Source organism: Chelonoidis abingdonii, chromosome 10, assembly GCF_003597395.2.
Source record: "Chelonoidis abingdonii isolate Lonesome George chromosome 10, CheloAbing_2.0, whole genome shotgun sequence".
Taxonomy (NCBI): Eukaryota; Metazoa; Chordata; order Testudines; family Testudinidae; genus Chelonoidis; species Chelonoidis abingdonii.
The window spans coordinates 75,786,520-75,858,608 of record NC_133778.1 but is presented as its reverse complement, the minus strand read 5'-3'; the positions used below and the strand labels follow the sequence as shown (position 1 = coordinate 75,858,608).

At 43.0% G+C, this 72,089-nt stretch overlaps 1 protein-coding gene and 1 long non-coding RNA gene across 2 annotated transcripts; both read right to left on the bottom strand.

Annotated features, from left to right (window-relative positions):
- Positions 1 to 24,729: 24,729 nt before the first annotated feature.
- On the bottom strand, positions 24,730 to 65,994 carry GYPC (glycophorin C (Gerbich blood group)). The gene is made up of 3 exons (XM_032805127.2): positions 65,428 to 65,994; positions 34,128 to 34,178; positions 24,730 to 29,206 (listed from the first exon to the last, which is right to left on the bottom strand). The coding sequence occupies exons 1-3, from the start codon at positions 65,462 to 65,464 to the stop codon at positions 29,010 to 29,012; spliced, it is 285 nt and encodes a 94-aa protein (XP_032661018.1). The 5' UTR covers positions 65,465 to 65,994; the 3' UTR covers positions 24,730 to 29,009.
- Positions 47,512 to 53,010, bottom strand: LOC142047408 (uncharacterized). Its single transcript, XR_012656674.1, has 2 exons — positions 49,916 to 53,010; positions 47,512 to 48,314 (listed from the first exon to the last, which is right to left on the bottom strand). It is a non-coding gene; the product is annotated as an uncharacterized LOC142047408 (long non-coding RNA).
- Positions 65,995 to 72,089: the final 6,095 nt, after the last annotated feature.

Here is a 72,089-nt window from a genome sequence, read left to right as displayed (position 1 = left end):
GAACTTTATTCCTCTTGAATTAATTTTATGCAAATAAACATTATCAGACTGATTGAAGTCCTCTATCTCCATGCCTATGTATTTGAAGGACAGGTATTGCACACGCAACATCAGCAAAAGCTCGCCTTATACTACTCCATCTGTCATGGAATCACAGTGCTAAACAGGAGGCATTTATGAAGCAAAGCTGTCAACACTAGCAAAGAGGCTTCTACACAGCTTGAGTTCCAGCTTCATCTGCCTTCGTTTACCAGGAAATATACTCCACCTGGAAGTCTACACAGCACACAGAGACATCTAGTGGATGAATAATATAACTGCAAGTACTTATCATTACACCATCAATGTGCCTCAGTCCTAGCGTGATATAGCTATTAGAACTTCTCTGAATATTTATATTTGCTACACATTCACCCATGTCCTCTGTCCGCTATTTCAATGTTTTTGTTATTTGTAATTATTCACTGAATAATTCAGAAGGTGAATTTTTAGTCTGTGGACTGTTTGTAAAATGAGAGGGGTTCTGTAGAACAAATCAGTGTTAATGCTGAATCTTGAACAGCCGATGACATAGCTTCTTTGGCTCAGTTTGGTGAATTGCTGCAGCTGATGGCCAAACTGAGAAGGCAAGAAGCAGTTCACATTGGTCTGGTTACTAAGTCAGGTTAAACTAAGTTCCCAGGCATTACCTTCAAACAGACTCTAGATCCAGATTACATCCAACTCAGTATTAACCTGTCTGGACAGGACACTGAGCAGGTAGCCGCTGCCTAATATTTGGGCAGAATATATCTCTCTGCTGAGCAGAAGAAGATTGTTAGGGCCTCGCAGGTGGCTTTCCATTGCAGAAGAAATCTACAACACAGTAACTGGGTATTTTGTTGGTGTCACTTGCTTTATTTCCACTATAAACACCAGTCCAAATAGCAGGCAGGAAACACTTCTTTCCAAAATCCCAGCTCAAACAGCCCCAACAGGAAGGAACTTTGCCCCAACAACTGACTCTAGTTAGTGAGATTAATACCAAGAACCAGCTCAAGCTGTGTGCAAAAGCTCCCCACCAAGTAACCCACATCACAAAGATAACAATGATACAGAGTTTCTTCCAAGGCTATACGCAGCTTGCATGCCAAGAAAAAAAAGTGCAAAACTATGAGCAACAGCGCATAGTGACTCTAGCTATAACAAGCACTCACTGTTGGCATTTCCTAACATCCGAGAACTTGACTTTGTAACCTTAATAACATTTTTTTAACATAAGGTTGTTTGTATGTAATATGAGTAATGTTGCTGAATGACACCGTGATTTGTTGCCCGTGTTGTCTCCTATCAGAATGCAATATGACCATTCTCAAGATGCATCAGGTCATGAGACCTCTGAGGCAGCGGGGTCAGGGAAGGGGCATACAGTTCCATATGATGCCAATTCTGGCACAAAGTCAGGGATTTCCCAGATTTAGCTGCATCAGTAGTAATGGGTTCAGTGAATGTGCTGCTTACAAATGTGCAGGGCATCTCTTGCTCAATGGAGCACAAGCCTCTTTAAGAGCTTTTATAAACTGCAGTCCTGAAGTAAAACGCATTCGTTCAGCCCTACTTCAGGTTCATTGCATTCTACTTCAGTCACTGAGATACAGTGGGAAAGTAGCCAAGCAAGTGTCACCTCTTCTAAAAGGTTGGGCACCGTTTAAAAAGGGACACTCTGGAATCACTCCTGCATGCATCTGAGGTTTCACACAGGGTGTGATCCCAGGGAAGCCAGTGGAGTTATCCTAGTGTAACATTGGAGTAACAAAGGGGTTTAATCAGGCCTTCAGGCTTTACTCCTTGTTTGCATCTCCATTTGGCAAGCGCGTGTGTGTGTGCGCACACACATTTGAGTGAGAGAGAGGTATGAGGATATTTTTTGTGATGAAGTTGTATAGTTTATAACTACAGTCAAAAATCACAGGCCATATTGTGGCACCCATTTTTGTGCTGAGCTGACCTTTTATTTGAAGGGAGAGTGGGAATTAAAGAATGGTGATACAGTAAGGTTCTTTCTTCCTTCCCTCTCTGTCTCCCTTACTGTGTTCATCTTCATTAGAGCTGTAGAGAGGACAGAAGCTCTGCTTTGCAAAGGTGGGAGATTTTTAAATGTGGCTTCCTTCCAAATCAGAGCAAAAAATAAACTTTCATAATTTCCTGCAAAGGAAAACTCTGAAAAATAAAATAAAATCAAGATTGGTCTAAATGTTTTGTTTTGATCTTGACTTTTTTGAAATGTTGCATAATGCTGTCATATCAAACTTTAAAAATTGAAATGAAAAGATGTTTTAAAACAAAATATGAAACATTTTGTATCTTTTCTATTTAGTGTTAAGAAAGTTGCTCTACAAGGTCTTGACCCAAACCCCATGGAAGTCAATGAAAAAATTCCCATTGACACCAAGAGGCATTGGATCAGGTCCTAACGTTGCATGCTTTGGGGGTTGGTCCTGCTTTGAGCAGGGGGTTGGACTAGATGACCCCCTGAGGTCCCTTACAACCCTGATATTCTATGATTCATGCTGTGTTATGATTGTGTGCGTATTGTAGACTATTTCAGCCAATTTTATTAAGGGTATTGTCACTTTTTATACTGCCTTGGATGTGCCAGATCATAAAAAAAACAAACAACTTGCTTTGGTTTTGTGACGAAACATGATGCTTGAATAATGTTTCTCAGGTGATGTGTCTTTCCTGTTTAGATTATACAGAGGCGATAGATGGGAGCATTGCCTAGTCATTAAAGCAGGAGATTGGAAGTCAGGATATGTGAGTTCTGTTCCTAGTTCTGCTGCAGACTCATTTCCTGGCCTTGAGAAAAGTCAGTTACACTCTCTGTTCTGTGTACGTGTCAAGTAGGTGGAAAAGTACTTGGAGATCCTCACAAGAAAGATGCTGTTCAGATAAGATGGTAATGGTGCTTGGAAATTCTTAGATGGATTGCAAGGTTTACTATTATTGATATTCACAAACACTGCATGCTGCACTTTTTTTTTTAATTGCTTCACCTTATTCATCATTTGTATTTCCTTTTTCCCAAATGCATATCAGCTGAATTCACACTGTGACTAAAATATTAACCCAGCTGGCTATGAGGGAAGGAAGGAGAAGGCAGAAATGAGAGAGTGCTCCATATCTGTGTATATTGCTGGCCTTTGACTGAGCAGTAGTTCATGCCCAGGGCCTCACAAACTGGCTCCCCTGTGATGTGGAGTCTGGGTATATGAGTGTAACTTGTTTTATTTGCATGTATGCACCAGCCGTGGGACAGAAATGGTCACAAACACCATGCTGGTTTTTTTTTTTTTTTGTTAGGAATTGCAAATGAACACCAATGTTTGGTTTCCACAGTGCAGCTCTGCCTCGGGAATTTACTCCAATCAGAGAAAAAAGGCAGTCAGCAAATTCTCTGCCTGCTCACAGAGCTCCATCTACCTAGAACCTTGCATAAAAAACAGCAACACACAACATGTCTTCCCAAGACTGAACGTTTGCTTGCATGCTACAAAAAAGAAACTGTGTGTAACAGCACCATCTGGTGAAATGTACTATGACAGTATGTACATTCTTATTTAATAGAGAAGTTGTCAAAGATGGTGCTCAAGTCTACGTAGGGCAGCTCCCGGGATTAGTAGGACCAATGCAACCCTCTGTTGCTGTGTACAAGAATTGGTTTCCTCTGTGCAGATCTTTGCATCAGTTCCCAACAAGAGTCTCACTGGGTCCCCACAGCGCAGTACCTGGCTGCATTGCGTCTTGTCTCTGATGGTTTCTGGGCCATCGGCACTGAGCCTTTCATTTAATTCATCATCAGCAATTCATTTCCACTGTGCCATCGCTGGCTGTTTTCTGACCCAGGTATCAGCTTCCCTCAGGGCAGCCTGGGATGCTCACAGATACCCATTAGCAAGTAGCTGGATTTCTGCTTAGCGGAGTTTATCTGAAATAACTGATATTAAAATAATAGATGCAAATATCATAACATGCCACAACTATGTGTTTAACATTCTGTCCCTAGCTACTCATTTGATAAGAGGAAATCTGTTAATACATCCTCCAGTCTCTGCTTTCTGAAACATAGGCAATACCCCAAATCTTTGGGAAGAAGGAGAAATTTAGACTGGAAACTTTTTGAGGTTGTGGCCGTCTTTAATGTATGTTTATACCAGTGTTTCTCAAACTGGGGTTGCCGCTTGTGTAGGGAAAGCCTCTGGTGGGCCAGGCCGGTTTGTTTACCTGCCTCATCCGCAGGTCCGGCTGATCGCGGCTCCCACTGGCCGTGGTTCGCTGCTCCAGGCCAATGGGAGCTGCTGCAAACAGCGGCCAGTAAGTCCCTCAGTCTGCGCTGCTTCCAGCAGCTCCCATTGGCCTGGAGCAGTGAACTGTGGCCAATGAGCGCCGCGATGGGCCGGACCTGTGGCTAGGGCAGGTAAACAAACCGGCCCGCCCAGCAGGGGCTTTCCCTACTCAAGCAGTGACCCCAGTTTGAGAAACCCTGGTTTATACTATGCCAAGCACGGATCCTGACTTGGGCTGCTGGGTATTATTGTAATCCAGTTAATAACAATAATCATCAAGTGGGTTTCTTAGTAGGACTGTGGTCTGGTGGTCAAACTAAGAGGGACTAAGGGAGAACGACCCCTGGGTTCTACCATCAGCTGACTCAGTGTTTGAATTGTGAAGGCCCAGATTCTCAAAAGTATGTGAGTACCTAAGTCTAACTTCTCTATGTTTCTTTTTACCCAACTGTAAAACGGGCATAAGAGCCACACAGAACTACTATAGTGTTGTGGGGCTGCATTGACATTTGGAGCATAGTAGCTGGATCTGAAAGATACAATATAAGTGCAAAGTATTACTACTGTTGTTGCAAGATCACAGTTCAGGTGATAAAATGCTCCAAGGGGTGGCTAAATCTGATGCACGCTACACTGCAAAAGTCATTTTCCTTTTTAAATTTTTCGTTGAAAAACCCATATGAATTTTATTCAGGGTTTCATACACAACAGAATTCTCCACGGAGAAAACCCCAGAGTCCTTGGTACATATTTCTGATACAGATGGCAGCTTTATACCACATATTTTGTGGGGGGGGGGGAACATATTGATGAGACAAGCAGAACATCCTGTGCACTCAAATACACTTAAACAAAACCAGTTGAAAAACAAGGCAACAACTTCCTAGGACCGCACTGGATACTAATGAATATTATAGATCAAAGTGCTAGGGGTAGATGTTCTCTCTGTTTAAAAGAATCTGCACGGTAGACTTCCATCCCTTATTCATGGCAGCTATGGGATTATTGCAAAGAAATAGAAATACAATTTTTAGAGGGACCTGCACTAACATGAGTTGTGCTCATATATTGTAGTTATAGGAGGCTAAATAGTGCTGAACCACTAAAATTTCTGTAGCAGCAGGATTTATCTGGTTTAGGCTGTTGTTATTAGCCTAATACCCACAGATACCCACTGAAGTTATTAAGGACCTCATCTTCCAACAGGGGTGAATGGAGGTAATAGAAAAACTGGTTATAATATAATATATGGAGATATACATATCTCATAAAACTGGAAGGGACCTTGAAAGGTCATCATATCCACTCCCCTGTTTTACTAGCAGGACCACATTCTGACTTCTTCAAGGATTGAACTCACAACCCTGGCTTTAAGCAGGCCAATCCTCAAACCACTGAGCTATCCCTCCCTAAACCGAAGTTTCCTAAACATTTGGGAGAATCAACCTGGTCCCCATGTTCACTGGGCTGAACTGAGGCCCTGACCCTCAAAGGTCCCATTGAACTGAGGATCCGGACCTAGGTGCCTACCATCTAATAAAGGCACTTCAGTGTTTGCCTCCCCCCACTTTGAGGGGCAAGGGTGTGAGGACAAGGTGCAGAAAGCTCTTCCTCTTACTTTGTTCGGGGGCGGGGAGGGAGTCAGGATACCGGTGCTTGGACTCCAATAGTGCTAGACACCCTGAAAAGTGGGTGGTGGGGTGAGATACCGAGAAGAGATAGGAATTACCTGGCCGGCTCATAGCCCAGTCAAGGTTGGGGTTTCTTTGTCTGTAGTTCGTGCAGACCCCAGTGATAGCCTCATTAAAGAAATGGACCGGGATTGTATGCATTAGTCCTTTTTTGCATTAATTAGTTGTTTAATTAGCATTCATCTATGACCTGCATGAGTTATAGATTTTACAATATAAGACGCACTGACAAAAGCTAAGTAACGCAAGGGCCGTTGACATAAAGAGGAGAGTTTAAGAATGTTACTGTAATGGAGAATGTTATGAAGGCTGGAATGCCTAAAGCGGTTACCATGCCAGTTCCATCCCAGCTATTTGTGATAAATCCTTTGTGGTGGTATGTGCGTAGGGTCTGATTCGAGCTTCAGAAACAACAGCAAAATGACTCAATGTACAAGAGCAAGGAGATTCTGAAATCTGCTGCTTCTACCCATTGGGTACAGACTTTGCAGAACATGCACTCTTCTCTGTCAACCCTTCTCAGAATTCTAGCCCATAATCCTCTGCATGGATCTGCATAAAATAAAGTCCTAGAAGGGCAATGTACAAAACATACCTACTTACATACAGCCTGCTCCAGTGCCCCTTCAAGCCAATGAGATCCTTTGCATTGCCTCCAATGGGCTCTGCATCATGCCTATGGAGGAAAGAGACTTACTGATGGTGACAGTGAAAGATTTACAGCCCCAAACCCTCACCAGAAGTCTGGGTGATACCATGACATGAGGAAACCAAGTTATAGTATATGAGTAATAGGAAATTTCTCACTGATTTTCAAAAATTCACATGTGCCATTACATGTGTACATTTATGTGCACAAAAGTCAACCTAGTCCTCATATGCATGTTAAATAGAGTGACCAGACACCCCAGTGTTATTGAGACCATACTGATATTAGGAGATGCTATTGTCTTATATATGCAATGATACCCTGCCCCTCCCTCCCCCCAGAAAAAAAAAAGTGTCTCAATTTTTCACATTTGCTATCTGGTTACCCTAATGTCAAATTAGATTCCATTGTGTGCAAATGGACAGTTAGACACACAACTGCCCTTTTGTGCACACAGATGCCTGATGTGTAACAAATGAAATAAGTACACACCCAAATTACAGGTTTCAGAGTAGCAGCCGTGTTAGTCTGTATCCGCAAAAAGAACAGAAGTACTTGTGGGTACAGCCCACTTCATGGGATGCATAGGGCTGGTCTACACTAGGGCGGGGAAATCGATCTAAGATACACAACTTCAGCTACGTGAATAGCGTAGCTGAAGTCGAAGTATCTTAGATCGAGTTACCTACCGTCCTCACAGTGCGGGATCACGTCCGCGGCTCCCCCTGTCCAATCCACTACCGCCGTTCGCATTGGTGGAGTTCCGGAGTTGACAGGAGCTCGTTCGGGGATCAATATATCGCGTCTCATCTAGATATATCTATCATCTAGATGAGACGTGATATATCGATCCCCGAGAAATCGATTGCTACCCGCCGACATGGCCGGTAGTGAAGACGTTCCCATAGACTGGAACATACAGCAAGAAGATATGTATGCGTTCAGAGAACATGAAAAGGTGGAAGTAGCCATACCAACTGTAAGAGGCCAATCAGTTGAGATGAGCTATCATCAGCAGGGAGGAAAAAAACAACAAAAAAACCTTTTGAAATTAGCCACTCCATTGCACGTGGATTTTTCTTTTTGCAATTGAATATAAGGTTGTTCTTGAAACTCAGACCTTCATTTTGGATGTTTTTGTTCAGACAGGCACCTGAAATTTGGTTTGGAACTTAGAACTTGCTTCTTTCTTTGAAACTTATGGGACCTGAAATTTGTGTGAACTTACCACAAACTATGGAGATACACTCCACTTACATGGCCTGTTATCTTTTTAATGAGTCTATATGAACCTAATACCCCAATATAGAGTTAGGGGCACTCTTCTGCAGTGGGGCCTTCTTTTGTATGAGATGCAAAACAGAGTATTTGTACACAAGGGATCATTTAAGGAGCCACTAGCTCAGTTAGCAAGAGTAAGGATGACAGTCAAAATCCACTGAATATATTCTGACTACTTACTTCTATCATTTAATTCTATTGGTTAGGGGTTCTCAACATTCACTATATTGTGGACCACATCTTAATAGAGAGATTGTCTTATGGAGATTTCTTTTCCCATTCATGATGCAGTGGACCATCTCCCTTCCCATTGTCTATCAAAGAACATCCCTGTGGCAACCAATGCAATTGCACAAACGGAAGAAGGACACTAGGAAAGCACATAATTTATAAAATTGCATTTAATACAATTAACTAGCTGGAAACAAGGAGGAAGGGCCAGTATCATGTGACCAGCCAACTTTCTGCAGATCACCAGCAAGTGCACTGTGTGTCATCAGAAGCCGATGGGCCACAGTTTGACAAATTATCAAGACACAGTTTTTCTCACTGTCTAGCCTAAAATCTTGTGATGTGTTGCTACGCGCTGTTAGAACATCTGTTGTTATCAACCAAGATGTAGCTTCATTTCTTTGTTGGAGCTAAATCCAACATAATAAGAACCCACATCACCCATAACTACAAGCAGCTTGTTAGCGAGAATGAGCTGGTAATGTGCTTTGCAATGAAAGGCAATATAAATAAGTAATAAGGTGTTCATAGAAGTTAGACAGCCTGGTTGATTGAATATGTCTTTTCTATCTCCCTTTCATGGTGTCATCCAGAATTGTCCTCTATAGTCCATTTCGTCCAGTCATCTTTTAAATGTCCCCAGAAATGAGTCAGTTACCGTCTCATTTGGGAGACTCCAGAACTTAACACAGTAGATCTCGCTGTCAGGAAGTTTTTCCTAATATTTGGCCTCAATCTTCCCTTGCTTAATTTCACCTTACTTGCCTATCCTGTCACTTAGCCCCTACACAAAGATACTATGTCCTGCCCTCTTCATGTGGAAAAGCTCCAGCCTTTGTAATCTTTCCTCAAAGGGCCTAGTAATAATAATGATGATAATAATAACAGACTCCACTTTTGTGTTAATTTTTGCCTTTCATGTAATTTTTCTTAATGTTTGTGTTATTAAAAAGAGCGGAACGGCGGGTGGGGGAGCATAATTTCCCTCAGCTTTAATGCTCATGAACATATTTATTTAACAGCGAATTACTTAATAAACCTATTTCACATATCTTCTGCCTGAGATTGTGCTGGAAGTCCTTGCAATTCAGGTTAAGAGCTAGATTTGGAGAAGGAGTGCCCATGGCAAACTGCATTGCTGCAAACTCTAAACTCTTGCTTCTGTTGAACCACACCGATATTTTTAGTTGTTATCTGGTCTATCTCTGCATGAAATTAACAGATTTTTCCTCTTCACTTCACTTTGACCTGATTCAATCAAATAGAACCAGTTCTAGACATAGGAGGAAAAATATGATGCTCTAGTCCAGTGGTTCTCAAACTTTTGTACTGGTGACCCCTTTCACACAGCAAGCCTCTGAGTGTGACCCTCCCTCCTTTATAAATTAAACACACTTTTTAAATATTTAACACTATTATAAATGCTGGATGCAAATTGGGGTTTGGGATGGAGGCTGAGAGCTCATGATCCCCCATGTAGTAGCCTCACGACCCCCTGTGGGGTCCTGATCCCCATTTTGAGAACCCCTGCTCTAACCCTCTTCTCTTTCAAAATAACTTATGTAACATACCTAGTCCATTGATAGCCAATGCAAATAATTGACAGTTCTCTATTGCGTACTGTGAAATTAGGTTGCCAAACATTAACATAACTACTTATATCACTAGTGAGTGAGTCTATTATGCAGCACTCTTTCTGTACTGGAGTGAGTTATGAAGCTGTAAAGTTATTTTGTAAATAGGCCATATGAACACCAATGCCTCAAGGTATCATTTAACCCCAGAAATTGATCACTGAGCCTTTTGTTCTGGCATTGCTCAGGGACATATTCTGTTTGCATTGCTCTTATTAGTGGGGTCATGTGTTTGAAGTTGTGTTGATCTAGAGTCTATTAATGCTTGTAGGGCCTGCTCTCAATAGAGGTAATTCAGATTTATGAGCAAGCTTTGCTTTTGAGGGTGGGGTCCAAAATGTTCACAGATTCATAGAGTTTAAGGCCAGAAGGGACCCTTAGATGAACTCGTCTGACCTGCTATGTATCACGGGTCCCTAAGGTCCACCCAGTTACCCCTGTATTGAGCCCAATAACTGGTGTTTGTCTAAATCATATCTTCCACAAAGGCATCCAGTCTTGATCTGAAGACGTCAAGAAATGGAGAATCCACTATTTCCCTTGTAGTTTGTTACAGTGGTTAAACACTGACTTGCAGCCCACAACTAATCCTCCAGACAGTTGGCTTGTTTAGTTGCAAATACTTTCTTTGCATCACCAGAAAATTGTAATCGGCAGTGATTTTATATTTCTTTCCAGAGCATTAATGGCAACCTATAAAGTCTATGGGAAGATTGACTAACCTCAGTGGGAAAATAGGAACAGGGGACAGACATTGAGAAAAAAGCATAACAAATCCTGTTCCAGCTTTGGCCTACACGTTTAGATTTGCACTTCCCCACTTCTAATGCAGCGCCATCTCACATGGGATGAGCCTCAAAAGCTGGCAGGTTGTTTTAATTTAACAGCAGCTGCTAATCGCCCCCAGGTTCTGAAATGGTCACTGGTGGACAGCGTAGCACCCTGACTATGTTCCCTATGCTGTGGCACCTTAGTGGCTAAAATTTACATTGCATTCCAGGCACTGGCCCTGTATGTTTTCGGCATGGGAGGGAGGATTCTTTGATGTTTCTAGGCTTCATAACGCAATCCCTCCAAGATAAAAAGTTGTAGGGCCCAATCCTGTGAGGTACCAACAGGATTTTGCATTTCTAGTTACTTCTGGATCAATACAATGCGTTGTGATGTAACAGCTTGTTGATATCTAAAGATATTAAAAGGGTAAAAGCCAAACATCTGTTTTTAAAAGTACATTCTCCACATTGGGACGTTTTAGGAATTCCTCTGCAGCATCTCACATTAAACTGTGGAGTGCACACAGTTATTTTGTTGAATCAAATTTCTTATATGTCCATTAATGTCTTGCTGCCTATTTATGCAACTTAGCTGTCAAGCCTGGAAAGCAGTTAATTTATTAGCACACAATTTCTGAATAATAAGTAAAAATATCCAATCAAAAGAATTTTCCTGCTAAATTTCTTCTCTCTTGGTCTGATGTATCTATTGTGGTTTCATAGATAAAGTACCTATTCGTGTTGCACTATTTCATTTGGGACAAATAGATTCTCAGAACTGAATTGGCATTTATGATTACAAGTTTTCATTATGACACTCAGGGCCAAACACTCTTTGCTTCACACCTGCACGTGGCATGGGTTTCATTGGGACAAGGAGGACTGCTTAGCTAGAACCAACTGGTGATTGGATAGGTTGAAAGACAAGCATCATACATAGTATATGGGTCCAGTAATTGAACTTTGTGTTAGTCAGCAAGAGGCAGATATTGTACTAGCATAAATCATGGGACTGGAAGGGACCTCGAGAGGTCATCGAGTTTCGTCCCCTGCACTCATGGCAGGACAAAGTATTATCTAGACCAGACTGACAGCGGCTTGTCTAATCTCACCTTAAAAATATCCAATGACAGAGATTTCACAACATTCCTAAGCAGTTTATTCCAGTGCTTAACCACCCTGACAGTTATTAAGATTTTCCCAATGTCCAAACTAAACCTCCCTTGCTGCAGTTTAAGCCCATTGCTTCTTGTCCTATCCTCAGAGTTTAAGGAGAACACTTCATCCTTCCTCCTTGGAACAACCCTTTATGTACTTGAAAACTGTTGTCATTCCCCCTCTCAGTCTTCTCTTTTCCAGACTAAACAAACCCAGTTTTTTCAATCTTCCCTCATAGGTCATGTTTTCTAGACCTTTCCTCATTTTTGTTGCTCTTCTCTGGACTTTCTCCAATTTGTCCACATCTTTCCTGGAATGTGGTGGCCAGAACTGGACACAACACTCCAGTTGAGGCCTAATCAGCGCAGCATAGAGGAGAAGAATTACTTCTCATGTCTTACTTACAACACTGCCACTAATACATCCCAGAATGATGTTTGCTTTCTTTGCAACAGTGTTACTTTGTTGACTCATATTTAGCTTATGATCCACTATGACCCCCACAACTATTCCACAGTTCTCCTTCCTAGGCAGTCATTTCCCATTTTGTATTATGTGCAACTGATTGTTCCTTCCTAAGTGAAGCACTTTGCATTTGTCCTTATTGAATTTCATCCTATTTACTTAAGACCATTTCTCTGAAATGCTCATACAGATACAAAGTTTTTCCTGTCTCAGGGAACATTTCTCATTAGATTTTTTTTTAGTTACTCTTCCCTAAAGTAACTTAAGGCATTTCCCTCTCTAGTTGTGTGCATGTGTTTGAATAGCATTTTCTTTTTCTCAGTCCCCTTTTACTTTGGATAGCAATGCAGCTACTAAATCTGTTTCCTTCTCTCTTATCAAAGCTAAATAGCTGGGAAGACAAACCCCTTTTTGAAAGCTTCTCCCCAGCTGAGGCTGTTTGCTAAACAGGCAAGTATTTGCAGCTAAACAAGTCAGGGGCTGGAGGATTAGCTGTGTGTGTGCTGGAAGCCTGCACAGGGAGTTAAGTCCAGGTGCTGTGTTAGACTACAAACCACAGGTGAGCTGTAGGATACTTGCTTTTCTGATGATGGCAATATTCTGGAGAATGCAGTTCAGGTGTCCAGAAACTGGCTTGGATTTAAGAAGCAGGACCTGCTGGGTGTTGAGGACCATACATAAGAAGCCTCATCTAAGCTAGGAGCTAGTCACTTAGGCCCAAAATAACTCTGAAGGAATATTGATTGTCTTTAGCCTACTGTGTTTTAGGTATAAATAAATTTGTTCTGTTTGAGGAGGTTGGTGATTGAAAAGTCCCTTTGTCAGTTTCATCTGTAAAACATAAATAAATACCTTGTTATCATTAGCCCTACTTGGTAGTGAATAGAGACTATCTTACCTTTCTCTAGATCTCCCAGCTGTATATGCTTAGCTCCTGAAAGCAATGCTTTATACAATGCTTGCTACATGCACTAGCTGGCTCTGACTCTCATTAATCAGCAGCTACTGCCAGGAGAAGTCCCATGACCTTCAAAGACAGGACCCAGTTCTGCCCTGGGATGTAATGATCAATGCAGGGTTCTTTGGCTTGATTCTGTTCTCAATTATACCAATATAAACTGGGAGTAACTCTGTCAAAGTCAATTGAGCTATCACAACATGAGGCCAGAATCATGTCCTTTGTGCATCAGAAGACGGAATTGGGCTTTTAAGGCATTTTCTTTTCTAAATAGCCTACCCCAAATCAACTTTGTTCTGCAATCTGAAAATCACTTTCACTAAGAAGTGGAAGATAAGCCTATTTTAGGGGAGTTCTGCTGTCTGGTGGCTTATTCATTATCAAATTTAATTTTTTTAAAGGAAAAAAAAACAGTAGAAAATGAATTCAACTATCTATGTAGTGACTGAGCCTGGTACTTCATCAATACACAGATTGCAAAATGCAGGGGGGGAAGATGTTAGTAGAAGACTCTCAAATGTAAAATAAGATTAAAAGTGACATCTCAGCTCTGAGGTATTCAGGTTATGGATGAGAAGTTGGGACAAATTTTATTTTCTAATCTCTCGTGGCTAGCATCACATTTTACTATCTTTTTTTAATCTACCTGACACAATCCCGGTCTATGCCATGCAAACATTGGTAGGGATTTCCAAGCATTATAGACCCATCTAATAATTCATAGATCTCATGACTTCAGAGACAGAGTGAAATTACGTTGGACCCTTTGTACTGGGCAGCAAGTTAAATGACACTGGATTTTTAATACTGTTGTTTTCCAAAATAATGACTGTGGCAGGAGTTTGGATTCAAAATAATTTGATTTATAAAACCTGCATTTTTTTTTCTTTATAATTTATATTTCTGGTTTTCCATTACTGGAAGTAAGTTGTTGCTCTTTGTGCCAAAGATCCACTTCAAATCAAGACTGGATTCCTTTCTAAAGGATGCTCCCATTCAACCCCAATTTGGGCTTAATGCAGCAATGGATGCATGAGATTCTAGGGCCTATGTAAATGTAAGAGGTTAGTCTAGATCACAGTGATTCCCTTCTGGCTTTAACATCTATGATAACAAAGCTCTCAAGGGCTTGATTCAAAGCTCTCCGGATCTGCTCATGCACAACAGACTTCCACTCCCTCAAACAGTAAATAGAATCCTAGAACATCAGGGCTGGAAGGGACCTCAGGAGGTCATATAGTCCAACCCCTTGCTTAAAGAAGGACTAATCTCCAGACAGTTTTTTACCTCAATTTCCTAAACACCCCTCTCAAGGATTGAGCTCACAACCCCAAGTTTAGCAAGCCAGTGCTCAAACCACTGAGTTATCCCTCCTCCCAATAGCACCACAATAAATCAATCATTTCCAATGGGCACAAGAAGCATGCAAAATATTTTCTTTCCAAAGTAGTATTTTCGCCTTCATAAACTTTCACGGGCTGATGGTAACTGCATTGCCAGAGCTGTCTTCAGACAGCAAAAGCCAGCCTGTTATGTATGCAAAACTAAAATTACATATATCAAGGGCTTATGTGAAAATTGCTTTGAGTGTTAATTGCCCAAATAATTCAGCTTTATGAGAACCTTTTTTATGCAGTCAGGTATGTCCCATAGCTCCAAGCCTGACTAGAGAGCAAGCTGTGCTGTCTTCCCAGATGTTTGAAGATGATTTCCCCTCCAAAAACAAGAAACCCTTAAGAAATAGTTTAATGAAGTAATTCATGCACAATAGCTGATTCTTTCATTTATTCCACTAAAAAGAAAAAATTCTCAACAGAATGTATGAAAGTTTGTTTTGACTCTTAATTACCGGAGCAATTTGTCAGATTAACTGTGCCCAAGAAAGATAAAATAAAAGCCAGAGTTTCAGCAGGTTTAAGACACTCTGCCAAATATAATTTAGAAAGGGTCAGATAATCTCTGCATTCAGTGGATGTTGTTTACTTGCTGTGCTTGAGGCCATCTAACCCTCCAGCCGACTCTTTGCAACCCAAATTGTTGGTGGAAACAGTCATAATCACGTTCAGCCTAAACCCCTAGGTTCAAATACCCCCAAGCTTTATTTATGTTCTGATCCAGAGCTGAATTTTGCAGTAGACTTATGGGGCAGATCCTGAGCAGGAGTAAATCAGTGCAGAGCTTTTGAAGTCAGGGGAGCTCTGTTGAAGTGATGGAGTTATGCCAATTTACACCAGCTGAAGATCTGGCTCCAAGTTTCTATAAAGGGCTGAACCAAAGCCATGCATCTGAACAACAAAGCCCTGCATCTGAACATGCAGTGGAAATCCACATTTGCCCTTTAGCTGTAGAAGTGCTAAGTTGGGAAATTTAAAAGGGGAGGTTTTCTAGACTTGTGGGGATCAAATGTTTGAGAGCCACAGTTTTGTCTTCATAGAGTATATGTCTACACTAGAATCTATGCCAGCATACCTAAACCGGTATAGCCCCTTACGGTAGATGAACCTACACTGACAGAAGGCATTTTTCTGTTAGTGTAGGAACTAGTTAAACTCGTACAGAATCTATGTGTAGGCAAAGGCCTTGCTCATAGGACAGAATCCCTAGCCCCTGCATTTGCAATGTCTCAGGGCTGTCTACACTTATTAGCGCTGTAGCGGCATAGGTGTGCCTCAGTAGTGCTTAATGAAGATGCTTCTTATGTTGATGGTAGAGCTTCTCCCATCGGCAGAGGTTCTCCACCTTCCTGTGTAGTGGTAGCTATGTCAGCAGGAGAAGCCCTCCCAAGGACATAGCATTGACTACACTGGAAACTTGGCAGTATAACGGTATTGCTCAGGGGTGGGGATTTGACCCACCCCTGAATGATGTAGTTATGCTGACATACATTTGTAGTGTAGACCAGGAGTCATTAACCCTGTTAGTTGTGGCTTCCTGGCTAGCCTTATGAACCTGAGCCAATTGGCTCACAATCCCTCTTTAAGGACTGTCTGGTTGTATCCAATATTTCTATGGAGGATTCCTCCTACCTCAGCATCTCTTAGTGATTGGCCATTGCATAGCCCCTCTGCTGAGCGATGAACTTGATTTGGTATATGGGAGTCTATCGGGTCTATTCATAAACTTAGGTCGACCTAACGACATTGCTCATGGCTGTGAAAAATCTCACGCCTGAACTGTAAAACATTTTGAGAGTCAACCACCTGGGCGTAGAATTCCTCTGTGATGAGAATTCCCTCTCTGCTTGCCAAGGTGCTGCTTCCATATTTCAAGTATGCTTCACAAATCTTAGGAGGCTTTTATCCTGGGAAATACTGTTTACTATAAATCAGGGATGCTTTGATTTATAGGAAGACATTGGGGAATGGAGCAAATGCTCCAGAGATGGAATGGCAGCTTCTTTCATAATGATTTTGCCCGGAGAGTCACCAAGGCAACCTCTTTGCTGGAAAATGCTCACCTCCAACACACTTTTCTTATACTGCTCCGTGAAGTGCATCTTTTTTTAATCACAAAGGGCTTTGTTGAGCAGACAGGACCTGCATGAAAGGCAGCATGATAATAAAGCACAGGCTAGCTAAGGTCTCGCATCTACAAAGGCAGCCATGATGTTTTCCCTGTCCTCCAAGCTGGGTAAGGGCTGTGTTGGGTTCATGCAATTTCCTGAGCATATTATGCAGCTGGGTGGAGCCTCTCAAAGATGATTTTCTAGCTTCATTGGAATGAATATATTTATTTATTAATTAATTAACCCCCCTGGGTAGGAAGGGAGAGCAGAAGGTTCAAATTCTTATTTTAACACTGCTCATTGGCAGAGGAAATTGCCTTAGTGTTTCTAAGAGAGCAGTGTTCTGATGGGCAAAGATTTGAAAGTACCCCCTTGTATTTGTGTATGAAGTGTCTCTTTGCTCCTGACCAATACAGCCTGTGACTGGCTCCTTGCCAGAGCATTTAGGCCTTTACCTCAGTCTGTAAAAGCTCTTGCTCTGAGCTCATTCATTCTTCATTCAGGCCTCTGGGCCTGGTCATCATCACATGGGGGGAAAAAAAGATTGCTTGAGGCCTGAGTGTCACTCACAGTACAATGTTCTGTGCCCCTTTGCCAGTCAGCAGCGAGATATAATAATCTACTTGACTCTTCCCTTTCTGTGTTTGAAACTAAGTTGTGCTGGTGATGGACTGAATAGATATTAGCTGAGTAGAGTTTCTGAGCCCATCACTGTATTTAAACGTAATATTCAGGGAATATTAGAAAAAGCTATAGAGAGGCCCAGGCATCACGCTTCGGTTTATAAAACAAGAATTTATGAATGGAAAAGAAAGAGAATATAGGCACTATAAAGAATGTTGTTTGCAGTGTTGTCGTAGCCAAGTTGGTTCCAGGATTTTAGAGAGACAAAGCACCAACTTTTTAAAGAAGAGCTCTGTGTGAGCTCAGAAGCGTATCTCTTTCATCAACAGAAGTTGGTCCAATACAAGCCATTACCTCACCCATTTTGTCACTGTAGAAGTGGCAGGAGGTCCAGTTTAATAGAAATACAATATCAAGTGCAATTTAGATTAAACTTAACCATTGTAAAAATGCCATTGATCACTCTGTTCAGTGCTAGAGGGGGAATAGGTAATCTTTCCTGGTAACATAGAGCATAGTATTGGGTTGCATTTTGTCAGCATGTGTTAAATTGGGAAGGATTCCAACTGATCCTGCTAGCAACTCCCTTGGGAGATTAGATTCTTTCTTTCTAAGATACTGGAAAGCTGAAAGATCCATTACACCTTGTTGATCATTATCCAGCCATCAGGAAGTAGTGTACTTCCACTCAGCCAGCTCCGACAAGACCATATGCAGGAGATTTTTTGTTTGTTTCTTTAGCTGAAATAGAAACATTAATCAAAAGCTTTCCTGGAAGCAGGTTGATTGTTATAAGGTCTGGACCATTTTCTTATCCAATGCAGTCAGAACTTTCCACTCTAAGCCCCCTGTCCCAGCCCTGGTGATAGAAGCAGTGCGACGTGCATCACATTCATGTATTAGATGTCCCTTCCAAATTAGCTCCAGGCTGATGGGAAATCCAGAAGTTGCATTTATTCTGGAGAGTAATACATTCTGCAGAGTTGAATTCTGTTTCTACAGGGAGCCACATGTTATTGCAAAGAGTGGTTTTCAGTTCCTTTCCTTATGATATTATTTTTCTTCAGCTTTGTTGTCCAAGCCTGGCGTAAGCTTGTGAAAATCAATGGGGTTAGAAAAGGGATGAATTTGGTCCAATGGACCTTTTATACAGTTCCTGGCATACAAGCCACAAACAAGAGGCCAGAGTCTGTGTTGACTTACTCTCCCTGCAATCAGAGCCAACTCCAGGCACCAGCGCAGTAAGCTGGTGCTTGGGGCAGCCCATGGAAGGGGGCGGCATGTCCGCATCTTTGGCGGCGGGTCTCTCTCGGAGTGAAGGTAGAGCTGGCGACTTTTTTTTTTTTCCTTTCGCTGCTTGGGCAGCAAAAAAGTTGGAGTCAGCCCTGCTTGCAATCTCTCCGACAGAATTTGGCTGCTTGTGCATCTTCTGGTGTAAATTAGGTACCATGAAGATGAGTGATACACTTCAGTCCTATGGGCAGGTACACCCATAGGTAGGCGGGGCCTGATTTGCACACTGGGCTTGCACGTCAACAGAGCATCTAATGGCCACTCTTTGGTAGGAACACTGTTCTTGCACTCTTCCAGTCCTGCACTTAGTGGGCAGTGCCTGGAGGTGAATGTCTGGCTGAAGCTAGCTTCATCACACCTTCCCCACTGACTCAAAGGATGTTGCAACATTTTAACACACAGCTCTTTCAGACACCACAGCACACGCAGTGCGACTTCTCCACCTTACCTTGCACAGCTGTGCCTGTGAAGGGCCATAATTTTGCCCAATTAATGTATCCCATGGAGCGATGTGTTGGAGAGACTCAAAATAAGCAGAGGGCAAACAGAACGTATGGTTATGTAACTTCAATAATGTGAACACTGAAGGAAACTAGATAGGCAGAGAATACCAAAAATGCAATTTCAAGTATCTGGGTTCCAGAATCTGGGAAAATGGAGGATGAAATTAGAGCTAATATTAAAACATACCTGGCTGAAATGGAGAGAGAGAAGTGGTGTAGTATAGGGCAGGAAAATAGCAGTAAGCCTGAAAAGGGAATGTCTATAAAATGGGGGTCTGTCCAGTTTCAGTGTCTGACATTGTGTGTGGGGCAACAAAGAAGAAAGATGAGCAAATGATCTTTTCCACAGAGATGCCAATGTTGAGCTGGATGTAGCTGGGTAAGCAAGAAAGACCACGTAAGGAAAGTGTATGTTAGAGACATGCTTCCAAGAACACCATACATGCAAAAATCAGGGTGTGAAGGCTCTGATAATTTGGTTACGTGAAGGGCAGTCCTGAAAACTATGTGTGAAAGGGAGTCCAGCAGATCAAGGCTGAAGGAAAAAGATAGAAGCTGACCCAAGAAGAAGTTTTGGAAGGTCATAAAAGACGACGTGTTAGCGTGTGATAGAGGATATGGTATTGAACAGTGCACTTTGGAGAGAGAGACTCAAAGAGCAGACCACATTTGATGGGATTAACGTGGGGAAGATGAAGAAAGTACCCATGAAATGCCTGTTAGATTCAGTGGGAGTCTTTCCATTAACCATAACCGTCGTTGCGTTAAGCCACCTATTGAAGACTTGCATAAAGAAGGCTAAAGTATGTAACATTACAGATGCATACTCCTATTAGCCTTTACTTGGGGATATTGCAAATTCACCTTGATATTTTACATAAGGCAGAAAGAGCAAAGCAGAAACCTTCAGACCTGGTATGGTTTGGGTGGACGGCTTGTTGTTAACCACTAATAATCAGTCAGTCACCTTATAAGCCTGTCTCAGTTGGAATCTCTGCACAACCTTTTCCAGAATACCTGAGCTTTAGTAAATATGCCAGCATGAATATCCACAGTGACGACATCAGAAAGGTTGTGTTCTTTCTGATGGCACTGTTGGTTGATTTCTGATTCAAAGATTGAATCCTGCTTTGGTGTAACGACTTCTCTCCAGCATTCTGTCTCTTGAGTTTGCTCATCTTATTAAAGAGGAAGGCTGTCTTAACTAGAGTTCATTTCTTGGACTTATACTCATAAGAAAACCACATAACTGGCAATTCTGTTTTAGCAAGAAACTCATTCTTCCCCAAAGAGTTGCAGATCTATATTAAAAAGAGAACAAAAATGTGGAAACACACTCCTTAGATACAGAAAGTGACAATTTTAATTAAAAAGTATACTCTTCGCTTTAAATTTCTTTTTCCCATTCAAAATATAATACATTAATATCAGCAGCTGATTAATGGCTTTGTTGACTAAAAACATAATAGTCTACTTTAACATAGGTATCAGAGATAGCCATGAGGTAGAGGTATATATCAATGAACTTAGATTTTTCTATGATCTTCTTTGTCTGGTTAAAGTAGGTTTGAATTGCAAACATTTACATAAATACCACTTCAAACCTTGCCATCAGATATATATATTCTTGCAACAAAAAAGAGCAATGAAAGAAAACACAAATGTCCTGAGTGCTGAGTTGTTATAAAGGCTTATCCTTTGATTTAGTGTATTCTTACTGAGATATATAAGGACGATAATTAACTTCCCCAAGAATAATAAACACAATGAGTGAAATTCTGGCCAGGGACAGATCCCTCTGGGATGCCACTAGAAACACCCCCATAGAATGATGATTTCCCATTTACAATTATTTTTTGTAATCTATCAGTTAACCAGTTTTTAATCCATTTAATACGGGCTACAATAATTTTGTATAGTGCTATTTTTTTTTAAACAGAATATCATATGGGACTACGGCAAATGCTTTGCAGAAGTCAAAGTATATTATGTCATCAAAGTTACCTTCATCAATCAAACTTGTAATGTTATCGAAACACAATAGTATTTGCTAGACAAGACTTGTTTTCCATCAAACCATCTTGACTGGCATTAATTATGCTAACACTTTTAATTCTTTACTGATTGCATCCCATATCAGCATTTTGATTGATGTCAGGCTAACCAGCCTATAGTTACCAAGGCATCCTCTTTAGCTTTTCTAAATATTGGCATAACATTTAACTTTTTCCAGTCTTATTGAGTTTCCTGAGTGTTCCCAGAGTTCCTTGGCCAATGCTTTTAATTGTCTTGGATGCAAGTTACTTGGTCCTGCTGATTTAAAAACATTTAATTTGAGTGGTTAACATCCTCTCTAGATATTAATGGAATAGAAAGTATTTCACTATCACTATAAGACATGAATATATCATTCTGTTTCTTTTCAAATATGGAAGAGAAATATTTATTTAATACTTCTTCCTTTTCTCCAGTATTCATCCTACAGCATTGTTTGGATTTCATTTGTTCCTAATATGATTAAAGAATTATTTTTCATTGTCCTTAACCCTACTGAACATAGATTTTTCATTGATACCTTTAGCTTTTCTTATCAATTGTCTGTGCTTCCTGTCAATTCATACTCATTGCTCTCAGCTTCCCAATTTTTTTCATCCATGCAAATTAATATTGAAGTCAATGGGAACCTGAAAGAGTTGAACGACTGGGCCCTTAACTCTTTTTTTAATATGCTAACACTTCCCTCTAAGGATCTGCAACATGCTCCGTTTGAAACACACAGCACTAATGAAACCTTATTGCCATGGGTGAAAGGTGATGGGTTCATGCTAACTGAACACAGAGCTGCTTGTTCCCAAGGGCTAGCTGGGATTCAGATAGCTGTTTGTTTTTTTCTGTGTAAACCTACTTCACTAGATTTTCCTGTGAGTAAAGAAATGAAATGTCTATTTTCAGTGACCTGATCTCTCCTGTAAGGGGATATAGGCTTAGGAGTGCATTTTCGTACATATGGTTCTGCATATATACCCATTTCAGCTCGGAGGGACGAATCAGCTCGTCGTGTTCAAGTTATTCAGCCTATGCTAGACTAGCACAAGGGAGAGTTACCACATTGGGAAACAACACTCAAAATAGGTGGAGGGCTTGGATTAATGGCACAGAGTGATTGGATTGGCAATTTATGAGTAGTTGTAAATCAAGATGCTACATTCCCACCTCATCAGCGGCAGCACTCAAGGGTCAATCCATCCTGCCGGATGGGCCAGCTAGCTCCATCTTAAAGCACCATTGAACTCAAGCTAGAGGTGTATGTATATGGACAGGAGTTGGTTAAGGGGAAGAACTTGAGTTATAGCTTGAGCTAACAATGCAGTGAAGACAAAACCTTAGATATTATGGTGATGGGTGCAAGTACCAGCCCGGAAGAAAGACATAAAGGTGATTTATCATTGTTTGTTTTAAAAGACCTTTACATTATTGAGCAAGATCCTCAGCATGTGTAAATTAACACAAGTCTACAGAAGTCTTTGGAGAGATGCTGATTTATATCCACTGAGGATCTGGAACCTTATTTATTTATTTATTTATTTATTTATTCTTTACAGTTTTTTTGAAGGAGGGGGAGGTGTGCTGGGAAAAAATATAATATTTGTGCCAGCCATTCAAGACTATCTATGCAATGTTTGCCTACATGTTCCATGGCCATGCACTCCAGAAGTCAAGGTTTCTGAATGAGGAAAGCTGCATAAGCTTGGACATTCATCTGCTTCCTCGCTGATCTCATTCAGCAGTCTGGGATATGCACAGGTATCTTGGATGCTTGGTACCAGCAAGAAGACAATAGGCCATATCTCTGGCTTGGTACAGTGAGTATAGAGAGAGCTCCTTCTTCGCTGGTTCCCCCTCCTTTTTAAAATCTATTTTAACCACTGGTAAATTCAGAGGAACTCCATTAAGTCAATGGAGACCCTGAAGTTAATGGAGTGCCAAGCTGTGTAAATCAGGAGTGAGTGAGAGCAAATGTGGCCAGATGTTTCTGTATGTTGCCATAAAAATGTGCAGCCTAACCAAGAGTGACAGGCTGCAGGGTTGGTCCCAGAGACGCTTGCAAATATACCATTAAAACAGAGCTAAATTGCACAGAAATCAAATTCAGGGTCTTTAATGAAAGATGAAAAGATCTAAGCAGCAGCAGGTTTTCTTTTTCTAATGTAAATGGCAGGGTGGTATTTAAGCTATGACTGATCTCTAGCTTTTGGCAAGCCTGCGATTTTCACTCCACTGTGATAAAAAAATATAGCTAATAGGATAAATGTGATTAAGTGACTCTGACAAGCAATTCACAGTTATCTCACTTGGAAAAGCACAAGCAAGATCCAGTGAGCATTGTTTCTGAATCTACATTACAAAGGCTTCCCAGCCTTGCTTATGCCACAGACCAAGTTCTGCTCCAGTTACTCTGTTGTAATCCCAAAGTAACTGTTGAAATTGGTAGAATAATGGTGGATTTAAATTCATAGATTTTGAGGCCAGAAGGGATGGTTGGTATCATCTAGTCTAACCTCCTGTAAAATACAAGCCATAGAACTTCAAGACTATGCAAGAACCCAACAACTTCATCACCGAACCCATAACATTACACACTAAGCCCATCTGGAACATAGGAACTGCCATACTGTCTCTGAGCTGTCTGGTCCAGTGTCCTGTATCCAGCTTGGCCAGCAGCACAGATCAGTCTGGCCCTAAGTATAAATTGCCATGTTTATTTGAAACTAGATAAAGCAACGAGGAAAATGGCTGAAAAGTGGCCCAATAACCCAATGGTGCCCTTCTACACTGGAGGCTGGTGACACTGGAGATTGGGTAGGGATAAATAGACACAACAGTGCCATTCACACTCATTTCACAGCAGTGGATGATACATGAGTCAAAACAGGGTAGAGATGAAGTTCTTCCTTGTCCGTCCTGAGGCAGCTCCGCTGGGCTATTAACACCTGGATTCTGGAACCTTTTGTGAGTCTTCCAGCTCCCAGGTACTGGACAGGAAAATATCACAGGCATTCTCCCTGGCTGGAGACAGTCTGCTTTGCATTCTCCTCCTAATGATTTTGCCTCAGAAGGCATCTGTGGGCTTGTGTGTCTATTCGGCCAGATTGACAAGACTGCACCTGAAGTCAATAGAATTGCATGGGGCGGGAGATGTGGCAGAAATTGACCAACTGCCTAGAAAGAGAATGAGACGCATTCATCTCTGTTGTTACTCTCTCACGTTCACTGGTGAGAGTGGGCCAAGGTGCTGGGAACGTTAACTATGTAATGAAAGGGTAGGGCACAGCTTCAGTGCTGAAATGCTGGCAGATTGTCCCACATTGGCATCGATAGTGCTTAGGTAAGCACTCCTATCAACAGGGGAAGGCTGGGCGACCAGTTGGACTGAATGCTTATGGGCAAAATTCTGTTCTCGGTAGTGCCGGTGTAATGCCACTGCTGGTAATGGGATTACACCACTCTAGCTAAGCACCTGTGATGTTTGCAGAGCCCTAGACTAAACACTGTGACTCGTATAAGATCAGGTGTTGGTGCCATGTAAATCCAGCAGAGCAACAGATGTCCACGTAATTCATTTAATCTAGACTAGAGCATGGATTTTGAAAATAGCTTTATTTTTCTTCACAAACAACAGTGTTTCAATGAGACCTGTTTATATCTCCAGGGCCCAATCTAAAGCCCACTGACATCAACAGGAATCTTTCCAGACAAGCTTTTTCTAATTAAGTTATAAGCCTTATTTCTTAACACTAGCTATTATCTTTTTTTTTCTAAAAAAAAAAAAAGCCTTAATGCGTCCACAGCAGCATCAGTTTGAAAAATAGCAAATATTTGAGGATTCGATACAAAGTTTCAAAGGCATCGAAAATGAATTTTGAAGACCAACTGGTGCTTCGGAACAGAGGCGTTATGTACAAAGTGGTCCCTGCTGGACCAAAGACTGTCAATTATTAAAGAGCGCTACACCAGGAGCATCTGTACCAAACTAGAGCTGGGTGTGAAATGGTTTTCCTATCCTGTGGAAAATTTTGAGATTTCTAAAAATTTCCCATTTTGCACTGGGATGAAACCAAGACTGTTTTGATCTTTTTTGAGGGAGGGACAGGGGGGGAACCCAAAAGAAAGAGAACTAGATTCCCCTGCCCCAGAATAGCCTGGTGGTTTAGTCACTCAGTTCAGCTCAGGTGTGTGAGACTCAGGTTCAGCATTGCTTTCTGAGTGATTTGGAGTAAGGACTTGAACTCAGGTGAATTCAAGCAGCAGAGTACTCTGGAGTGTCTCTGGTTTGGACCAGAAATTCCATCCTAGACCCAAGAAAACTTCCTAATAAAAGTTTTTTGTTAAAACCAACCCTTTCCCACAAAAAGTTTGTTTTGAAAAAGCAGCATTTTATGACAGAAAACCGTTTTGTCAAAAAGTTCCCACCCAGCTCCATACCAGATGTATAGTTGGCATTTGCTCATACAAAATGTGTCCTGTTTCCTGACTTGGGGGCTACAGAATAATGGGAGTAAGTAACTAACAGAAAACTTTTAGTGCTATTTTAAAAAATCTATCAGCTCTTTTTGATCCAAAGTTACAGCCACCCACCGAGGCACCTCTGTATTGCAAACTGTGTTCTGTTTAGCACAGCATGTGGCATACAGAGAGGGAAGTTTTGCAAATTAGCCCTAAAAGTTATGAGAATTTTGTAATGCACTGATTTAAGGCCAAACTGATTGAAGACAATGGGACTATTGTGTGGGTAAAGGATGAGCGATTGGGCCCTTAGAGCTCTGCCAGTCTCATGATACTGTTAAATGTTGCTCTTTCTTTACAAAGCAACCTTTGATTCCTAAAAAGTCAAACAAAAAAACCCCTCACATCCCTGATCTGCTCTCTGTTCTGGGTGCATGAGTCAAAATCGCTGAACTTGAAAGAACACTGAAAAAACAACTGAAAACATGACTAGCGCCAAAGTTACTGTTCTAAAATATTCTAAAAGGCTCATTGGTGATGGGTAGATGATGTAGTTATTGTATACTTGGATTGTTCAGCTGGCTGCGTGAATGTGGGGAAAATTGCATATAGAAATGAAGTAACCTACTAAGGAGGACCATAGCCAAAGATTTGAGGCGAGGCCTAAATAGTCACATACTGGGCCAGAGTCTCAATTGATGTAAATTAGCATAACTCCATTGAAGCCAATTTACACCACTCCTTTATGACTAACAGCTACCTGATGGCCATCAGTCCCACAACTGGAGATGACTCTCAGGCTTGGTTGGCTTGGTCCATCCACCCTATTAATAAATAAAAACGCACTCTGGTGTATCTTGTGCAGCTGTTCAGGTACCCCATGGTTCCTTAGTAGCTTAGTAACAATCCCTAGCCTTGAAAAATGACTTGTTCCTTGCAACCTCAGCGGACCTCCCACCACCACCTCATTTCTGCTGTGTGTCCATCCAGAAGATGACTGCTCAGATGAGAATTTACTACAGTTTCAGTCAGCGAATAGAAAGGCTTCAAACAAACCTTTATTACCTAAGTTCTTCTTAGCAGCCGCAGCTGGCTGGTGTGGGGCTGGATAGATGCAAGGTAGAAATAAGGGGATATAAGGTTGACTCAGGAAGTTTGCTTTAAGGAAAAGGTTTAATAGAGCCTGGCCCATTAGACCTCCTGGAAGGTTTTTTTTTTTTTTGGGGGGGGGGTGTCTCTGGTCTCATGTATGACATAGGGTGTATGTTTCACCCATCCTCACATCCATAGGGAATGTATACATTGTTTCCAGACTGGGTTCCTGGGCCTATCTGGGGCGAAAGCTTATGTATTTTTTTAGGTCGATAAAGAATTTCACTTCATAGTAGATACGTGAATTCTGCACCTTCAGGAAGATGTCCCTTTCCTCCCCCTTCCCCCACTCCCACTGCTAAGGTTAATCAGTTTCTTCCACCCAAAATAATCACACAAGTTTATTCTTATTTCAAAAGCAGCAGTGAAAGGATTAAAGTGGTAACGTGAATAAAAAAATCAAGTACATGACACCATAACATATGAATTGTGTTAGTGGTGGACTATAGGATTTTAGTATCATGTGGGCTGATGTATATGATATCATTGTACAATGGTCTGTGGAATTTGGTCCGAAGCTTTTAGTAAGTTGGCATGGTTTTGATTTTCTTTGGTTAAAAGCATACAGCACAAAGATTCAACATTAGCCAACATTCAATCTTTAGGACTCTCCTACTGCCAAGTCCTGCTCCTGCAGGTACTGAGCAGCCTTGAGGATGTAATTAAAGAGACAAAACTGTCCCCTTCCTTCACCAAATCTACTTGATTCCTCCAGTATTTTCTCCTGGAGATCTGGTCTCCTCTAGTAGTTGTATAGCCAACGCTGGTGAATTAAGCTGGTCTCTAGGAGCCAGTCCGGCTTCAGTGTCATAAAATGAAGATCTTTGGAGAAGATGAAGCCACCAAGCTGTGAAAGCACAATTGTAGATGTTTCTCTGTCATATTTTTTAAACAGGAAAACATAGAAAACTATTGATTTAAAACAGGGTAGTTGATCGAAGGCACATTTGTTACTAATTGTTCCCTCCTCCCCACACTCATTTGGGATAATTAAGGGCATAAACCTAGCTGGTGATAAACAGGTGCAGAGGACAATTAATCCTCTTTCTAGGACTACCTGTTGGTTTCCGTGAGACAGAGAACTTGCTATAGTGAAGAAATTCAGCACAGTGAATTCTTACGTGATGAACAGGATCTTTCATTTTACAGATCACGTTCATTTTTTTTTTAAAGAGCTGATGCTCAATGGAATTTTTTGTATCTGAGGCTACATGAAAAGCAAGATATGTTTAAAAGCTGGAAAGGGAACAAAAGAGAGAAAGATCAATACAACAGAATGGGATTCAAATGGGCAGACTGCTCCAGGGTAGCATTACAGTTACATGGCTAACTGTTATTTATGTCTGTGTTCTGACTCAGTTCCCCCAAATGTCAGCAGGCTTTTGAAAGAATTCTCCAATATGAAATAAATAAATAAACACTAGGGTCAGAGTTCTCATTCCAAATCTAGTGGAGAGCATTTGTTTCAGAAGGCTGGCACTAGCCAATAACTATTGACACACTTACGTATGCATGAAAGGAGCCAAATAGCTATTTGGGATCATTTTCTTAAGTCTAGTGGTCAATACCTACTATATACTGTAAATTCTAACACTTTGCAATCCTCAAGTCACCATGCAGAGCCAGCTAAAAATCCTTCACTTTTAAGTGTTCCATATTTTTCCTATAGGGGTTGTGTGTGTCATGTCCTTGACTTAAAAAACAAAGTGGGGTTGGGGGGAAGGAAGAGGGCTGGGGAGGAAAAAATCACACCTGGCAAAGTGCACATTTAAGGTGGGGCGGATTCTGGACTATAGACCAATTTTTGTTCCACTAACCTCAGCTTTCATCGGGTTTAACACTTGTTTTATTACCACTGAAAATGCATTTTCAGATAGTTCTGCATAATATTGACGTAGGAAGCATCATTAATGCTAAGAGGATGTTTTCCATTGGCATCTGCTATTTTGACCAAATGTCAAGGTTTGACATTTGATATCGTTAGCTGGTATCGGTTTATCGTTCAGATTGAGATTTTATTTCTTCTGATCTGATACTGAATTCAACTGTGACCAGCTGTGTGGCTAATAAAATCAACAGCCAGGTATTTGGCATTCTGTTCTTCATGGGGAGTATGTGAGGGGGGGAATAGCATTTCAGTTAGGATGCTTGCTTCTATCCTTGCCATATCCATATCTTAGTGCTTTTGTTGATGTAACATTTCTGGCCGATTCCCTTGGGGAAAGAACCACTAAGGCAGTCTCAGTGTGGCTTCCCTTTGCTCTCAGATGAAATATTCCTTTTTGCTCTCATCCACAGCCTCCTGGAGAGCAGGGTCATTTTTCAGCGCAGCGTCTGCACTTTCGGCAAATTCAGTTCCCTTTGCTTCATTCGTGCGGTAGGTACCCTTGTGCCTGTACATGTATCGGAGCATCACGATGAACAGGCAGATTAGGACAATAGCCACTGCTGCAATGACACCTAGAAGGGGAGAACCATTTGAATTGCTTAGCGAGCAATCATACACAGCCTACATTTTACACAGGGACATAATGTAACCAGGGGTATTCAGTAGGGGGGGAGGTATATGGATAATACATCAGAACACACTCAGACATGGCAGGGATAGGGGGTCTATATAAATATCTTGATAGGCAGAATTTCAGCAATCCAGGCCTGAGTAAGAGTATTGCAGAAATCCATGCAAAAATTCAGACTGCTTCCAAATGAATTGGCTAATATTCAATACTTGGATACAAATTCATCCCAAATTGAGAAGAAACAAGGCAATCTAAAAGAAAAAATTGTGTGAGCTGGTTAGCACGCTGGTGCTAATTCAACTTACTTGCAGGTGACTCTGATCATGCACCATGCTGAATGCTCTCAATTCCCTGTGACTTCAGAGGAATTGAAGGCATGGAATGTTTCTAAGGTGGCACCCAGCATGGGGTAGGAACAGACTCCTTGATGTCCCTGCACTGTTCTGTATTTACTAGCTTCCACATCCTGTGCTCTAATTAAACAAAGTTTCTAGTGACTGGTGAAGTGACACCAGAGATGAGGAATCCTGTGTAGATGCTTGCTCCCCCAGGACTAGCTAATAGCTTGCAATGCCTCTATCTGAACCAGAAATGCTGCTTCCTAAAGGCAACCTGAACATGCATGTGGAAAAGCCCTACACAGAACCTGTACTGCTGCAGTTCCTGTTGCAGGAGTATGAAGCCAAGCCATAGGGAAATCTGCATGCCTTGGCACTTCACAGCTCTTCCCTATGCTGTCTCTCAGCAGCAGCGTGAAAGCCAGGAAGGAGATGCTGAGGAAGCAGTACTGCCAATCCCAAGCATTCAAAAATCATAAGTCAGACTCCCCCTGCCCCAAATAATGAGACTGGCTTAAAAGTCATGTGTTTTTTAAAATAATATATTTGGGCTTTTTATTTGCCTTTTGGGTTTTGAGCCTTTGGGGTGCACTCAGTTCACAGATTAAGTTTTTCCCTGCACCTGGATGGCTAGAAACTTACTTTGTTCTATAAAAGATGGCCAAGATTCTCCTGTGTTCACATGACTCCAGGGGCTGGGGCTTTAAGGAATATGCTAAATATTACAAAAGTCATAACAAAACCATGAGAGTTGGCAATACTAAGGCAGAAGCACGCTTCACAAGTCTATGAATGACGCAGAGCCATTGGGCAAATCCTAAGCACAGAAGGTGCAGCCAACATGACCCTGTGTCTGTCCCATATTTTTGATCCAAAGTAAGGGGCAGGAATCGGCCTCTCCTGACTTCTGTGCTCACCACCCCATGGAAAGCCCATTTTTAACCATATTTAGACTGTGTACGCAATGTATGAGCAGTATGAAAACTGTACAACAAACATGAGAAAAGCCTGTCCTGTTAGGCAAGCAATCAGGTCATGTCTACACAGAGACTTAATGTGTGGCAAGCCAGGAAATCTGCCACATGCTGTCTTGGCCCTGCTACCATGGAATAAAAGTTTCATAGTGCTCTTTCATGTACTGCTGCAGTATATCAAACAGTAATACGTCAAAGCACACTATGGGACTTTTAGTGTGTGGTAGCTGGGGCCACACGGCCACTTAGTATACAGCAAGCAAGTCTGCTGTAGATTGACACTCTGACTTGCCACTAGGGTGACCAGACAGCAAGTGTGAAAAATTGGGAAGGGGGTGAGGGGTAATAGGAGCCTATATAATAAAAAGCCCCAAATATCGAGTCTGTCCCTATAAAATCGGGACATCTGGTCACCCTACTTGCCACACACGTAGTCTCCAAGTAGTCCTTAGATAAGGATGTGAGCAGCATTTATTGTCTTAACTCGGGGGGGAACCCTGTCATACTTACAAATTTTATTTAAGCTAATGTTAAAATATTTTATAATATATAGGTTGAGAAAAGTGTCTGTACATCTGGGTATAGTGCTTAAATTATCCATACATACAAAGTTTGTTTTAAAAGTGATAGGAGGCATATAGTGCATAATGCCAAAATAGCAAAAGGGAGGATGGGCTTTACAAGGGTATCACATCATCGCAGAGTGAGCCTGAGCTCACTTTTAGGGACATGAGAATGGGAGCGAGTAATACGAGAATATTGGCATGAAAACAATGGTGAGGGGAGAATTTTGGCAACACTTCCAGGACTAAAGCAGGACACCATTTTAATTGTACCTAATTATGTTAACTAGCTCCTCCAGCTTTTATAGTGACTGACGTTACTGCTCTCAGAAAGAGAATTGCTCATATAAAGAAGTTGAGGTTACAATAATAATGCGATTCCACCAGAGGCTCTCTCAATTTTTTTGGAGTACATTGGTATCCCTTGACACAATGGGCTTTAATAGGCTTTAGATATGGCACACTATTCATAAGCACAGGAGACGAAGCACAATTCAATTTACCTTCCACTGGTTCACAGGAAACTGAAATTAAAGTTACAGGAGTTAGAACCTGAGGGAAATACATCAGAACCTCTCTAATTTGCACTAATGATTGGGATACCCCTGGTGAATTACTGAAATGAGAGAGTGAGCAGGGAAGTGAACAAACACAATGAAAATCAAAAGGCTAGGATAATGCATTTCTCCATGTTCAGTGCTTTGCTCATTTAGCGTGACAACTGTAGTTAGTTTAAATGTATGAGAGTGCTTGAATAGAACGCTAGGAAATGTGTTGTCATATATTTTGTAAAAATAATGGGCCACATCACCAGTTGGTATAAATTGGCGTAGTTGTAATCAATGAAGCTACCCTGATTTACACCAGCTGATGAGCTGGCTCAATGAGGTAAGAGTTCACTAGAGTGCCCAACTATTGGTTCTTTGTTGAAATATGGGGCGAGTGTCATAATTTTTGGGACTATAACATGTGTAACTCAGCAAAGAGCCGATTACTGAGGTTCTGACATGATCTGGAATCTAGACACAGATGCATGTGGAAGGTCATAGAGCAGTTCCTTTTGGAGACAAAAGAGGGAAACGGTTGCTTCATGGCCATATATACCCCCTCCAGAATCACAGGGCCAGTGAAAGACATATAGATACTGGTCGGAGGAAGGCTAAACATCACCATTTCCACCTCTTCTCTACTTTCCAGGAATGTATTTGGGGGTACAGGTGAGTTGTGCTGGAGCACAAGCAGGGAATTGCCAGTTCAGTGGCATCTTCCCGCTCCAAGACTACAGTAATTCTGCCGAAGCAAATAAAAGGCCAAGAGGGACCTTTGTGATCATCTAGTCTGATCTGTATAACACAGGCCAGAGAACTGCCCCAACATAATCACTAGAGCCAGGGGTGGCTCCAGGAACCAGCACGCCAAGCACATGCCTGGAGCGGCAAGCCACGGAGGGCGCTCTGCCGGTCGCTGCGAGGGCGGCAGGCAGGTTGCCTTCGGCGGCATGCCTGCAGAGGGTCTGCTGGTCTCACGGCTTTGGCGGATCTCCCACAGGCGTGCTGCTGAATACGCAGGACTGGGGACCTCCTGCAGGCAAGCCGCCGAAGGCAGCCTGCCTACCGTGCTTGGGGCGGCAAAATACCTAGAGCTGCCTCTCTCTAGAGCAGATCTTTTACAAAAACATCTCATCTTGATTTAAAAATGGTCAGCAATGGAGAATCCACCATGACCCTTGATAAATTGTTCCAATGGTTTATTTCCCTCACTGGTAAAAATCTACACTTTATTACCAGTCTGAGTTTGTCTAGCTATACATAATTATCATTAACATATGGACAGCCCCTGTGCATCGAAACCCTAACATCCAGGCAGATCCTGGAATATTTGATTCCCTCCCAGAAAGCATGGCCATCTATTTAAAATTCCCCCTAATTCTGCACCTGAAACGTGACCTCTCTAATAAATTACGCATAGGCAATGGCAGGTGAAGTAATTGCCAGTGCAAATGTTGGATTTAAGTGTCCTGATTCTGTTCTCACTTCAGTCTCACATTGGTGTAACTCCATTCACCTCAATGGGGAGTCACTCCTGCTTCCCCATGGCATAAATGAGATCAGAATCAGGCCCCAGGCCATTAGATTTCTAAATTCTATCGCTTTTCTCCATAGGTGGCCACAGGTAAAAATTAGAGGCTAGGCTGAAGCTTCTTGGAAGATTTAACCCTTCGAGTACTGCTTGGTGGAGAGTGACTCTGTAGAACATAGTAACACCCTGTCTCCTGAGAGAGAGATGGAGAGAGAGAGAGAGAGAGAGAGAGAGAGCACACTCTGGGACCCTAATTCAGCCGTGTATTTAAGTACATGTTTAACTTTACACATGCGAATACTACAGAAAATTTAAAATTAAGCATTAAACATCCAAATTAAGTCTGTGCTTAAGTGTTTCGCTGGTTTGGGACTTTTCTGATTTCATTTTTGAATACCGCATAGTATCTGCACAGCGATGTCTATAACAGGCTGACCAAGCATGGGATTTTATAAGATAAGAGCCCTGTTTTCTTTTCTTCTAATGCAGAGGTTCTCAAACTTCAGCAATCCGAGGACCCCTCATTTTGATTTAAAAATTTTCATGAACCCCCAAGCCCCCTGCTCAGCTCCAGGCTCCACCCCCACTCCACCTCTTCCCCCAAGGCCCCACCCCGTCCCACCTCTTCCCGTCCCTCCTCTTTCCTGCCTCTCTGCCCTCTCCTCTGAGTGCCTCTTTCCCGCTTCTCCCCCTCCCTCCCAGCATCTCCTGCACACTGCTGAAAAGCTATTCCCCAGCATGCAGGAGGCACTGGGAGAGAGGGGGAGGAGTTGAGGGAGGGAAGAGGTGGAGTTGATCAGTGGGGCTGGTGGACCCTCGGAGTACCCTCGTGGCCCCCTAGCGGTCCATGGACCCCAGTTTGAGAAACGCTGGTCTAATCAAACTTTCAGATAGAGTCTAATACTTACCTCCAATAACTGCCACATCTACTGCCACTGAAGAACCCCCGAGATCTCCAGCTACAAATAGAGTAGAATATAGAAAAGTTAAGTAGATTAAATGGCTTGGATGATGTGTGACTACAGCTCCCCTGCTGAAGGGTACAATAGTATTTTAACCTCTGTAACATAAAATTCAGAACTTAAATGAGATCTCCGATTTAGCATCCATAAAATATCTAATTAGAACTGGAGCATGGTAGTGATATTGTATCAATATAATGCTTGGGAAAGAAACAGCCAACACATAGTGCAAATTCTCTTGGCCATGAGGGAAACACACCTACTGTTTCTTATGATCACTTATCTGTAGCATCCTCTGATGAATGATGAAATTAAAGGTATCTGGGCAGTGTGATTAGTCTTGGAAAGTCAGTATGGGGGACAAAAAAGCGGTGCCTATTTTGGACAGGATTCCCATTTGATATAAATTAGTTTAGTTCCATTGACTTTAATTACCATTATGTCTCAGCATCATCATTGTGTTTGATTTTTCAAATGTACATTTGGAGGAAAGCCAGACCTGATGTGAGTACGGTATAACTTCAGTGGAGTAGCACTTTCTTGTACCACATCTGAATGTGGCCCTTCGAAGCCAAATAATAGATAACTTCTAAGCAGATAATCTTAGCATTTAGAAGCATAAGAAGAAGATGACCATGGCCTTTTAGGTATCTGAGATCGGGAATTCGGTTGAAAAAGTCATAAACTGCTGGGAAAAAATAACATTTACTAAAAAATCCAAACCAACAAAAAAACAAAAACCAAACCAAAACACAACATCACAGGGGGAAAAACAACTAATGAAAAGCTGTAGTGTTTGGAGAAAATACAAAATGAAACAATGACGTTTTTTCCTCTTTATCTAATACAGGAGTGGGCAAGCATTTTGGCCTGAAGGCCACGTTGGGGTGGCCCAGGTAGTGAAGACTGTGCCTCCCCAAACAACCTGTCCCCCGATCCCTATCTGATCCCTCCCACTTCCTGCCCCCTGACTGCCCTCCTCAGAACCTCTGACTCATCCAAACCCCCCTTGCTCCTTGTCCTCTGACCACCCCTCCCCCTAACCACCCCCTCCTTGGACCCTCCACCCCTAACCACCCCCTGGCACCCCACTGCCTATCCAACCTCCCTGCTCCCAGTTCCCTGACTGCCCCAATCCCTATCCACACCCCCACCCTCTGACAGATCCCCTGGGACCCTATGCCTATCCAAACCTCTCCATTCCCCGTCCCACATCCCCGCCCCCTGAGATTCCCACACTTATCCAACCCCCTGCCACATTCCCCGTCCCCTGACTGCACCAACCTCCGTCCCATCCATCCTCCCCCTGCTCCCTGTCCCCTGACTGCCCTCTTGGACACCCTGCCCCTTATCCAACCCCCCCAGTCCCCTTACCATGCCACACAGAGCAGCATGTCTGGCAGTCGTGCTGCCTGGCTGGAGCCAGACAAGCTGCTGCACTGCTCGGCAGAAGCGTGCAACCCTGCCGCCCAGAGTGCTGCCTGTGTGATGGCATGGGTTAGGGAGGTGGCAGCAGGGGAGGGCCTGGGAGCTCAAGGGCCAGGCAGGATGGTCCTGCAGGCCAGATGTGGCCCAAGGACAGTAGTTTGCCCACCCCTGATCTAATATGATACTTAATGCAACAGTAAAGTGAGATAAACTGATATTTCCCTATTGGCTTCCTTGACTGGACACAAGCCAACGTTACCAGGTATGATTCCATACTCCTCTCTACTGTTTTTAACTCTGGTGTAACCCCACTGACTTCAACTGAATTATTCCTGATTTTTTACTCTGCTCAACTTGTGTTTATTCTCAGAAGGAAATTATCACCGTGCAGGCCTACTAATTAATTTTGGAGGTAAATTTGTAGCAAGCATTTGACTGGCAGCTTCTCCAGTCAAGAAGGATAAGGCAGATGGTAGTAGGTTTTAAGGGCAGCAGGGAGCACTGTGATCAGTTAGGGCTTGTTTACATTACCTGCTGAATTGACAGGCAGTGATTGATCCAGCGGGGGTCAATTTATCGCGTCTAGTCTAGATGCAATAAATTGACCACCGAGCGCTTTCCCGTCAACTCCACCAGGGTGAGAGGTGCAGGCAGAGTTGACGGGGGGGCATTAGCTGTTGACTTACCGCAGTGAAGACACCGCGGTAAATAGATCTAAGTATGTCGACTTCAGCTACGTTATCCTCCCCTTGCGTAGACCAGGCCTGAGTCTGCCCTCCTGCATAATACAGGCTTTAGAACTTCCCTGAAAGAATTCTTATTTTGAACTATAGCAGATCTTTTAGAGCAACAAACAAGGTGATTGACTTTTGGAGTACTATACGTGCTTTGTATAGCACAGAGGCTCCCTTCACGTGGATTGTTGTTGTATTGTTTAGATAATTACAAATTCTGTTGGTTGACAAATAAGACAAATTGTATAGGATGGGAGATTTCAATCCATTAGGTACAACCCGAGTATCTGGGAAGAGTCTGTTTAGGTGGAGAAGAAAGACACCCAAAGCCCAGGTCCTCCTACAGAAGCACCAAGACTGTGATATTTTCCAGAACATTCCAGACCTGTGAAAGGCAATGGTAACACATTGGCAGGCCCACTGCTTCCAGCCCCTATATCAGAGCACAGTAACCTCACTGGAAATGAGGCACATACCCCCACCACCTCAGATCCTGCCCTCCCATGGAGTTGCACCATTGGGGGGGGCAGTTTCCAAAGTATCTTCAGGAAGGTCTAGGAATAGGATTCTTCTAAGCACACCCTTCCCCGATCCCATTCAAGCTGTGTGCTGATGAAGGGTTTACCCCATTCCATGCAATCTGCACACTTTTATTACAACCAGGTCCACTCCAAATCCTCATGGCTCAGAACAGATCAAGCACTGGGGTTCCTCTACATCTGGGTCTGTGGGAGGCCACACCACCTCACTACACACCAGTCCATTGCCCGCCATGGGGAATTAGCAGGGCAACATGTGAATCCTGAAACGTTTCCCTAGGTTACTGCAATATCAAGCTGCAAAGGGATGCTTCCAAATATTAATTCCAGATCAAATCCTCCTTGCTTTAATTATAAAAGTATATGAGTAGCTCCCCATCATTCTTGGCATTGCCAAGGGCCCTTCTGATTCAGATAACAAGCCGATGCCTTATCTCCAGCCCTTGACACAGAAGTGCTTTTTGATAAGGTATCTCCACGTTAAGATTTAATTTTGACATTGGACTTTTTAAGCTTTTGGAAGAATGTGGCCCAGATCCTCCACTGGTGGAAATCGGTATTGCTCTGCTGAAGTCAGCAGAACTATGCCAGTGAAAACAGTTATATGTCTATAATCACCACAGCTCTCAATGATTGCCCATAGGAGAGTCTCTACTTTTTCATTAACATGTCCTCCTCCCACAGTTATCCTTTCATTGGGTAAACTGGAGCTGCGCCAATTTATACAGCAGGAGAGAATTTGGATCAGAAAATTTGGCCCACTTCCCTCCTCACTCACACTTGTGTAAATTAAAAGTAACTTCATTGTCATAAATAGGCCTCTTCCTTAGCTGAGGATCTCTGCTGGCAGCTCAGTGAAAAAGCGTGTGAGGGAACTACCGGACCTCATAGAATCATAGAATATTAGGGTTGGAAGAGACCTCAGGAGGTCATCTAGTCCCACCCCCTGCTCAAAGCAGGACCAACACCAACTAAATCATCCTAGCCAGGGCTTTGTCAAGCCTGACCTTAAAAACCTCTAAGGAAGGAGATTCCACCACCTCCCTAGGTAACCCATTCCAGTGCTTCACCACCCTCCCAGTGAGTGTTCCCCTCCCCCCAATATCCAACCTAAACCTCCCCCACTGCTACTTGAGACCATTACTCCTTATTCTGTCATCTGGTACCACTGAGAACAGTCTAGATCCATCTTCTTTGGAACCCCCTTTCAGATAGTTGAAAGCAGCTATCAAATCCCCCTGTCATTCTTCTCTTCTGCAGACTAAACAATCCCAGTTCCCTCTGTCTCTCCTCATAAGTCATGTGCTCCAGCACCCTAATCATTTTTGTTGCCCTCTGCTGGACTCTTTCCAATTTTTCCACATCCTTTTTGTAGTGTGGGGCCCAAAATTGGACACAGTACTCCAGATGAGGTCTCACCAATGTTGAATAGAAGGGAATGATCATGTCCCTCGATTTGCTGGCAATGCCCCTACTTATACAGCCCAAAATGCTGTTAGCCTCCTTGGCAACAAGGGCACACTGTCGACTCATATCCAGCTTCTTGTCCACTGTAACCTTTAGGTCCTTTTCTGCAGAACTGCTGCCTAGCCATTCGGTCCCTAGACCTGCTCTATTAATAGGACTGAGGGCATTACGCAAAGTTACCATTACTGGTCAAAGTGTTGGGGCTGATGAGCCCTGTGGGTTTGTACTCATGAAATGAGATGACCTGCTCTGAGTCTGAAAGAGAGGTGACCACCATCAGCTGGAGCAGCTGTAGAACTCTAAACTGCCTCAGCTATGCACAAAAGTATAATCTGTTACTATTGGGCTGAATTCCCTACAGTTGCAAAGACTCCCATGCTCTTCCAGAAGTTTTTGCCTGGGTAAGGACTACAAGGTGTGACACTCTATGAATTCTTTATTCCATTCATCTGCAAGTGCAGAGGACTCAAACGCCTGTGTTTCATGAGTCTTTTTGTCGTGTCCATTTGGTTATTTTCCTGTGTTTCACAGTGGAGACGTTTTCAGGTATTGCCTAGAAAATTGCCCCTGCAAAAATGCCTCCCACAGTTATGCTGGCTTGCATGTCTGTTGGCGCAATCTGTCCCGTTATGTGTTATCTAGCACTGTAATTCAAATACTGCATCTGGGCACCGTACAGCAGCATTGGTTATTAAAACATACCGAAATGAAGAGAGCTGGAAAAGCTCCTGTTCTTCATAAAATTTCCTACCCACCCCAATGAATTAAACAAATCAAGACAACAGTAAACAAACCCAACAGCCAAACTAAATGTTCAGCTAAAGGCCAGTATCTTTTGTTGCATTATATGAAACCCATCACATTCCGGCTCTGAGGGATCAAGTTTCAGAAACAGGGTTTTGCAACAGATAATGGTTTGCTGCCAATCTCATCAAGCCACCTCTCAGAGACAGACAGAGGCTTTGTCCCAGAAGACATCAAATATCATCATGGAACATAGGGGAAGGGAGTGACTTTTTGAAATATCTGGAGTAAGACAGTGGGAAATGGATGCCAGTATATGGAGCAAGGATCACAGTACACGGAGCAAGAGTATATCAGTCCATAAATACAATTCAGTGATTACATTTTAATCCATGCACTGATTAGGGGTCCCAAAAATCTATAGGGAATGTTGCAAGTCCACATAATGCCCCTGAGGATTAGATATTGCAATTGGATCTTTTGTTTAGCAGTGTCAAATTGCTGAATACTTTCTAATCTATCAAAGCTTGCTCTTCCAATAAGGAAACAGAAACAATCCCGTGTGACTGGTGTCCAATCACACAGCTCCCAGAGCAAATTCCAAATATCAAATAAATGATTGCAGCAGAAGGCGTTCAAGGAATCCATAGGTTGAAACATGTCTGCACAAAGCATCGAACAAATGGGATTGATTCATAGATATCGTGCTCTGTTTAGGTGGACGGGAGAGAGGGCCAAACTGAATGGATTAGTGGCTTGAAGTGAATAATTCAACCAGCTCTGAATGTAAATGAAAGCAGGATTTTTCCATTCTTAATACATGGATCCCTATTTCCCATTTAAGACTTTTATAGATTCATAGATTGGAAGGCCAGAGCATTTAATCTGACCTCCAGCATAATACAAAACATTGAATGGAACCTACTAATACCTGCATCAAGCCCAATAACTTAAAAGACTAAATCTTTTGTTGTATCCCATTTTGTTCTAAAGACTTCAGCTGGGATTTTCGAAAAAGCTCAGTATTCGACTAACTTTGCGACCATAGAAGTCAATGGAAAAGTAGCTAATTGGCTTCAGTGAGAACATGTTAGTGTGGCCAACACTGAGTGCTGTAGAAAATTCCTCCATCAAGTGAGGAAGAATCTATCCCTGGTCCAGTGGGTGATGACTCTTGGTTATTATTATAATCTTTCTTCTCTCATGAACTCTTCTTCTCTTGAGTACCTTCCTGCACTCAACAATCGCTTGAGCTCCAAAAGTAAGTCTCTGAGTTAGCAGGACTCTATTATCATCATCAATGCAAAATCCATTCTACCAGGGCTGGTCTACACTAGGGTAGGGGATGGATCTAAGATATGCAACTTCAGCTACATGAATAACGTAGCTGAAGTCAAAGTATCTTAGATCGAATTACCTACTGTCCTCACGGCGCTGGATCGACGTCCGCGGCTCCCCCTGTCAACTCCGCTACCGCCGTTCACGTTGGTGGAGTTCCAGAGTCGACAGGAGTGCGTTCGGGGATTGATATATCGTGTCTAGATGAGACACGATATATTGATCCCCGAGAAATCGATTGCTACTGCCAATACGGCGGGTAGTGAAGACATAGCCCCAGTTAGTTAAGACCCAAGAAGTAACACAGTCTTAACGTATACAACAACCTATTGTTTATACAATTCCTGTACACCGTTCTTGCCCTTCATGTTTGTGTCTTCCCAATACATCACATTCATGATCATTAATCTATTAACCTTAGTTTACTGATGTGATTTGCAAGCTAGTTAAATCTGGTTTACTGAGGTTCTATGTGTAAGAACGAACAGCGCAAACTTCCTTTAAAAATCTCTCCAAGCAGCCTCTGGACTTGTTTTGTGAAATATCTGTTACAATAGATACATGCCTTTCTAGAGTTAAAAATCTTTATCCATCATGTGTTTAAATACTTTCCACTAAGCATGTGCTGCCCCACTGGAGCTGGCATCTCCTTTCATGAAGGGTCATCAGTCTAAACTCATCAATCTGACACTCTCTGTTGAAAAACCCATCACCATCTCCCATTAGATACTGAAACTCATCAGTGCTGCTTTTTGAAAATTAAGGAACAGTATCTCATCTGTCAATCTGGACAGGAGACAGAATAATTTGGCTTCCATTTATATGCTAAATTATTACAAAGATAATAGCGGAGTGGGGGAAAAACAACAAAAACTGCATGATCGTTTAAGTGGCAAAATGGGTTGCATTTAGAATTCTTGATAAAAATGTAGATAAGCATGTGATTTGTTCTAAAATTAAAACACATACAGCCCAATCTTGTTCCCTGCCAACTCAGTGGGTGTTTTGTCATTGACTCTGAAGGGGACAGGATCAGACCTTTAAATGTTTGGAGATGTAAATGCTTAATCGAAACAATATCAAAATGAAACAGGAAGGAGCTGGCTATGTGAGAATGTTTTCTCAGCTAATGTAGTACAATGAAGCGACAGGGTGTTTGCAGAATTAGTATAATTATGTTAATTGAGTCCATACAATCTCAGCAGTTCACCTTTTGAATCTGAATTGCCATGGAAATGTCTGAATTTATTGCCTACCTCTCAAAACAAGGTCTTTTAGACTAAATATCTTCACATTTTATAGATTAAAAGAGACCTTGCAACAATTAAAGGTAGTCAAGACTGCCTGGGTGTCAAATAACTCATTATCCATCTGGGATCATCTATTGATTGTGAAGGTGAGGCAAACTTGGTTCTTTGCCCCCTAAATGTAGATATGGAGAGTAACTTTTAAGTACTTGTGCCATTTAGTGGAGGCTGGCTGGACAGCAAGAGTGCTAATTCTGGTCAGAGTGAAGAAAAGAGCAGCCATTGGGAACAGCAAAATAATACCACTTCCTTAACAACTTTATGGAAAGGAACAATATGAAGGCCAGGTTAAGCATGATCCTTAATCATGGTCATAACTCAAAGTATGTGAGTGTCCTCATTGACCTCATTGGGACAACCAATGTTTTTCAAGTGAAGGATGTCTGGGTATTTGATTAGTTGGGACCTAAGCGTGGCATCCAGCACCCTGTTGAAGTCAGTGATAAAGGATCAGGCAGAAAATTGGTAATACTGAGAATTTAGGCTCCATAAATGTCCCTAGAACAGCTGGGTGACAATTTTGACGTTTTTTAATGAAGAAAAGGGATACATTTTTTACAAACCTTTTTCCCATGTATCAACCCATTCTACTCATTAGGTACCTGTGCTCAAGAGACATTCCTGAGCATTGTCCTAGGACATTGGTCAAAATAAACACACAAAGAGCCAATCTCTGCTACTATGTTACTAGGATCTTTATTAGAATAAGACAAATAGTCATATCCCTAAAGCCATTATTTTTAGCTGTGTCACTGTAGAATTTCTGCTAGAACCAACCCCAGCTGCCCTCCTGCTACGGGTATAAAGAAATTGCAGAGTTATCTTAATTGTCATCTGAATGTCAGAAACAATAACATTAGGAAAAGAGGCTGCTTGTACATAGAATTGGAAGTTTCGTCTCTCCGCATTGACTGATATTTTCAATGTGCTTACCACGTGCTTCCAGGTACTGAGAGCCCTCCAATTGCTGTAGCATCGGCTATGTTATTTCCACACAGTGTTATGCTTAAGTGTTCTCAGAATATTATCCTAAACTCTGATGGACTCCTGTGCAAAATGAGGTGGGGCTGTGGGGACAATGAACTGCCAGTGATGTTGGATTTTGTCCAGCTGTTATAACATATTATGTGCTTTTTACTGCATAGACTAATGCTCGTGTAACCCCTTTGTGTTTTTTTCTGGGGAGCCTTGGAATTTCAGAGTCTTGGGTTGCTCCTTCCCCAAGCCCTGTTGGTGTTTCCCTGAAGCTTCCTAGTGGGCTGCTGCAATCTCTGAGATACCCTTGCATGATCTGTCTTGTTTTGGCAGTTCAAGGCATAGTGACCATCTCTTCCAGAGTTATAACAGAAACCTTTTCACTGGCTATCACCCCTTCTGCTACTCTCCCCTCTTGAGGATGGCACAGTATGTCCCTAAGCCTTCATCATGGCCTCTTCTCAGGTCAAATCTCTCAGTGCTGCTGCCACTGACGGGACGTCTTCCAACTCTCCAAGCATTATGGTGGTGTGACTTCCTGCCATCTTTGGCTGCACCACTGCATCCACTTGCAACCATCGCTCCTCCTCTTCACGTATGTCTTGAATGAGCTTGTGGAATGGGGGGGGGGCGGTTTGGGGCCCGTTCCCTCAGCTGCAGTCGCCACAACATCAACCCATCTTATCGGGTGCGCTGAAGGATTTGGTCCAACCTAGCGGAATCAATGCACTTGGTGGGGATGCCCTCCTTCCTCACTACCTGCTGTAGCAAATCCTCTAGTCTCCTGATGAAATCCGCCAATCCTTCGGGGATCTCCTGATAGGTATGGCGGAAACAATAATACAGGCCTTCACTGCTATCAGTAGCACCATAGACACTCTCAAGAGTGGTTAAATAGTCTTGCACTGTGGCAGCTGGTTGGTAGTCTTTCAGGGCTCAGATAAGTCTCATGGCAGGTCCCCTCAGGCTCTCAAGCACATGTTTCCGCTTCTCAGCATCAGAGCATTCCCACTCTTGGACAAGTGGCACCATACAATCCCTCCAGGTCTCATCATCATCCTCCCCTGAGGGTACAGGTGACACCTCCGAGAATGAACTTAACTGCTTGTAGGGAGCATTTTCATATACCGGCTTCAATGAATCTTTGAGAGCGTTTCCCAGCTTTTTGGCCCATCGCACCAGGCAGAGTGCTGCAGGTGTTGGAGCCCCTCCTAATGCCAAAATTAATTCTTCTCTTGTTTGCTTCTAATCCACCATCAGATCTTGCAATGTCTGCACTAAAGAATCCACCTCAAGTGACTCAGGCACACTAGGAGGGGACTGCTATGCCCCAAGAATTGTCCAGGGGATACCTTCTACTTGCACCTCTTTGGGCACTTTATCAAGATCTGCTTCCTTGGAGTGAGTACATAGTGCTACCATGCCCTTCACTTTGTGGTTGTAAATACGGGTGTGGACCTTTATACTCCCCAGTATTTCAGTTGCATCTAGGCTCTCTTTAATTTCATTTGGTTCCATCTCTTCTGGGAACCCCGCCACCAGCACAGCTTTGGTTACTGGGATTTGTGCCCCTCAGCACAGGTCTTCTAATAATCCTCTCTCCATTTTTTTTTTAAACTGAGATGAAAGTCACTCAAAAGTTTCTTTGCTCTGTGAAGGAAAGCCCAAGGTGCGCAACGTAGGGGTGTGTGTGTATGTGTGTATGTTTGTGTGTTTGTGTACTGCAGAATCTCCATACGGGCCACCAAGTGTAACTTTAGCGCCCTCGTGGCCAAGATGGAGTCTGCTCTGCAGGCAGCTCTGGCCAAGAGAAGGCGTGTGCAGGAATGCAGCAGGAGAAATCCCTTCCACCCCAGGGGTGCCTGTTCGAAACCCCCCAGAGCGAACCCACGCACCCACTCACAGGGAAAGTACAATGGATATAACAAAGGGAGATATTTATTTATAGAGGGATGAGAGAAGAAAAACAAGGGGAAAGACAGGGAGAGCAGTAGAACAGGGCTGCATCCAAGCCAAGGCTTCACAGGCCCAGTGGTAGCACAGTGTGGAAGGGCAGACACTGAGCAATGTGTCTGCACTCAAGAGTTCAGGAGTGCTGGGCAAAGTTCCAGTCTGGTGGTGAGTCTTGGGTTCTCCTGGTCGTCTTCAGCGTCAGTGAACTTTCCCCAGCAAACCCGTCCAGTGCCCTCTTCTGCCACTCTCTGCAAAGCCCTACAGAGCAACCACCTCCCCACTTAACTAGCTACAGCCTCCCTCCTTGTTCCCAATGCAGAGTCACAAGCCCTAGTATCACAGCCCCATGCGGCTCTGGGCAGCCGTGATACTGGGTCCAGCTCCGGCCTGTCCTTCTCAGGAGATTCCTCCTCGGCCCAGTGCTCTTCCTGGCTCCTGTCCTGGAGTGTCCCTGATTGGCCGCCCTGGTCTTCGCAGGCTTCAGGCAGGTTCTCTGCTGCTTCACTTCTCTCCCTTCTAGCTCAAGAGCCACCCCTGTGGAGTTTCCCTCCTTTTTTCCTCACTTTTCCCGACTCCACTGGGAAAAAGATTTAAAGGGGCCATGCTTTCTAACCCCCAAAGGGGTTACACTGTGAATGCTAATCCCAGAAGTGCTACAGTGGCCTGACACTGGAGAATGGTGGGTGACACTGGGTGACACTGGAGAATGGTGGGTGACACTGTTCAGGGTTGCTGGGTACTCTCAACCACATTGGCTTCAGTGGGAATAAAAGATGTGTTGAACCTCACAGGTTTGGGTAGGTTTAATGCACCCAGTCCTGAATTCCGATGTAAAAGCCTATCCAATGCCCAGTGAAGGACTTCCATTGACTTCAGTGGACTTTAGATCGGGCCTTAAATTCTGAATACACAGGAAGATCTCTTGTTGACATCTATGGGTGTTCTGCAGGAATAAGGGAATGGCTCAACATATGGGGTGTGTTTGTGTGTGTGTGAGTGTGTGTGTGTGTGTGTGTGTGTATACTTTGCAGCCTATATGACTACAGCCTGTAGATAAAATAGGGGTCCTGTGGAAAAAATAGTATGTGATCATGTAATTAAAGACTGTTTCATAATGCATACACGGTGGGAGCAGAATTGAGGTTGCACAGGCAACCTTTAATTCTGGCATTTCCTAACTTGTAAGAACATGTCTTTGCAACTTTAACATTCTTTTAACACAGCATTTGGTTTTTGTTTTATTTAGTTTTTGGTTTTCATTTTATGTAATATATCCTTGGGGGACTAGTATAAAGAATGAGAATTGTGAAGATGACATAAGATAAAGACTCGGTCTAGCCTCTACTACATTCAGAAAGCTCTGCAAGATCTGGAAGGCCAAAGACATTTCAATTAAAGCAGAACCCTGTGTATATGAGACAACTGTCATGCAGCTACTGCTGTCTAGGTCAGAATGCTAGAGTATGAAGAAAGCCGGTGACCGAAATATTTTGACTGCAGAAATGAGCTGACTGAGAGGAATGCTGAGAGTTTCAAGGCTACAGAAAATAAATAAATAAAAAAGAAGAGATAAGAAAACAGGAAAGAAATAATGCTGTTATAGGAGATTCAAGAAAGAGGGACACATGTCAAGAGTGGACCCCTAAGGGGATACCATAAATAGCGATGCATGCCAGAGTGCAAGGAACAAGAAATAGAGGAAGACTGAGGATGTGTTGGGTAAACATGGTGAAAAATGACATGGAACAAAAATGATTAAAGATCAATGAACCCATGAAGCTAGTACAAGATAGAAAGCGGTGGAAAAGCTTAATTTGTTACTGTTGCTGCTGAGCGGATGGATGGGGCTCAAAGAGAAGAGGAGAAGATATCCTTCTTTGTTCTTGCGGCTTATTTAAAATACATCAGCGCTCAAATGGTCATGATAAGAAAGATTTTAAATAATTCCAGCAAATGCATTTAGCAGCATCTTTAAAAGTAACATTGACAATCAAGGAAATAAAATATAAAGACTTCTTCAGCAAAAGGTGATGAATAAAAATACAGAACTTGTTCTTGTGCTCAACTTACAGGTGAGCCCTGGAAAAACCTAGAACCTGATTGAACACTTGTATACATGTATTCCTATAGACATGTATGAAAATCTTTCTATTTCACTTCAGTGGGCATTGGATCAGGCTGCTAATGTGTATATATAAAGCACAGTAGCAGTTTTACTAAAATATGCGCTTTGGTTCACCCTCATATAAGGTGACCAGACAGCAAATGTGAAAAATAGGGACGGGGATGGTGGGGGGGAATAGGAGCCTATATAAGAAAAGACCCAAAAATCGGGACTGACCCTATAAAATCAGGACATCTGGTCACCCTACCCCCATAGTTTGTAGCGGAGCAGACCCACAGGTGATTACTCTTGGGAACAGGAATTTTCCCCCCTCCGTGTTTATTTTAAGTGAAATTGAATTCAACTGCTTTCATGTCCTGCACCAATTCTTGCCTCAGGCCATGTCTACTAAAAACATCACAAGTGAAATATCAGGATGTCTGGCATATGCTCATTAGGGACATGAAATCCTGTCCTGAGGTGCTGACAAGCATAATATTATTAATGAAGATATCTGTAGTGGAAATAGAAGCTTCTGATTTTTTCAATGTTGAACATATGAAAAGGAAAATAAGACATTCCAAGACACACTGGAAACTTACAAGGCAAATAACAGCTTGAAGTAACAACATTCTCATTTTCCAAGGCTTTCGTAAAGAATGTGCAGATTTCATTTGAATATCTACTGCATCTGAAAATTGCTTTTATAAGCTGAATGGCATTAAAAAGAGGAAAAAAAGAAACCTTTTATTTGACCTTTATTAGCAAAAGTTCTTTAACATCTATCATTTATTTGAATTATCATATTCAGATTGTATGATAATTATTATAAAAGAAAAGCCAACGCAAATATTTTTCTTGGACAACTGTCTGGTACTAGCTGTTGAAAACATTAGCAGTGCTGACCTTAAAATCCTGTATCAGCAGCATATATTGGAAGATTTTCAGTGATGGCCTTGAATTGTTGTGAGCACTGTTTTACACCCGCAAATAATTTCCCACCCTTAACAATTTGCAAGTGTGAATGGTAGCACTTTGAGAGCTAATTACCATGTACTTCAAACACCCACTGAAGTCAGTGGGAGCCTCTCCATTGGCTTCAGTGTTGATTCATTTTGGCCTTTGTTTGGGTGCTTACATAGATAGAATTGGGTGCCTAAATCTGGCTTAAAAAATTAAAGTGGTATTTATGGAGGCAAAATTATGCCTTGAAAATTAGAGGGTGGGTAGCGTCCTGGCTGGAAATGAGCTCATAAAGTTTAAAAATCCGAGCAAAGAAAGATTTAGGGTAGTTGATTCCTGTTTCAAAGGAGAGCAGATTCAAGTGCACTGGGAAACTTTTTGTATGCAGCAGCAGGATCCATACAAACAGTGTGGCAGGCTAGGCAGGAAACTTGCCACAAACTTAAGTGTTCTTCTAGATAAGCCCCAGGAATCATCTGGGAGTGCAGAGAACTCTCAGCATTCTAAACTATTCACTCAGGAGTAGGTGGAGGTCATGCACTGACTGGTGAAACAAGTTACGTCACCGCCTTCAACTGCGGCTGTTTGGGAAAACAATTCAGAAAATGTTCAGTCACTTTTACTCATGCTGAGTAGTGCCTTTCTCTGTGAATAGTCTAATTGGGACACAGTGCAAGAGTGGCAGAATGTGGTCTTTTGTTCCTTTTTGTCCAAGTAACTCACAAAATATAACAAATTTAGCAGCTGTAGACAGTGAAAGGGGTTGCGTGAATGTGCATCTATTGTTTCTTTGACAGCAGATCAGCCTTGTTGATTTCAATGGGGTTCTAATCAATTAACTTAGGGGAGAATATGGTCTAGTATTTTTTGATAACAACAAATGCTTGATGAGGCACTTCTCTCATGAGCATATTTTATAATGCCCAGAGCTGAAAGCCATTGCTTCTTTTCTAAAAGTATTAAACAACCAACATAGGATAAAACCAGATAACCAGGGCCCCAATGAAAAAAATAGAAGAGTTCCTCAGTAAACTCTCTACCAAAAATAATAATAACATGAAATAAAATACTCCAAGTTGATGAATTCATTTGGAATATGGAAACAGAGTGGAATTCTGCCTGTCACATGACTGAATAGGACCAGGCATCACTGATCTCCATTTGTGCGGGTATTATGAAGGGCACTGGTTCAGCACCATTCAGTGGACAAAATGAAATACCAGTGTTGTACATAGAAGGTGGAATTTTCCAAAGCATTTTGTGTAGAACTAATCTTGCTCCCATTGAAAGCAAAGGCTAAACTTCCACTGTCTTGCATGTAGACCTAGTCAGGGATTTTTCAGTAATTTTTTTTTTCCCTGAAAAATGCCAATTCATCAACATGGAAACTGTTTGTTAGAAACAGTTGGTTTCAACAAATTTTCCAACCTGAAAAAATGCTGAGATTATTTTTTTTTCTTCAACGAAAAAGTCTGGGTTTTTTGTTTCAGAATGACTTTTCATTTTAAAATTTACGCTAAAACAAGCATTAAACCAAAGAAAAAATGTCAAAATTGAAACAAATAGTCTCAAAATTATGGGAATTTTTTTGTTGTTGCTGTTAACTCTAGTTGAATTTTTTTTCTCTTCAAGTTTGTCTCTTCACCAAAGTTTTTGAGATTTTGACTTTCCATCTCACTTGGAGGCAGGAAAAATTGTCTACACCTCAACCTTTTTCATGGGACAGAAAAACTGTTTCCAGCCCAGCTTTAGTTTAATGTAAGTAAAGTTAGGTCAATGTGGAGGGCTTTTGACAATCACAGTTGGAAAGATGTCAGAGAGGGGACAGAACTAATGACCAGAAAGAGGATTCTTTTCTAGAGTTGCTAGACTCGGACACTCCTGGTAGTTCTCACTGACTCTCCAACTCACAGACCAATAGAACACAGCCTGTTCCACCTAATGTTACCACACTGGGTCTCTCTAATCCTAACTATCCATGGAAGAGACTGCACATTTTTCATATCACTTTGTATCTTGAAACCACTACCATTGCCTCCAAAGAGGTCTGCTTTGGAACAGTGTATGCAGGTTAAGTTATCCCATTGAAACATCTGCTAGTGGTGTAGGCGGGGAACACACAGGGCTGCCACAGCTCTGGAAAATATGAAGTCAACTTAGAGTTCAGCCATGCCGTACTTACATTAAAGCTTGTTTACGAGCCAAATTCCACCCTCCCTACATGCGAGTGCAACTCCTGTTTACTTCAGTGGTAGCTGTGCTGTGCTTATCTAAGGGCACAGATCGAGCCAAAGTATTTATCGATTGTGAGTCAGGGTCAAGAACAAACACCACACACCCACATGCCTTTTTAGAGCCACATTTTAGCTCCTTTTACAGGCCTGCCTGATGCTACACTCCCAGGCCTGAATTACAGATCGGGACATCAGGAAGTAGAAGACAAGGTGGTCCCTTTCTGCATGACGAATGTTCTTTGTGTTTGGGGCTCATTGGTTCCATCCCCCACCCTCTTTGGATTTTTCGTTGTGTGGGGCTGTTTTCTCACCACAGGCTGCTGCTTTCTAGTTTGCTGCTTGGCTGCTGAGGAGCACCAAAACCGCCAAGAATTAAGCACAGAAAGAGGCTAGACCCCTGCCCAAATCATGCCATTTATTGAGTGTTTGTGTGTGTGGAGGGTCTCTCTTCTGAGTTATTCACCTGAGGGGAAACCATCCCCGCTGCAGCAGCCAGCAGGAAGCATTCTCCTGGATTTGCAGAAGTGTTTTGTAATAATGATGAAAATAATCATCGTTAATAAGCACCTAGATGGGCATTACATCTTTAGAGCCCTTTCCAAGATGCTTCTATGAGAGCATTAAGCGTTCAGTGAGGATGGACAGCTCTAAGCCCCTGCGGGCTGTGTTGGTAGGGCCATTTCTCCACCCTACACAGCTGGCAAAGCGGGCCTTCCAGCGTAGAGTGGAGGAGGAGCTGCAAGGGTGTAGCAGTATCTCTGTCACTGCACAACTCCTGGGGGCCTAGTGTCTGCACGAGGCTTGCACTGACTGGGGCAATATGCCTCCAAGCTACCCCCATCACAAGCCATGATTCAGAGCCACTGACAGCGGTAAAGAATGAATTACTGCATATACAAAAATGGGGCAAGCGGGAAGAAGGGGCTGAGGGCTCAGTTCTGCTTTAACTTTAAGCCCTATTGAATCTAATGGGACTGTACGCATGCTTAAAATTAAGCATGTGCTAAAGTGCTTTGTTGGACCAACCCAAATTGCCTGGCACCTTCCAAGTTTGAGGTGGTGCTGCTGGACCCTGCTCATGCTCATACTCTGCAGAAGGACAGGGTGGCAGGTGTCTTTGGCAAAGAAAACTGCTGTTCCTGATGGATTGGATAGGAAAATGGAAACAGTCCAGAGATGTAGGAGGATGAGAAGAAACATTCCTTTCCCCTTGTCACCTGAGATGTGTAAATCATACCACACAGCCAGGTAGAACCCTGCAGGTACGCTGGGAGAGGCGAGGGAATGGGGCAAAGGAAGCGTCTTTCTCCACCCAATATCCCCACTCAGTAGCTGAGCAGGATTCCACCTAGTGCTCTCTTGACCAGTAGGTTGGGGGTGTATGACCAATTTATCAGATGGCATAGCAGGGCTGCACAGGGGTACGATTTAGTTCATCAGGGATAAGGTTATGCTTCTAGCAACTTCTTTGCATAGAGAGACACATTTCCAGCTAGTGTAAATTGGTCTACAGCTACCAGGGGAAGGAGGATCCAGCTGAAGATCAGGCCTGTGTTTTCTTTAGCAGCAGACACTGTAGGGAACTCTGGAGCATATTCTCTGTACCACCCCCACCCCCACCATAAGAACAACCATACTGGGTCAGCCCAAAGGTCCATCTAGCCCAGTATCCTGTCTTCTGACAATGACCAAAGCTACGTGCCCCAGAGGGAATGAACAGAACGGGCAATCATTGAGTGATCCAACCCCCTATCGCTCATTCCCAGCTTCTGGCAAACAGAGACTAAGGATACCATCCGTACCGATCCTGGCTAATAGCCATTGATGGACCTATCCTCTGTGAACATATGTAATTCTGTTTTGAATCCTGTTATAGTATAGCTGAACCAAAGTCATTCTACTTTGTAGCAGTGGGATGACTCAGAGGCCCTCCATACAACAATTCCCCCCATGTCATAAGAGCAGGATTTTCCCCTTAGTTAAAACGCCCACATCTGATGCACTAGTAACAGAGGACTATTCAGGTAGGGGCTGAAGTGGCATGTCACGGTTTGTGTGGGCCCTCTGCGGTGGAGTGAATTTAACCCGTAACAAGTAAGGGTCAGCTTTCATCTCACAATCCAAGTCACTAGGAAAGAGCAATCTCACCCTTTGACTTTGAATATCAGGTCATTTGCATCTGCATTTCAGTTAGGTGACTGACGGTAAGTTCAAGGGGCCGCGGTTCTCAGCCCAAGTATCTGAGGGGGGCTCAGGAGAGACAGAGGACTTCATGACCTTGACAGCAGAGGGAGAGTGGATCCCATCTGTAAATGCTGCTCTAGTCTCAGTTCTGGAATAGTCTTTATGGGGCTTGTGATCCCTGTGCTCTGGGGGCAGGGCCTGGAGAGCTGGTTCTGCATGGAGGTGGGTCCTTTGGCCCTACATCACTTTGCACCCAAAGAGCTGTTGCATATGGCCATGCACGAAGTCTGCCAAGGAGCAGTGCTCCAGGTTGCACTGGCACCCTGCCCTCCCCACTAGGCGGTGCTTTTGCAAGGGTTTGTTTCACGAGCCTGTGCTCACCCTGAAGTCAGCGGCAGAACTCCCAATAGGGTTAAGCTCAGGCAGTTGAATTGCTCTACAGTAAATACCTATCATGTGCGGCTGCACCTTAATGAGAAGCATTCTTTGGAAATTTTATCAACAAAGCTTAAAGATGCCACTTGGCATCAAGGCAATTGTTACACTCTTAAGACCTACTTCTACTCCCACTGAAGCCAGGGGCAGTCCTTTCCTGTCCTGCCTCCCACCCTCACACCTTATTTCAGTAGCAACAAAATCTGACCCCTTGTTTTTGGTGAGCAAAGGAGTCGCTGGGCCAGATCCTCAGCTGCTCTAACTCCCTCAGCATAGCTCTTACACCAACATACAAACCAGCAAAGGATCTATCCCATCATCCTACGCTACCTGCAATAGAGACATTCAAACACCCTGATCTCAGCCTCTACACCTAGAAACTGCAAACAGTGGAAAAGAAAATCAGTTGTCAAGCTGGGTAGAAGCTGTCACTAGTAATCCATCAGGAAGGCTCTTGTCAGCCATCCTGCAAACCTCTTCCTTTGCTGTTTGCTGCTGAGTCAACTAAAAGCTACAGAATAACAACATAAGTCGGATTTTCTCAGATTTCTGCAAGGCTTCCTCTGGTGCAAGCTTTAAAGGAAAGCTACATAGGAAACACGGCTGGGGTTGCTATCCTTTACACAGAGATGCCCTATACTCTGTCACTTCTAGATACACCCTGGTTAAAATAACTCCACGATGGGCTATGGAACAGGTGTGATGAATGTATGGATGCAGCTCAAGCCACAGACTTGAACCAGAAGGTCTGCATAGGGCAGTGTGGACATGTTAGCAAGGCTGTGCGACCTAAGTCCAGCAACAGTAAACCCAGGTGTACAATCCAGTATGGCCACTCAAGGATAGACCTTGGTCTTTGTCGTGGCTCAAAGCTCTGAGATTTTACTCCCCATAGGCATCTCATGCCTGTGTTGTACTCTGCAACATACCCATTCGCTGATTCCTGCTGATGCCTTTCTATTCCTGTTTTCAAAGTTACTTCTGACTTACAAGGACACTATGCATGACTCCTGTGGAATTAATCATGAACACAATCTTTAGTTACTGGACATGTGCTGTGGATACCCAGCTATGGTTGCGATTACACCCCTGATAAAAATAGTTCTGTAGAAATGCAAAGAGACGGCTAGGATTTCACCCCTGCGGGCTGCGATTGGCCACCTCTGGGTAGCTGCTTATCTGCAGACCGTTTAGAGAGAGGGAATTCGGTGGTGCTGCCTCATTGCTTTGGGAGACGGTCTGCTGAAAAGCAGCACAGTTGAGCAGACACATGGAATCCATGCTACCATCTGTTCAGTTACTGTCTATAGGGGAAAACATGACACAGGGTTCACTTCCTGCATAGATAATGTTGTTAACAACCCAAGGCAGAATGTATGACCCTCCTCTTAAAGGAAATGTAAGCCAGGAAGTGGGGAGGGGGAATTCTTTGTCTTAGGTGGCTTTTCTTTTTTTTAAACCAGCACTGCACAATGGAACTCAGTCTATTCCTCTGCCTCTCCCCCATCCCTCAGCATTCATCCATTCTGTATTTACTCTGCAAAGCAGTTCTCCAAGCTGCCATCAAGCCCTCTCCTTGTTGCTCCAGCCAGGCACAAGTCCTATGACCTGAGTCAGATGCTATCAGATCAAAGGCTGTATTCATTGAGAGCTAAGCTGAGTCGCGGAGGTACCAAAGCGCAGAGGGACTTGGCAAGCGATTTTGTCCTCCGGGTGTGTGTGTGTGCAGAGTTCAAGAAACTCCTGAAGAGTGTGGGAGGAGGAAGACGAGCCTTTGACATGGTTTCAAGCAGCATGATGGGTTCCAGAAGGGAATGCAAGGGTCTTTTACAAACGGGAGGTAGTAACATGCAGGAGGAATCTAAAATCATTCATCTCCTGAGTGCCATTCATTGCGACTGATCCAGGAAGGTGAGATTTTCTCCTCCATGCACCGGCCTGGGCTGCAGGGAACATTCACCCGCAGGGAGAGCTGGCTGGCGTACCAGAGCCATCCTCTCTCAGTGGGGAAGCATCTCTAAATCTCTGTCAGAGCCTCCCCCTCTTGAACTGTGCTGGCCCCTGGTATGTCCCCCACAGCAGAACAGCCCCAGTTAGCCTCTACAACTCTTCCTGTCTCAGCCAGGGCCTGGCGGAAGGCAAGCAGGCTAACATGAAAAGAGAACTAAGATTCCAAATCGGCCAGACCCTGATCCAAAGCCATTGAGGTCTATGAGAGTCAGCTCAGAGTCCAGGAGCTGATCCTCAGCTGGTGAAAACTGTTATAACTTCACTGATGTCAATGGAGTTGTAACAATTCCCCAAGTGAACATGTGTGTAGACTTGAAGATTCGACCCTTTCTAAGCTCGAAAGCTCATCTCACTCACCAGCAGAAGTTGGTCCAGTAAAAGATATTACCTCCCCCAACTTGTGTTTCCAATATCCTGGGACTGACACAGTTATAACAATATGGCAAACCCTCCCTAATGCCTTTATATACCTGCCAAGATCTCAGAATAATGAGCCTAAGTTTTCCCTGGTAGAGACAGAGCTGTGCAGAGAACGGTAATTCCGTTTTGCAGAGGATTTCGATCTTTTGAAATTTGTTTTTTTTCAATTCAGAGTGAAAAACAGACTAAAAATGACTATAATCCAGTCAACCCTTAACCTTCTCTTTGCTAAGCTAAACTGAGCTCCTTGAGCCTCTATATTTTATATGGTCTAGAAAATATTTAGTCTTGCCATGAGTGCAGGTGATTAGACTAGATGACCTCTTGAGGTCCCTTGCAGTCCTATGATTCTATGAGCATAAGGCATGATTTCTAATCCTTTAACCACTGTCAGGGCCCTTCTCTGAACCCTCTCCACTTTATTAACATCATTTTTGAATTGTGGGCACCAGAACTGGACACAGGGTTCCAGCAGTGGTCGCACCAGTGCCAAATACAGAGATAAAATATCCTTTCTTCTCCAACTGGAGAGTCCCTTGTTTATGTATCCAGGGATCCCATCAGCCATTTTGGCCACAACATCACAGTGGGTACTCATATCCACCATGACTTCCTACATCTTTTCTAGAGTTACTGCTTTCCAGGATAGGGTCGCCCATCCTGTAAGCATGGCCTACATTCTTTGCTCCCATATCTAACATTTACATTTAGCCATATTAAAATGCATATTGTTTGCCTGTGCCCCGTGTATCATGGAATCTAGATAACGTTTTTAACCCATTTACTGTGTGCCAGATTGATTTTATCCTGTTCCAGTGATTTAAACAAAATGTAACGTAGCACCAAGTCAAACACTTCCCAGAAGTTTACGTATATAACATCAGCACTATTACCTTTATGATGCAAACTGGTAATCTCATCAAAAAAAGATAGCAGGTTAGTTTGACAGGGTCGATTTTCCATAAACTCATCTTGCTTTGTTTTAATTAAATGACCCTTCTTTAGTTCATTATTAATTCAGGCCCATATCAACTGCTGCATTATCTTGCTTGGGATTGATGTGACTCTGACAGGCCTATAATTATCTAGGTCATCTCAATTACCCTTTTTAAAAATTGGCACATTAGCTTTCTTCCAGTCTTCTGGGTCAACATCTGGGAACCACACCTGGACAGACATAACTAGGCAGACCTACCCCCATGTAGACGTAGCTATGTCGATTGAAAAAATGCTTTAATCGATGTAACTACCATTGTCCAGGGAGATGGTGTTCTTACAGTGCTGGAAAAACCCCTTCCATCACTGTATGTGTCTACACTAAGCAGTTAAACCACTCTAGCTACACCAGTGTAGCCAAGGTGGTGTATTCTCCTTAGTGTAGACACAACCTGAATCACAATTTGTTTCCGGGTCAGTTCTGGGGTGATGCAGCTCTTTATTCAGCACAGACTGTAGTTACAGTCGAATCCTACATGTATACTGCAATATGCAGTACTATAGAACTTCTGCCTCCATATGCTTATTTAGCAGAATGTTAATACCTTACTGCAGCATGGCTGTGTTGCCTCATGGTTAGAGCCCTGGATGAGGGCTCCAGAGACCTGAGTTCTAATCCCAGCAATTTCACTACCCTGCTGGGTGACTTTGAACAAATTACTTCCCTTGTGCCTCAGTTTTCCCATCTGTAAAATGAAGCCAACGAGTCTTTGTAAACTGCTTTGAGCTCTGCTGATGAACAATGCAATATGAAAGCTAGGTATTATTTTTATTTAAAATAACTAAGCGTGATGAGATTAGGAAAATAAAACTAGCTCAAAGTGCCGTTTAGAATCCCAAATCCAAAAGGAAAACCCGCTGGTGAGCAATGAAAATAAAAGAGAACCTGGTCAAGATGAACTCTACTCCCTGTGTTGCAACGAGTCCTGCAACACAGGGAGTAAAAATGCCCCAGAATGCATATGAGAACTCCTACCTTACTGCAGGAAGAAAGTGGAGATGGAGAGATTTTCTGCTGTAGAGTAAGCACCAGAGACCAAGACAGAAATCTTTGGAGAAGGGAATGGATGCAGGAGAACTCCAAAATGAAAAGAAATTCTAGGCTGAAAGAGGAAGATTTATGTCTTCCCAGCATCTGGTCTTGGCTTCCCTTCCTTTCTTCTCACTTCTGAACCTACGGAATGCCCTTGAAGGACAGGAAGAAACAATTCTTCATTAACAGATATGATCTTCACAAGAGCCCCCAGTCTGGATGTGGCAGAAGTTCCCTAGGAGCTAAGAGAGGATAAGATTAGAAAAAATGGGAGGCTTACAAGGGAGCAACAGGCAAATCAATGGTAGGGCTAAATCAGGAAACAGATGGTTCAGAGATCACTTGAAACTCCATGTGGTCACTCCATGATGAACACAATGAAAAATTAATCCTCTGCTGCCCCCAGCCTGCTATGCAATGGCCAACCAATTGGGGAGCAATAATAATGCCAGCTGACATAGGTGACCAAACACAGCCTGAAGAACAAATCCTGACATTTAGCCATATGGAGTGGAAATCCATCAACTTCATGAAAAAACTCGTACAGATACAGATACACTATTTCATGTTCTCTGTATGTATAAATATCTTCTTACTGTGTGTTCCTGTCTATGCATCTGATGAAGTGGGCTGTAGCCCATGAAAGCTTATGCTCAAATAAATTTGTTAGTCTCCAAGGTGCCACAAGCACTCCTGTTCTTTTTGCTGATACAGACTAACACGGCTGCTACTCTGAAACCTAGTTTATTCTGGTCATTACAACGTTTCCACCTCATGATTTTATTGCAAGGCTTGTAAGCACCAGCTCCTGGAACAAATAGATTGCAGAAGAACCTCAGCTTTCATTGAAAATGAATTTCTAGCCCTCCTGGTTGCCAAGAAAAGCTTGAACGTGGGCCATAGCTGAACGCTAAAGACTCCAGAAGGAGAACCTGCAGGAAAATAAAAATAATTCGACATTTATTTTTCTAAAATAGTCTCATGATTTTCAAGCCAATCTCCTAATTTGTTGAGGCCTGACCCCTAATATTTGATTGCTTGGAGTTGGTAATATTGTTCTTATATCAAGAGATAGCCATGTTAGTCTATGTCAACAAAAACAGCAAGGAGTCTAGTGGCACTTTAAAGACTAACATATTTATTTGGACATAAGCTTTTGTGGGTAAAAAACCCCACTTCGGTAATGAAAACTTATGCCCAAATAAATGTGTTAGTCTTGAAGGTGCAACCAGACTCCTCACTGTTTTTATTGTTCTTGTAATGTGCTTTCTGTCAATGAGCTCATATGGTAACTTCAGGACCTGCTTCATAGAATATTAGGGTTGGAGGGGACCTCAGGAGGTCATCTAGTCCAACCGCCTGCTCAAAGCAGGACCAATCCCTAGACAGGCATTCAATTCAATTATCTGGCATGTGTTATTCATCCACAAAGTGAATCTATTAATCATATGAAACCTCTCAACAAATATTTAGACATGCACATTTCAGATGCTAAATTCTTCATAGACTGTACATCTGGACTACTCATTATTCACTTTATGCGGTAGTTGGTCACATTGTATTGCTTCTGCTGCTCCACTGGATAACTGAAAGTTCTGAATAAGTACCAGAAAACAAGCATTCTTATTTGCATGAAAATACAGACATTGGCATGGACAACACAACCCCATTTGGGCAAATATTTGTGAACAGGGAATAAGGCCTTGTCTACACAAGGGAAACTGACTGACATAGATATTCTGGAATAACTATTCTGCTATACCTATTCTGGTATAATTTACCTTTTCTGGAATAACTCCCCTATGTTGATAGTCTATACCAGAATGAAAGTGATTTCATTCCAGAATAAGTATTTTGCTTCCAAACCAGAGCAATTACACTGGAGTAAAGTCAGCTTTATTTCAGAACAGAGTTTCCAGGTGGAAGTTATTCCAGAATAGTTATTCTGCAATAGCTATGCTGCTCAGGGCTGGTCTACACTAGGGGAGGGGATCGATCTAAGATAAGCAACTTCAGCTACGTGAATAACGTAGCTGAAGTTGAAGTATCTTAGTTCGACTTACATGGCCGTCCTCACGGTGGTGAGTCGACTTCCGTGCCCCCCCCCTCCTTCGATGCTACTTACTTTTCCTGTTGAGGTGGAATACGGCTGTCGATTCACAGATCGATTTATCGTGTCTAGACGAGATGCGATAAATCTATCCCCAATAGTTCGATTACTACCCGCCAATCCGGTGAGTAGTATAGATGTACCCTCAGTTTCCCCATACAGACAAGAAGCAGAATGAATTTGGTTGACATAAACAGTTGTTTGAGATATCCATGTTCAGAACTGCTCTGTGTTCCATGGTTTGTAACAGCTCCCTAGGGGTTTTAACACAAGCTGGAGATCACTAGAGTACCGCATGGTCAAACCATGCCATCTACAACCACTGATGCACCCCTTGTGACTGGTCCACAAACAATTTCCATTAACTTCATTGAGAGGCAAACGTGACCAGCACTTTCTAATCCATAATTCTGGTCTTTAACTTCTGCTGAGGAAGAAATTATTTAGTCTTCCTCAAGTCATTTCCATTTATTGCTCTTCCTGGGGCCTTTTTGTTTGGAGGCCTGGAGACTGTGCTATTAAGGATGCTAATATACAACTGGATCATACAAAAATGTATTATATTTCCATGTTACTTTCTACCATCTTCTTTACACAACCTAGAATCTGATTTCCTCCTTGCTGTTTTTTTTTTAAAGTGACTGTACATTGGCCAGATGACATCTTCTTGTTTGTTATCAGTTTTTAGAGGCATCTAAGCTATAAAAGGGAAAAGTGCGAGCATGTGGACGTTGGATGGCGAATAATGTCATGAATAGAGAAATAAAACATACTCACTCCAAGCAGAAGCATGAGAATTGAGAAAGATACACACATACATTGAAGGCCATTTGGTAGGTTCCATGTACTAAATGACTAAAAGATATTTTCTGTTTAAAACCAGTATCTATATCAGAAGGCTTTGTAGGTCTTCTAGCTTAGAGAGAATACACACACAGAGAGAGAGAACTGGTATTGACTCTGCAATATATGGCCTGTCACATGTTCTCTTTATAATGTGGACTGTCCCATAAAGTAGGACATTTTAAACATGAGCGCTGCCATTAAGAAACTGAAACAGTCACTTATCAGTCACAGGATGTCATGGAGCTTTCTCAGGGTCTGCTTGAAAGGCCCCCTGCAACTTACTGATAAAAAGCTTAACTCCATCTCAGGGCTTATCTGAAGAAGAAAGAATTAGACCCTCATGAAATAACAGGGTTTTTTATAAGCTAAAAATAAGCAAGCGAGCGGGAGAGAAATCACTTAAAAACTTCATAATACAGCAGAACGAATTTAACCCATTTGCGATTTTCAGCTAAGTTTTCTGCTTCATCAGGAAAGAACCCCGTTGTGAAACAGATGTCAAAAGAGAAAAGATGTGAGAGGCTGGTCTCTTTCGTAGATTAGAAGATTAATTAAAACAAAATCACTTAGTCAAATGTCTTACTGGCAAAAACGCACAAGGCATATCACTGCGGGTATGCAATAGGAGAGTATGGAATGGATAATCACTTTCGATCGGACTCTGGTGTGAACTGGATGATGCTGATTCTTGGAAAAACTCGTGGAATATGGATCTTATTTCTGCCACACATTGCGATCTGCCAGCCTCTGTTTTTGCACTGCAATATCATTGCTGAACATGGTTGAATTATTGGTTGCAAATAAATTATCCAGCATAGCCTTTAATTTTTTCTGTTCATAAATAATTTGCAAACCAATCCTGATTTCTGCGAATGTCATCATTCCTCTACCAGATACTTTGCAGGAACAGTTATCAATCAGCCTGTGGGTAAAATTTCCAAAAGTGCTTAAGTGACTTAGCTAGATAGATCCTATCAATCTAAGTCCTCTTTTCCAAAGTTTCACGGGACTTAGGAGCTCAGTGTCTAACTCACTTTTGAAAATGGGACCTCGGTTTCTATCTATCATCTGAGCAGTGATGGATGTTCAGTATTCCATGAGAGCCCAGATAGAAAGATGCAGTGATAACAGCTATGTGACAAGGTTACGATGTTCCATGCAGTAGTGCTAACAGGCCTATGAATTTAGCTAGTTATAACCTGGATCATTCAAATTTGCTGTATAATGTTTGTTTTAATTGCTGGGGGCAGAGTGATCCCAATAAATGTCAAGTGTCATGCACCTTAAGAAGAGCAGAGTGTTATTTGCATGGGTATTTTTTAACCTACATTTGTGTCCAGTTACCACAATTTTGGACATATATCAAGTCTTTGCATTTGCACATTTCCATATAGATACCTATGAAGATGGGCACAATATAAGAGGCTGCATAGAATGGACTAAGTATATCCAATTTGCATGCAGAGTCATGGGAATCATAGAAGATTAGGGTTGGAAGAGACCTCAGGAGGTATCTAGTCCAACCCCCTGCTCAAAGCAGGACCAACCCCAACTAAATCATCCCAGCCAGGGCTTTGTCAAGCTGGGGCTTAAAAACCTCTAAGGAAGAGATTCCACCACCTCCCTAGGTAACCCATTCCAGTGCTTCACCACCCTTTTAGCTAAATAGTGTTTCCTAATATCCAACCTAGACCTCCCCCACTGCAACTTGAGACCATTACTCCTTGTTCTGTCACCTGCCACCACTGAGAACAGCCAAGCTCCATCCTCTTTGGAAGCTCCCTTCAGGTAGTTGAAAGCTGCTATCAAATCCCCCCTCGCTCTTCTCTTCTGCACACAAACACAGGCGCTCAATTTCACATGCATTTGTGGGTGCATTTCGGGCCTTCTCTTTTAAAAAATGTGGTCAGTGTAATCCACCATGGTTCCCAACTCATTAAATACTCAGTGCTTAGTAGAGAAGTACATTTGCTCAATTAGTAGCCTCCATTCTTATTTAAAACTTACTGTTCCAGGCAGGGCCTCCACTGATGAGAGGCAACGAAAGCAAGTTTATATCCAAGTCGGTAGCTTGTACAAGGAAGGTTCCTCAGGGACTGACTGTGGCTTTGCCACAAGCCCCGAATGAAGGACAGCGCAAGAGACCAACTGGTGACTCTGCTCCTTGAGTTTCCCCTGGCTCCAGAAAGGAGGTCAGGCACTAGCCCTTTCCCTAGCACTTCCTCCTCCAATCTGTGCTGGATGGTGCCTTGCATTGGCAGCACCAAAGCTCTAGTCACTCTACACCCATCAGCACAGGATAGGAAATAGCTTCATGGAGGTTGTTCTCCCCTTTCTGCTGCTCCGGACAGCCAACGTGGGGCATTAGAGGCTACACCCTGAGAAGCATACACACAGGCTGGTGCTCAAAGGCCTGTCCCTGCTGAGGGCCTCCCCTCCAAGCTGCTGAACACCTTCAGCTCCCAGTGAAGGAGATGGAAACAGACAGAGTTCAGCAGCTTGCAGGATTGATCCCCCATTCTGCAAACCCTTACTCCTGTGAGTAATCCTCACTCACATAAGCAGTCACAGAATCATAGACTATCAGGGTTGGAAGGGACCTCAGGAGATGATCTAGTCTGACCCCCTGCTCAAAGCAGGACCACTCCCCAACTAAATCATCCCAGCCACGGCTTTGTCCTTCAACTCATCTGAAAAAGTTTAGTAGGCCCGGGCTCTACCATGGAACTGGAAATCTCCAGAGTCCAGGTTAGGTTTTCTAACAACAATCCACATGGTGACTGTCCACACCCACTGCCTTCCTGGGGGGTGTGGGAGGGATATGGGGAAATCTCATGGGCTGAGTATAATAAAAATAAGCATTACTGATAAACTGATGCAGAGAAAAAGCACCACTGCAGGGATGTTCACAGCAGGTCAATAATGGCTTCACCGCATGGCACGTAAAGGAGCCATGATCAGAAGAAAAGCGGCAGAGGAATACGGGAGGAAAATAAATTCTCTAAGTTCATAAAGCTGGGAATTTTAAAATGGAAACATTCCTCTTTTTGTTATGTTTTCAGGACCACCAAGAATATACTTGTATACAAAGAAAGAGTGAGTAAAAATCCCTTATCATTAATCAGTCAGTGCAAGAGGATCACCAGAGTACCCTAGTAATTAGGTTACCCAACCCCATTCTATCCATCTCACAAAACAGCTGTTATCTGGCATCCCCAGCTGGTATTTCAAAAATTAGAATAATATTCGTCTGATGTATTGCTGATGCTTTATAGATATTTGCACCAGCCTCAGTACTGTTCATGCTGCTTATGAAGCCATACAACTTTGTTTTACCAGACACAGTCCCTCTCTGTTAAACATCTGTTGTCTGTGCTGTGCAGGACCTCTGTACACATTGAACGTTAACGTCTCCTTGATTAGAAACTGACTGGTGCCAAAACATCTCGATTTGTGCCAGGAAAACAAAACAGGCCTGCATGGAAATAATGCACTGAACTTGTGTTTGTAGTCACCAGAAGGCTTCTCCTTTAATTGAATTTGGTTCTTATTTTGTTTTTTTAAACAATGTGGATCACATTTACCATGATGCAAACTGAAACAGGATACAGGAACATCCTGTCTGAACCTGCAGGAGAAATTGCATTCAGAGAGCTGGAAAGCAGACGGCAATATTATTTCAATTCAACACTAGGTAAAGGGGTGCAAGTTTTGTATGTAACCATCTATAGTTTATGGCTGTAAAAATGGTTTGCAGAGTCTGACATGGTCAAAAACTGGGAGCTCCTTCCTAGATGTTACAGAAAATGAAATGATTTGTTGTATACAGTTGTTTTCTCATTCTGTACCATTGTGAGATGCTGACACACTGAATTAACACTTCAGATATGTCAGATATTGGGCCTGATACTTGAGTTCACTTTTGCCACTTTTAAACTGATGGCACTCCTGAGCTACACTAGCACAAGTGAGATCTGAATCATGGCCTGAGAGTCCACTCCTAAACTCTTTAAGCAGGCAAAACTCCTGAGTAAAACTTGGGCCTTGGGTATCTACATAATGAACAACACTGCCAATCAATAATGTGCATTTCAGCTAATGAGTGTAACTCCCGCATCCCACAAGACATTTAAGAGCAATAGTTATAAGTAATTTACATGTCTGAAAATAAGTGTAGAGAAGCTCAGAAACACTGTAGTGTCTTCTAAAGTGCCAGTCTTTGCCCAAATGTTTTTTCCTTCTACTAGCAGTGAATAGGCGTAAATCTGGTCAAAATTACTGGAACTGGAAAAAAAAGATGGAAATGATTTTTCTGCTTTTAAGTTGGTTTCTACTTGTAAAAATACCTGGGGCAAATAAAAACCTTTGCCTACAATTCCAGTGATTCTTTTCAATATAACATTTCTGCTCAATCCATCTATCTCATTCAAAGCTTGAAAATCACTGTTAGTTTCAAATTTCATATAGATCAGTTCATCCTACAGCAACCCTGGGACCAAGAGTTGAGGTTGGATCTTTCCCCAGCAATCCCCTCTGTGTTGTGCTTTTTGTTACAGGGATCCATTGTGAGGATCGATTCCGTTTTGGTGGGTTCATTACAAATATGCTGTGATGTTACCAAACTGGTTATAGTTGGATTAAAACAGCAAACCTCTTCCAAAGCTGTTATCTGGACTGTGGGTCACAGTCTGCTGTCAGTTACACCACTGAAACCCAAAGTATTTCCATAGATGTCACTGGAGTTACTCTAGATTTGCACCAGATCAGAATCTGGCCCTCAATTTTTTAATATTACCCCCCAAATATTATACTGTGGGATGATTAAATGGCACGGTCGCTTGAACTCCCTGGGCCAAATTCTCTCTTGCGCCACTCACTGAAATCAACAGAACTACGTCAGCATTGAATTTTTCCTCCTCTAACATTACTGTGAGAAAACAATTCAGTTGCCCTAAGACTGTGTTTCTAAAGTTCCCAAAGCAAACATGCACTGTAACTTTAAATATAGACTGACAGTTTTTGGCTTGCGTCTCATATTACATACAGACAGCTTGGTGTCTCTAAATAATAATATCTCAGAAGAGGGACACTAAGCCTTCTGAATTCTCTATATTTTCATTCCTTACGGGAAAAGCATTTACTTTATATTTTCTCTAAACTAGCACTTAGAATGAAATGTAACAAATTTTCATATGCTATATTCAGGAATTAAACTTTGCAGAGGTCTGTTTCAATTCCCTTTGTAACTTACACACACACACACACACACACACACAAACACACACTTTAATCGATATCTCTTTCCTTTAAGGAGACCCCAGGAAATTTGTTGCAAGAACTTGAACTATGTTTAAAAATCATCTGGTTAAACAACAGACTTGTAAATTCACTGTTACTGCAGGGAGGGAAAAAAACAGGGTACTCACATGGTGGATGTGGTGTCACATTGTTTTGTTCACTCATAATTTACGCCTTCAGAAATGCCTTATTTGTGCTGACAGTTTTTTCCCCCTGTTCAGAATCTCCGGCTGGATTAAGCAGAGTGGCCAGAAAGGCAGGGAAGAGACCAAGGACCCAGGAGAATGCAACACTTGTTCAGACACTCCTTGCTGAATTCCTGACCCCTTCACAACTGGAAAAGGAAACAGCACATGTGTCATTCTCTTTTGCCTTTCCAGCTCACATGAGCGGGGAGGGGCCCCCACTTTCAGATAGCAGTAACAGTTTTCAAGTTTGACGTATCCCAGCCCCTCTCCCTTCCAGGAACTTTGAATCTTGAGCAACAAGTAGAAAGAAAATGCTTTTAAAAGTGCTTGGTTTCAATCACAATCCAGCCTAGCATCCCAGGCCAGTTACCAGCCCCATGGATATTAACCCAATGGTGGATAAGTCACTGCCAAAAAAATGGAGGAATGCTGGGATGATTTCACATTGGGGTTTTCAAGTTCCCTTCTGGCTTGCAAGCCTCTGCCCTGAGATTCTAATTGTCCCTCTCATTTAACTGGTATAAATCAGGAATATATCCACTGAAATGGGAGTAGTTACACTGGTGTAAATAAGAGGGAGGATCAAGCCAATGATTAAGAGACTTGGCTTGGTATTCAGGAGAGTGGGGTTTAATTCCTGCTTTGGCCACGCATTTCCTGTGTGACCTTGGACAAGTCTCTCCCTGCCTCAGTTTCCCATCTGTAAAATGAGGGTGATAGTACTTCTTGCTGCCTATACATTTTCTTTCTTCTCTATTTAGATTATTCACTCTTCAGGCAGTGGTTTTTTTTATTGTCCATACAGCACCTAACACAATGTCTTATCTGGGTTAAGGCTTCTAGGTACCACTAAAATACAAGGAATTATTAATTAATCATTATTATTACTAATAGTTCATTAGAATCAGACCCAAGTGGTTTTGTGAAGAACTCATCAATCCTCAGTTCTCGTGGACTGTGTGGGTCAGTGTGAATTCACAGCATGCCTTCGATGTCAACAACATAGTAACAGTTGCCAAAGTCGGGGGCAGGAAAATCAGAATCAAGACTGAAATTCCCCCTGTTATGCAAAGGTGGTTCAGCTTGTTTCTGTTAAGCCAGCTAAGTGACTTGCTGCTAAATGCACTGCTATGTACTTGGCTGACAATATTTATTCTATAATGGTGGAGTGGGATATACATGACAAATCAAAAAAAAACCCCAAAAAACCTTGTTTCCGGGCACCGATACGGTAAACAACTCGCAGCAGCATTTGCAACAGACTCTCAGGCCTGGTCTATACTACACATTTAAACCGAATTTAGCAGCGTTAAACTGAATTAACCCTGCACCCGTCCACACAACAAAGCCATTTATATCGATATAAAGGGCTCTTTAAACCGATTTCTGTACTCCTCTCCGACGAGGGGAGTAGCGCTGAAATTGGTATTGCCATGTCGGATCAGGTTTAGTGTGGCTGCAATTCGACGGTATTGGCCTCGCGGGCGTATCCCACAGTGCACCATTGTGACCGCTCTGGAAGCAATCTGAACTCGATGCACTGGCCAGGTAGACAGGAAACCCCGCGAACTTTTGATTTTATTTCCTGTTTGCCCAGCGTGGAGCTCTGATCAGCACAGGGTGGCAATGCAGTCAAATCCAAAAGAGCTCCAGCATGGACCGTACAGGAGATACTGGATCTGATCGCTGTATGGGGAAACAAATCTGTTCTATCTGAGCTCCGTTACAGAAGATGAAATGACAAAGCATTTGAAAAATCTCCAGGCATGATAGACAGAGCCACAGCCACAGTGCTGTTGTGACCAAAGTGTAACGAAGCCAGAATCAAATGGACGCTCATGGAGGGAGGGAGGAGGTACTGAAGACTCCAACTATCCCACAGTCCCGCAGCTCCGAAAAGCATTTGCATTCTAGCTGAGCTCCAATGCCTGAAGGGTCAAAAATATTTTCCTGGTGTTTCAGGGTGTATGTATTCAATGTACACCCTGCCCCCCCTCGAAAAAAAGGGAAAAAAATTGTTTCTCGCCTTTTTTCAATGTTACCCTATGTTCTACTGCATGCTGCTGGTAGACAGCGTGCTGCAGCGCTGAGCACCAACATCCCTTCCCGGTGGCAGACGGTGCAAAATGACTGGTATCACCATCATCATCATCAGCCGTGAGTGCTCCTGGCTGGCCTTGGTAAAAATGGGAATGACTCCTGGTCATTCCCGGCAGACGGTAGAACAGAAGGCTGGTAACCGTCCTCATCATAAGCAGCTGGAGGCTGAGCTCCGTCAGCACCCCTGCCCTTCATGTCTAAAGAAGATTCTGTACTCCCTGGGCTATCATAGCAGCTGAGGCTGTGCTCTTCTACCCCCCACCCTTTAATGTCCTGGCCTGGACTATCATGAGGCAGCTGGAGGCTGTCTCCCCTCATTTTATCTCACTTAAAAAGTCAGTGTTTCTTATTCTGCATTCTTTATTACTTCATCAAACAAATGGGGACATTGCCATGATAGCCAGGAGGGTTGGGGAGGAGGGAAGCAACGGGTGGGGTTGTTGCAGGGGCACCCCTAAGAATGGCCATGCAGCTCATCATTTCTGTGGGATTCTGGGCTCTGACCCAGAGCAGCTGTATCTCTTGGTTCTCTAGTACACTTGCCCATATTCTAGCAGGACTGACTCTATTTTAAGACAAAACATAAAGAAGGGAATGACCCGGGGAGTCATTCCCATTTTTGTCCATGGCGCCCCCGCCGATCTCAGCGAGGCCAGCCAGGAGCACCCATGGCAGCAGCAGATGGATAAAAGGATGATAACCGTCATCGCCAATTTCCAAATGCAAATGGTGCAAAATGACTGATACCAATACATCTCATCACCAATTTTACAATGGCAGATGGTGCAATAAGGATGGTAACCGTCTGTGTACCTTGGCAAAGGCAAATGAATGCCGCTGTGTAGCACTGCAGTACCGCGTCTGTCAGCAGCATCCAGTACACATACGGTGACAGTGACAAAAGGCAAAACAGGCTCCATGGTTGCTATGCTATGGCGTCTGCCAGGGCAATCCAAGGAAAAAGGGCGTGAAATGATTGTCTGCCGACATTTACCCAGAATCACCGGCGACACTGTTTTTGCCCCTTCATGCATTGGGATCTCAACCCAGAAATCCAATGGGCGGGGGACACTGCGGGAACTATGGGATAGCTACAGAATAGCTACCCACAGTGCAATGCTCCGGAAATCAACGCTAGCCTCGGTATATGGACGCACACCGCCGAATTAATGTGCTTAGTGTGGCCGCATGCACTCGACTTTATACAATCTGTTTTAAAAAAACGGTTTCTGTAAAATCAGAATAATCCCATAGTGTAGACATACCCTCACAGTGTTTAGAGAACTCCTGAATACTCCCTGGCATGCAGAGCACGTCAAGGCAAGGGCCAGAGGGACAAAACCCCCTGATGTGACTCCGCTAGCTGCTGTAGAGCTACATCATTTTATACCAGATTAAGGTCTGATGTAGTGTGGACAGACACCTGTGAATGAACGGAAAATACTGACTAGAATTCTGTTTCCCATTGTGTTCTGCTTCCCCATTCTACGCCTAAAACACACAGCATGCACAGAGCATTCTGGATCTACACAGAGGGAAGGAAGGAGGCTGAGGTGCTGACAGGCACGGGTGTGTCTACACTAAGGCCATGCTGTAGCAACATAGTGTAGATGCGTCTTACATCAGTGAAAGGGGTTATTTTGCCAGGGTAGGTCATCTGCTTCTCTGAGAAATGCTTCCACCCACCTGCCTACACAGGGTGGTGTGTCAATCTAACTATGTCACACAGGATGCAAAAGTTTTCACAGCCGTCAACAACGTAGCTAGAACAATCTGATTTTAACTGTAGATCTGGGCTTAGCTTCAAATCCTGCCTCAGTTCCCATTCTGAGTAATATGTCTGGACGCAGGGGAACTCCGCTGTGAGGAAGGAATCTGACCTGCCGGGCCACAGCTAAGCCAAAGGAATGGAAGATCCCGATATCTATTTAATTTTAGGTACTTACTGTTAATCATGTTTATTACAGTAGTGCCCCAGGGCCAAACAAGAGCAGGACCCCATTGTGCCAGGCACTGTACAAATAGAGTAGTAGATAGTCCCAGCCCTGAAGGCGTGAGATATGGTCCCTATTACCATAGTAGCTCACAATGTTCTTCGCCATGTTTGCTCTAGTTATCCTCATAACACCCCCGTGAGGAAGGGAACTGCTATCATCACCATACATTTTATAGATGAAGAACTAAGTCCTAGATCCTCAAGATATTCAGTCTCTGAACTACCTCTGAAATCCGTGGAAGTCAGGTACCTTTGGAGGCTCTGAGCATAAGTGACTTGCCCCAGGAGGTACGCAGGAAGTCAGCAGCAGAACAGTGAATGCAATCTGGATCCTCTAAGGCAATGGAGGCCACTGTAATCACTAGGCAAGCCTTCCTTTCTAGTGGATTTTCTAGCCCCACTTCCTGCTTGTCCGCTGTGCTGGGATCCCCTGTAAGGGTGTGAGGCCCACTTTGCAAGGCCCCTGGTACCCTGTTCTCAACCACCATGGAGCAGAACCTCAGCGATTCTGCTGGATGATGGACCTTTTCCATCCACCAGTATGGGAAGGGTCTGAGCTTTAAAGTGGAGAGAGCCCACCCAGTTCCATAGCACTTCCCAAAGAGTCTGGGAGAAGAATACTGAACATAGAAAGGGATAGTGTTCTCTCTCCCTCTGACCCCAGAGCCAACTGCCTTGAGGACAGCAGAGGTTGCAGGGAAATCAGAAGCATGGAGGGAAGTGGAGGACTCAAACAATATGATTGGCTATTCATGTCCCTCATGTCTGACCCTCGCTCTCACCCTTACATCCAGTGGCTGTTGTAGGCAGTGAAAATCTTATGGAAGAGGGCAACTAAACAGTAGTTTAAAGCCTTTTTTTGTCAGAGGTTACAGTATTTGTCCGGAAGCATCCAATCTATCCGATAGCAAAGGTAGGTTGAGAAGCCTGCATGACGGCCTTTCATTGGCCGATACCTCAGCCACCGTGGCCCACAGCATCTCCATTAACCCAGAGAGGAAAGGGCAATTTAACTGATATTTTTTTCCCCTTGGTGGAGACATTTGTTCATCTGTCCATCTCCGAAGCCTTCAAATCCTTCCTGAAAATATGGAAACAAAATTCCCTGTTTGCCTGTGTAGCGCTTTTATCATTCTGGTTGTTTTGGGAAAGTTGGTATGAGACACTACCATTTGAAGAAGCACCAAAACTTTACAAACTATGTGCCATTCTATTGTAGAGGGGTCACTCTGGTATGGCAGTGGTGAAACACACACACACACCTTTGACCATCTCACCTGCACTCTGCCCACTAATCTACCTCCATCAGAACTATTCCCAATAGTCCATACCACCAAGGAGTTTCATTTGGCCTACATTGTTTTAGATTCAGTCTCCTTTATACCACTGGGAAAGAGAGACAACAACTGTTCCTATTTTACAGGGAGCTTAAGTGACTTGCCTAAGGCCACGCAGGAAATTTGTGGCAGAGCAAAGAATTGAAAATAGATCCATGCTAGCATTCTAACCACTGCCCCATCCTTCCTGTGTTTCATTCACCTAATTTAAGCTCCCAGATAGCCAAAGCATGTTGTTAAATCAGGACTGAGTTTTTCAAAATGGTGCTCATGGAAGACAGTGAACATCTCACTAAGTCCATTTTATGTGGTTGCACAGCTGACTAGGGCCTTAAATTGGGAGCAAATGGTCCCCTAAGAATACCCACCACACAGAGGGCCATCCCGGCTGGTGCAGAGAGGCAGTAAAGGCCATTCTCCCAGACCTCTTGTATAGGGTGCAGCTTAGGGGTGGGGTGCGAAGATTGCTAGAGTCCACTGGACTATGGACCTATCTTCTTCTCAGGGCCCAGAGGAGGTTATGAGAAGCACAGTATCAGCTAGAACAGCCTCAAAGCTGTTCTAATTTATCTCAGTGGCCAAACAGGCCCTTGCAGGGCAGCAGCTCAAAGCCACTTTTGCTTCCCCCCGCCCTAGCCCCTCCTCCCTGTCCCAAGTGCAGTAAAAGGGTAACCTGAGAATCAGGCTATCACAGGCCAGCTGTGGATCAGGGGATTAGGGTTTAGCCTTGCCTGGGGCATAGCAGTTATCCGCCAGCTGAACCTGAGTGGGTGGCTTAATCACATTAGTGATCCCAGCTGTGAAAGGGTCAGGGTGGCCAGGGGAGTTTCCTCTCTCTGGGAAGGTTTTGCAGAAGGTCAGCAGGCAGGCAGGCAAGTTGGGGGGAACCACATGGGGCAGGATAGGCCTGTACAAAGCAGGGAGGTTCCTGGAAGAAGCTTATAGTTTCATGGACTCTCAAAGACTGGAAGGGACAGTTATGTTCATCTAGTCTGACCTCCCGCATAACACAGGCCACAAAACTTCCCTAGAATAATTCCTGCTGAGTCCCCAGGGAGGGGAGGCATTGGGGCTAGAAAGCAGGGCCTCCTGGAGGCAGCAGTGCCCTGGAGTTGGGGTGTAGAGTCAAGTACTTCATTGTCATTCGAGAGGGGCCAAAGGATCATTTG

Bases quoted from the DNA above. Each gene is read 5' to 3' on its own strand.
- GYPC (XM_032805127.2), bottom strand. From the start codon at position 65,464: ATGAGTGAACAAAACAATGTGACACCACATCCACCAT. The intron at 34,179-65,427 runs GTGAGTACCCTG...CTCTATTTGTAG, and splicing joins TGTGACACCACATCCACCAT to CTGGAGATCTCGGGGGTTCT. The intron at 29,207-34,127 runs GTAAGTATTAGA...CTCCCCTTCTAG, and splicing joins AGATGTGGCAGTTATTGGAG to GTGTCATTGCAGCAGTGGCT.